A 72,089-nucleotide genomic window follows, 5' to 3' on the forward strand; every position below is an offset into this window, starting at 1 on the left:
AATACAAAAAACAAGCCTCTATTTCATCCGCCCATTCCAATACCATACATCATTGTCAATCTCTTTATTATAGATATAAGTTTCTTGAGGGAAAATCACAATTGACATAACTTTTTGTTCAATATGAGCAAACATTATATGCTCTTTAAATAGCATTAAGTGACTATTAAATTTCTTTCGGAATTAGTTAACCTTTTGGCAATTGACCCATATTCTTCATTGTTATTAACCCTATTTATTACTTGACAATTAGTTGTTGGAGCCAAAAGCTAAACTCATGTTGTGATCTTCATCTATATATATTTGTTAGTCTTCTTCATTTGGGAAGAGTAGATCAAGATAAATTTCTCCTATTTTAGTATGCTTCGTCTCTATTTAATCTTTGTTCGATTCCGGCTTCTAGTTTATATAGAAGAGCTTGTCGAGTTTTGAGGATTAGGAAATACATTTATACCACATGAAATATTCTTAAGGACACTGTTTTTGCTTTCATGAATTCGCTATAGTGTCTGTCAATCAAGTATTTTCCGAAAGATTTATGAAAATTTTCTTTTTAAGGCTAAATGGGCTAAAATCCAAAAGGATCCAACATTATCATCATGGGCCCATAGCCCATTACTTAATTGGGCCCACAGAGAAGGAATATGCATCGAATAAAGCCCATTATTCTTATCAACTTGACTAAATTCACATTCCCTATAAATAATAATTAAAAAATTAACCATAAAATAATAAAAAATAAAAAATAAGTGGTCCATATTCAAACTAAAAAATTTCTCAGCACTTTCGCGGGAATTTAAAAATTTCAATCCAACAAATCAAAATCAACCACGTGTCTAAACTTTATGCCACGTAAGATTATCAACAATTATAATATATAGCTTCCCTCACACGATTAAATATAAGTCAAAATAACAGCTTCCTGAAGAAGTCTGTACTATTATAAAATCTCACACACACATACTCCTTGTTAACTCAAAGTTTTTCTTGATTCTCACGAGTCTATTTATAATCACGACTGTTATAATTATTTCTAATTTTTGGGAGAGATTGGCGCGTTACGCGATTATGGTGAAGAGTGATTATGAATTGGTGGAAATAGATGAAGGATGCAAGACACCAAGGCATGATAAATATAGGATTATGGTGAATTCTATGTGCCCGCCGCCAACGCCAAGGAAGAAAAGAATTTATGTGAAACAACAAAGTTCTCCACCTAAGGAGGGTTATTTTCACCCTCCTGATCTTGAGATTTTATTCGCTATCGTCCCAAGGAGGGAGACTCATGTTTAAATATTGTCTATTGATAATAACCTTTCTAGAATGATAATTTACTCTGTTTTTTTTAGATGTATCCAAGATTTTGTACAATGAAGAATTGGTTTAGCACTAGGGGGCGGGGGGGATTATTGTTATGTCTAATTGTCTATTATTATATCTATAGTGTGTTTTACTAAGCTTATGTGAAGTTAAAAGTGTTTATTTTAAACCGTTGAAGGTTTTACCTAAGTTTATAAGAAAAAATGTATGTTTTTGTAATAGCAAAAACTGCCAAAAGTTAGAAAAAAGAAGTCTTCCTTATAAACGCTCTTAGAACCAACTAATTTTGTTTGTGCAATTATAATATAGTCCAAAGTGAAATAAATATATAAACGATTAGGTCATAGGGGTTGTTCGAATGGTAAATATTATTTGCCTCCAACCCCAAAGTTTATGGATTCGAGTAAACAAGAAAACAAATCCACAACGAGTCATGAAACAATGAGCCTTAATCCACAACAGTTCTGGAGTTCTACTTGGACCTTAATTGGACTTTGTTGTATACATAAAGCCCATTTAAACTAGTTTGTTGCCTGCTCATTTTGCTCAAATAGTTTTTTAAGGGTTCCTTAATTGTTTAGAAATTTGCTGACTTTCTACCGATGTTTCCGTCGGTAATCAGTCTATCGAAAACAGTTTTCAACAAGCACATTTTTCGTAGATTTCGGAGGAAATATACGTATTTCTAGTAGATAAGAGATTTATTTGAAATGAATTTGAGTTAATCGGGATCATTGAATTTAGAATTTTGTATATATATATTAAAAGAAAACATGGACTCAAAAGTCTCTTTAAAGTTTCTAATTAGATGGCTATTGGGAAAAATGAATGCTAAGACTAGGAGTGCATTTCTATTGTATATGTTTAAGAAAGATGATATCATGTGGGGGTATATTTGCAATTTTGCATCTATTTTGTATTGGTCTTTAATTTTTGCTCCCAAAAACAAATAACGTTTTCATAATATATAAATTTATATTTTCGCATCATAGTATCTCACAAGTTTATCCCGCGCTCATAAATGACTTTTGTTCTCTTAGGCATAAGTTTGAGGGATAATTGTACAGAATGACAAACTTATAATCTAAAATAAATGGAGTAGCTACTGTTTGAATTAATTGCGCCCCGTAGCAAATGTTTGNTACAGAATGACAAACTTATAATCTAAAATAAATGGAGTAGCTACTGTTTGATTTAATTGCGCCCCGTAGCAAACGTTTGTCAGTAGCCTCTCTCTCCCTCCGAATTCTCGCTCGCCACTCTTCATTTCTCGATCGCTCCCTCTGTGCTCGCCTCTCTCGCTTTATACAACATAATTGTATAAATTGCGTTTCTGTTTGTATAAAGCGAGAGAAAATTGTATATACACATGCAAATACATATATATTCGTTTTATACACTTATACTTATACACTAAAAATATTCCCCTACCCAGTTCTCTTTTGCCTTTCTCTCTTTCTCGTTTTATACAAACACAAATTATACAATATAATGTAAAATTTATGTTTGTATAAAGCGAAAGAAAATTGTATATACACATGCAAATACATATATATTCGTCATACACACTTATAATTATACAAATACAAATATTCTCCTGCCCAGTTTTCTTTTGCCTTTCTCTCTTTCTCATTTTATACAAACACAGATTATACAAATATAATGTATAATTTATGTTTGTATAAAGCGAAAGAAAGCGATTTTTGATAGACAAATATTTTTGTCAATGATTTATACAAATGAGAGGCTAACAACAATTTATACAAATGGCCTGCCAGCGAAATTATACAAATTTGAAGAGGAGCCAACAAATTATACAATTGCTTCTTTTTGTATATATGTATAGCGAAATAGACATAGCTATCAATTGTATATGTATAGCGAATTATACATATATATGTTTGCTATGGAGTGCAATTATGCAAACTTTGCTATAGCATACAAATATTATTTTTTTGTTTGCTATATGTGAAAGTTGCTCAAGGATAAATTGTGCAATTATATGTTTTGTATCACACTATCATCTCTTTATAAATTTAATGTTTAAATATTTATATTAATAGATTTTTTAATTAAAAAAAATCTCACTAAGGGTTCATTCTATCCCACCCCGTCAGCTTAGTGGGATGAGATGGCCAACATTTCGTCCCTCTATCTCGTCCCACTAATGTCACGATCTCACCTATCATGTCAAGTCCTTATACTATCATGTCCAGTCTCATCCCACTAAAACCCTCTCATGAATATTAACACGACTAGGAATAATATACATATAACGTTCATCCCTTCCCAGCTTAGTGGGATGGGACGGGCCTAGTGTTCATCCCCCTATCCCGTCCCACTAACATTCAGTCTCCCCTATCTTGTTAAGTCCTTATTCCGCCCCATCCCGTTAGACATCGGTAAGTACCCTATCACAAATATTCAAACATGACTAGTAACACACATATAAGGTCCATCAAACTTTCCACAAATTAGGCCAATCAAAAAGATAAATCTCATATAACTTTGACTATCTTTATTTTGATGTATGTAAGATTTAGGACATGGACCTAACAACAACTAGAGCAATAGTAAAACCTTTAATGAAATACACTATTTCTCTTCTAGACAAGTCATTTAATGTAGCACGTCCAAACCTTCGACGTATCAAACAACCAAGCCAATGTATACTAGTGTTCCATTTCACATATCTCATAATCACAAACTCGAGGTTTTACGGCTTACTAAAACTAATACATATGATTAAAAGCTACAATATATTTTAAGCATTAAATAATTTATGTAATGAGCTCTTCAGAATTCACATAAGACATTTTTCATCACAAATAAAAGGTTTTGCAAGCTTTATATATAAAGAGTTCAAAATTCTCCTTAATTCAATATCATCGATGTGTATTACCAAACTTCCCATCTAAAATTCTTGTCCAAGCTTTATAACAAGATTTTGATAAATAATGTTAAATGATTGAGAAACCTGATAATTCTTAAAACCAATCGCAATTTATGAAACTTGAAGACAGTGAATTTATCTATTTTATTTTTCTTCACTTAAATATCAAAATTAGTATGCACTTGTAACCTATATAACAAACCCCTCTTTGTCACTTGACCTAAGGCCCTGTTTGGATTGTCTTATTGAACGTATTTTAATCTAAAATATCTTTTAAGCATTTATGAAGTGTTTGAGTAAATAAAAAAAAGTGTTTATAAACACTAATTTTTAAGCTAAAAATATAAATACAAGTCAAATGTCATAAATTGAAATTGGCCCGTATTCATAAAATGACCCACAATTGTTAGTTCAATATCCATTAAGAACATTGACAACAATAGCATAAATGGTACACAGGTGCCTTAAGCCTCCAAATTTTAAGGGGGCTCATTTTTTAGAATCATAGGCTTATAAGATTTCTTAGTTTAAAAAAGAGATAACTTGTAAGAAAATGCATATGAATTATTAAGTTTTTGTGTGTTTTACATCTCGATTATCACTTATTCCTTTTTATAAAATATTATTTTCTTGAAAAGACAAAATAAAGGACTTTAGTTGAAGTTTGACTTTAGTTAACAAATAGTATTGGGCAACTATTGATTTTATGCACTTATTCCTTTTATAAAATATTATTTTCTTGAAAAAACAAAATGGAGGACTTTCATTGAAGTTTGACTTTAGTTAACCAATAGTATTGGGCAGCTATTGATTTTATGCACAATTTTCCTTATCTTGAAATGTAAAAGGGTTGTTTCTAATACTATAAAAACTCATCAATAAACGTATTTGGCATTAACGTTTTAGGTATTATTTTATTAAAAGAAATCAGTAACAAAAAGACAAAAAGCTGACGGAGTTAACAGACCTAAAATGTTACTTTCAAATGCGTTTTATTAATTCGTTACTCACAATCACGTTTTATGACTAAAACGTTACTGACCATAAGAACTCTTTAGAATTCAATTACAGATAGAGGCTAAAACATAACTGAGTGTCTGCACATGTATGCAAACTTTGGAATTATGAATTTTTTAAAAATAAAATATAAACATATAAGTTACTATGTTTTAATTAATTTGTAAGAAACTGAAATTACAAATTTGTAATTGAAATCTTACCTTTTAGTAAGATTTACATCCTGAAACTTCAAATTTAAGTTTCAAATTAGTTGGTCAAATACCTAACTGACAAGTTAATCGAAATCGCTTATTGAAATTTGAATCTTATCTATGGAAGAAAGTCAAATTCCAAGAATCAATTCAATATATTTTTTTAAGAAATTTTTGAAAAAGTGGGAAATTTATAGTGACAAAGCATAGCAAAGACGACAACTGTTTGAAATGCCAGCAAAAGAGTTTTGCTTACGGAAACGCAGAGGTTATTTGTGAAGTCGTCGGAGAAATAAGGAAGAAGAGCGTCGTAATAATTGGGGGCGGCGGAGTTGTGGGAGTGACTAGTGAGGTTGATGGTGGTGAAAGTCAGATATAACCTTTTAGTCTTAAAACGTCCCTCTGAGTAATGAATTAATAAAGCGTATTTGAAAGTAACGTTTTAGGTATAAAATGTGTTTGTGAGTAACGAATTAATAAAACGTATTTGAAAGTAACGTTTTAGGTCTGTTAACTCCGTCAGATTTTTGTCTTTTTGTTACTGATTTCTTTTAATAAAATAATACCTAAAACGTTACTGCCAAACACGTTTATTCTAGTTTTGTAAAATTTCAAAAAAATATATTATTTTGGTGAATTGATTTACATAATGGCTTACTTTGGTAAAAAATTCAATAGTATTGGGCAGCTATTGATTTTATGCACAATTTTACTATAAAAACTCATCTCAAGAAAAAGCAATTCAAGTAATTCTCAAGATATAACATAGTTTCTCTATTCATACGAACACAAATAGATTATGTAAATATTTGCTCGAACTCAAGATCTTACTTATCAAATATTATGGTGAAAGATATAATTTTTTTAACTCACTATGATATTCCTGATTCATACATAATATCAGAAAAAATGGGATACAAATTTAATAATGATTCTATAGGCTAGGTCAAAATATAATAACAATGAGAACAACAACAACTTCAAAGTTTTTCTCAAAATCTTTGATGCACAAGAACAAATATTTTACAGGAAAACCCTAAAAATTTAGCAATTCCCAACTCTTCATAATTTTCAAATCATGCATTTTAAGCCCATCTGAAAACCACAATTATTACGACAATATAGTCATCCCTAATTGCACTCCATAACTATTTAATGTTATTTGGTCATTATAGTTCCTAATGAAAGTCTCGACTTTCTTAAGTTATGGGGTCATTAATTATGAGTTATGACATTTACGAAGGGTGAAACCCTCTATTTTTTTAAAAGAATTGTTTAAAGAGGAAATTCTATTCATGATCTTCAATACACTCTAATTGTCAAAAGAAAATGTTACAAACATTAACTACTTACTTTTTTTAGGTTGTTTTTTTCATATATAAAAGGGAAATTTGAAACTATTTAGCCTCAAATCTTTATTTTACCATAAAGACATGCTCTTATATTCATGAAAAATGGGACATTTAAGGGATATATTTAAGATCATGAGAAAAGCTTAATTCAAAATTTGAAGTACATAAATTGTGAAATTTATTTTTCCATCTATCTCAATTTGTTGGTCCTACTATTTCTTTTAGTCTATCCAAGGAATAATATCTTTTCTTTCTGACCACTCCTTAATTCTAACTTTCTCTGTTCCATTTCTAAGACCACAGATTAAAAGACATTTGAGGACATTCAACATGATCTCAGTTTAAGATCTCAAAATTTAATTATTTTTTTATTTTCTTAACATAACGACGAAACAAAACCAGACATATAAATTAAAACAAAATATTACAATTTTCCAAACAAAAATGTCTAGGTTCTGTTGAATCAGGATTTATCATATCATATCAAACATCGAAAGAAATTCAGTATTTGATATCTACTTTTAATCAACAAATGGCCAAATTACCAAAATTAAATTTTGAAAATATCGAATCAAATACCGAACGTCCACCCCTAATGTATAAAATGAAACTAATAAGAGAATATTTGACTGACCTAATGAACTGTAGATGGGACTGCCCCATATGCAAAAAATGTGAAGGCACCATATGCCAAAGGCCCAAAATAAATCATCAACTGTAACAAACAATGACAAGAGATACTCATCAAGCAAAAGAGCTAGTTAGTAATGACAAAAAAATCAGAATCCAAAGAGACCAATAAGATGCAAATAACACACACAAAAAATATAAAAAAAATTCCTTTGTAAATATTTAAATGTAACAATGAAGTATAGACATCGCACTATTAGAAACAAAGATTTTTCACACACTAATCAATGAAACATTTTTGTTACAAATATGATTTTTTTTCCATTCATTTTTCATCGAATCAACTCAAAAATAGATTCTCATTGAAATACAGAAAAACTTTCAAATTTTTCTATCGAATCAAAAGATCTATAAAAATAGTAACTAAATATTATTCAAAGGAAAATAGTGATATTTTAAAAGTGTAAGATGTTGTAGCAAGTGTATATAGGTTAGTGAAATTCTTTCGAACCTTGCTAACGCGGGATGTTTTTTGTGTATCTACCTTTTACATTGGAAGTACAGACATACTTACTGCAACATCAGACAGTACGGTCAATTGTTCAGAAAAAATAATTATTATGAACAAGAATAAGAGACAATTAAATGAAAAAAAATACATTATATATCTAGGCTATTTTGTTTTTCTGCAACAAAAAATAGATGGACTTCACTTTTATGGAGAAAATAAATATTAGATCGTAAAAAAATAATCAGACATTCTTTATCTATAATAATTTTGATAAATTATAGATTATTCGTTTCAAAAGCGGATCTACAATGTTAATCTTTTCTAGAGGGTTAAAAGATGATTCATCCAAACCTCCTTTAACGAAAAATCACAACATATGTATTTTAGTGTAAATTATAAGATAAGATATTAAATACTTACAATATCACACGATCTGGATTCATGAATGTTGAAAATTGTTTCTAGTAAAAAAAAAAATTAGTCATTATTCGCCGCTGCAGCATCATCAAGATTCCCACACATCGCCATAGGGCTTTTAAAAATTATAAGAGCCCTAATATAGCTATGTGAATCTTGATGATGCTCCACCCGCAAAAAATTGACTTGGAACTATATCATCACGATCTTTATCGATACAACTATAATAATAATATTATATTAGATGTAACTCGAACATGAAAATAAAAAAGGTACTTGACCAAAACCCTAACCCTAGGAAAATAATGAAAGGGAGAAATGGAAAAAAACAATAATATTGGAGTGGTGATGAGAAAAATGTGTTAAAGAGTGGATGTATAAATACTAAAATATGTGATGAGAAAAAAGTGAATATTATTATTACGAGATATTAGGGATTGGTTGGTGTGTGGTACACTGCAACAGTTACACATCACAATCTTAAGTACCAAAAATTACTCAGAAATTTAATACTATACTTTTACTCAGTCTGTTTAAATTACAGCTTAATATGGAAAATAAATATATTTACTATATTGTAATTGCGTCCTGCAAAAGAATTTTATCAAATTGATTGATGGTGAAGTGTATGTATTAAAGGAGGAAGAGTACTACACGTCAACTATTGTATAGGGTTTAAGGTTTGCATGTGTTAGGCTCAATTAATTAAGATTCGTGCTGAAAAGTTTTGTTCTAAGGGTAAATCGTGTGATTCCGGCATAGTGATCTTTTTTACTCTTCAAGTACAATTTTTATTTTATAGAAGTTCTTTTTTAAAAAAAAATTATTAGAAGTCTATGGTTTTTAATACATATATAGGTAGGTCAAATATAATATACGCCACCATCATAGTGATTACTATTACTATTCCTTTATTTTTTTATAATTGTGGTGTGCGAAATTAATTTGTAGCATATCTTGATTAATTTTACAAAATATCTATCTTCTCCCATCAACAATAAATATCATGAGATAATGACAAAAGAAAATACGAGATAATTTAATGTTAATGATATGATTTGTCCATAAAGTATAATAGATGACAATCTTATATATATATATATATATATATATATATATATATATATATATATAATACACAGAAAAATTTGAATATTTTCTCTAACTATTTGTATTGTTAAAACAAAAGGTGAAAGGACCTACATAAAATGTAAAATCATTTGATTGTTGAAAAAAAAAATATTTTACATGTGATGAAGATTCGACTATCTATGAGAACGGTCGATTGTGAAAAGATTGGGTGACATGACAACAAATATAATTAGGAAAAAAGTATAGTTTCTTGTGTACAATCTACTCAAAATATATTGTTATTGTATTAAAATTGCGTATAAGAAGTTGTATATAAGAATTATAAAATTATAATTGTCAAGTATTATATTGTATGTATTAAAACTGCTTATTAGAAATTGTTATTGTATTAAAACTGCTTATTATGAAATTATATTGAATTATATTGTTATATGAAACTGCTTATTACAAATTGTACCAAATAGTTTCAAAATTATACTATAATTAAATATTTTTACCACGACTTAGTCTATATATTTCTCAGTTTCATTTTATATATCTTATCTAAATATTCAAAAAGTTTAACAACGTAAAAGAAACTTTTTTCAAACTTTCAACTTTAATGTATTGAAAAATGTCTTTTTGCTATTAAAACATGTCATATATATATATATATATATATATATGAAATCCTAGGTAAATCCAGCTAATAACAAGGTCAACACAAGTCTAATCAAATACAGTCTAATGTCTTTATCAAAAGCTAAATTACTAATGTGTATTAGTGGACCATTTGTAATGTTAAAAGAAATGAATTTTGAATCTAATATAATTGTCATAGAAATATTAATTAATGTAGTGAAATTTTAATTTACTCTAACATTCTACAACACGTATTAGATTATTAATTGAAACTTGAACAATATATTGGGAAGGAGGAGGCGAGAGGATAATATTTAGAAAATATTTAAACTTGATTTCACCTCACATCTATGCCTTCCAACTTTAGACGTGCATAAGTAGATCCTTAAACTTGTATAAAATTGAATCAATAGACACATGCGTCCTACACAACATCCTACTTGGCAATTTGAATCCTATATGACATTCTACGTGTATTATGTCACGTAAGACTCATATGTCTACTTCTTATTCAATTTTATACAAATTTAAGTGTATACTTACTCAAAATTTACCTATTTTTAATTTAAGATCATAAAATTTATTTTTTTAACTTTCTTAAAATCAAACTTATCAAATGAAAATCTCGAAAAGTTAAAAGACAGAGACATTGATGAATGATGGGGGCGGGGAGAGGGAAACACGGGGTAGTGGGGAGGGCCATGTTCAGATACCCAAAGCCCAACTCTTCACATATCCTCTCGTTTCCGTACGGATTCTTCAATTATTATTACCCCATCCGTCGTATTTTATGTGGTATCGTTTAATCTAATATCGAATATAAAAAAAGAAAAAACTAAAAATATGTGGTATGAAATGATTCTTAGATCATTAACGATAAAATGAAAATTTTATAGTTAAATTATTTTTAATTATAATAAGGTGATATTTTTTTTAACAAAATAAAAGGGAGGGAGTATTATTTTTTCATTTGGTGTATGGACACCCACTTTGGACATTATTAATTCAAATTCGTATAGAAAATTTTCATTTAAGGTAGTAAAGTGCTTCTTGTTAAAGAAGAATATATATTCAGAGCTGAAATTCGAGATCGGAGTAATATTACCACAACTTTAGACGATACTCTTCAATTATTTCTCCGCTTTCTACGCCAACACTGAACTAACTGATGAATGTCTTATGTTCTCTAAATATCCACGCTACTTGTTTCATGTAGGGATAGCATTATCACTTTTTTTATCGTGATTGATTTGGAGGTGAATTATATCGATATTAAATTTTACGTAAGTTATATCAAGAAACGTGTGTAATAAGTGATGAGAAAAATTTATATATTATTTCCTGCAATGTAAAAAGCAGATTAACTAATACATGAATAACTAAACGTTGCAATTGCATAACTAATACTTGCATAAAATGATTTTTCTTATGACTAGACCCTATTTTACTAATAATATCATATTCTTGATAGAAAACGCTACCTCCCCAATAGATTTTACACACGTAATTTTGAATTACTCGAGCTGCAATGAAAATACCAAACACCAAATAGAAAATCAATACCGATAAGAAAATTAATAAATTAAGGCTAGCTATAATAACCTAAGGATTCTTATGAGAAACCTATTTTTGATTTCACAACCTTTCTTTCATGTCTTGAAAGGACAATTATATATATTGGTATGTCAAATCAATTTATTTTTACCCCACTTCATAGCTTGTAGCACTTGTATACGTCCTCAACTTGTAGCCTTGTATACGTCCTCAAGGTTGAAATTAACTTGGATTTTCCTCGTCCACACCTAGTCATGACCAATTTTGATCGATACTTACGCTTGATTTTTTAAAAAATCTCCCTATAATTTTAGGTCATGTCAAATCATTTTTTTATAGATACTAAATTTTAGAAACGTGTGTTGCACATGTATATCTAAGACCAATTAACTATTGCATCAAAATGTTCCTTCACGTGTATATCAACGAAGAATAGTGGTACCTCAAATTTTGATGAATTTCAAACTCACACAATGACTACAAAAGTTAGAGGAAGAAGAGTAGAAAATTAAAAACATGTATAGTTTAAAAGTTAGAGGAAACCACTCTATTTATAGCTAACAATTAACAAAGGACATTATCAACAAGTGTTTATCGTGTCTTATCAGAAAAATCACAACCCTTCAGAAAGTCACAATCCTTCAAAAAAAATCACAATTCATCGAAACAATCACAACCCTTCGAAATAGTCAAAGGTATTATAATAATTTAACATTCAAAGCTATAAGAAATTCATGTTTTTAAGATATTATTATAGATTATATAATTAAGACGAATTCAATGCATTAAACTTTCACAAAAGAGCCGTAATATTTTAGCGTACAATTAATTCAAAAATTAAAAGTAATGATTGGAGTAACGTATAAACAATATCAATTTCATTAAAAAAATAAAATTGTTTTACACTTTTAAGCATGTGTAAATCAGAAAAGTGTAATATGTTTAAAATTTTCAAAATTCTCCATAAAAGATTGAAAATAATATTGTTTTATTAATCGAATGAAAGTAAACATATTGCAAACCTTCACCGTTAATATGAGGTTTCAAATTTTATTCTCGGAAATAAAAAAAAAATCTTGAAACCCTTAGGTAGGAGTAAAGTCTGCATATACTCTCTGCTCTTTAAACTTCACTTTGTGAAATTTGATAATTTCGTTCAGTATTATCCTACAAATTTTAACAAGTCTTGCGCATTACAAATTTGAATTAGTCGGAAACCAAACATAGGTAAAAGAATCAAATTTTGAAATTTTTTTGCATTAAAAAGATAGCCCAGAAATCTCGCTGAGAAAATTGACAGCAACAGAAAATTAAATTCATAGGCAGTGCCCTATATTTATGCTTGTCTATTTAGCTTTCTTAATTTAGAAACTAAATTGTCCTTTTTTTTTCTCAATTTTATTTTTTTGGTAATTTTCACTATTTGTCCTAGAAATATTGATAAAATTAAATTTTTAGTCCATGTGATCTAGTTACTGTTTATCAAATTTTAGTCCTTGTGATCTAGTCCTTATCAAATTGGTTCAGTATTATCCTACAAATAGAGAATAAGTAAATTTTATTCCTATATTAGGGATAAAGAAGTTGTTTTCAATAAATCCTCGGCTCAAGGGAAAAATAGTTCAGAAAAAATAATAATACAAGAACAAGAAATAACAGATAGTAACAAAAAAATAAATCAAATAGTAACTAGAAAGTAACTACAACAAAATCATAAGATAGTTGAAGTACAAGACAACAAATAATAACGAAAATCAAAGAATCAGAAACTACTAGAGCAATACTATAATTACTAGTATAGACGGATAACAAGACAATGCATTGTAACCTACTAACTTTCTACGCTAATCTATATCTCCATAACCTCCTAACTAACGTTTGAACTGCGTCATGTCTTGTGTAATCACATTTCCTCAATATTTCTTCGATCTACCTCTTCCTCTCTTAATAATTAATATTATCTATAGACAGTCTTTCATACCTCCGCACTGGAACATTCGGACACCTCCTCTTCACATATAATGTCTCTGATTTGATATTTATTCATGATTTTCAGAACAATGAATCAAACCTCGAATTATTGTATTAACGATTAATATTAATATAAAACATAATTTTATGATACTAATAAAGTCTTCCAGATAAACTTCTAATTTTTAATCAATAAATTAGAGTCTTGACATAATGATGAAACAACGTAATACCCCAGTGACGTGAAAGGACTAATTCATGCATCTGAACAGAAATATTGTGAAGAATATTTTTAGGTGGTGCATCAACTCATACCAAAGTTCAATGATACAAATTAAAGGTGTTAAATAAATGAATTGAGTTGAATTTGAACGGATCAAACTGTGTTAAGTTAGTAAAAAAAAAAAATGAAAAATACCGAAAAAACCATTTATTTTAACTTAATAATAGGTGAATTTACAATATTTGAAGTGAAATAATAACATAGGTCATAGGAAGCATAATACAAAGAATAAAAAATTCTTATGGTTCAATTATTTTCTTGTTTTATGTGATGATGTGAAAGACGAAAGTCTCTCATTGATTAGGAAAAAAGCATTTGTTCTCCTTATATTAAATTGTCTTTTCTTGAGCTTGTAAAGAACTAACTGAAATGATTAGCCTCTCTTACTACTAGGCGGAGCTAGACGGGGTTCATGAATTCGTTCTTCTGTAGACCCTATATTTGTATTAGAAAATTAAATTAATATATGTATATTTACATGTGAACTCCCCTCCCCCCCTTGCCCCTCCTCCCCCCAAAAAAATTGATTTAGAACTTCCAAATTTCTAACCTTGGTTCCGCCTCTGACAACAGTAACACCTAGTATGGTCAGCACCAATAGTGCGTCCAGGCAACAAAGCTTACACCAGGGGCGGAGCCACCTTATACTAAGGGGTTCATCGAAAATTATCTTATTTATATAATTTTTTATGTATATTTAGTAAATGTTGAACCTCCTGCGACTACTTCGTCTGTCTATTTCTACAGATTTTGAACCCCCTCATTGAAAATCCTGGCTCCGCCACTTGCCTTACAGTCATTCACATTGATTCATCTGCTACGCCTTGAACCTCATACACATAAGAAATGGGCTCAAAGGCAAAACTGATCGATTTGATAGCATCAAAAACAAAATATATTAGTCAATCTCTTGAGGGTAAAAACACTAGAATCAAATCAAACTAAAAACATAACGAAGCTTAAGCAACATGAGTAGACAGAAGGACCAATTTGATGATAAATGTGACAAACATTCTTGACACAGCTAAAATTTCCAGATAAGATTTTTCAGTACAATACAATGATGGGAGGAAACAGACACAGTTGACGAAACTATTGTTCAGGCTCATGGGCTGTGTACCTCGAACGAGGGATCCCGCCTCTGTATCCTGATAAAATTTAAGACTAAGCTAATATTTACTAATCTGAGATATTTCTGCTAGTTTGCACAATTGCAGAGTGCCATAACAGACGTTTGATGATACAGGCTATATATATGTATGTGTGTATCGATGCTGAAACTACACCATATCATAAGCATCTTCTCCTCCTTGTCCATTCTCATCCCACCTGGACCCGGCCCTAAATTTGCAGACAGGGCAAGTTCCCCGCTGCCGTAGCCATGGGTCAATGCAGTTTGCATGGAACTGCAAAAACAAAAGATAAAAATTGAAAGTATGTAACTTCTCTGAAATATTATGTCCAAATAATCATACTGAACTTTACTAACTTTGCTGCTAGAAGGTTAAATTAGGCAAATTTTTATCCTCAACAACCACCCCATTCCTTTTCCCCCACACCCCCAAAAAAGACGGAAAGAGATGATATTTAGCAGTTCTCTATAAAAGACTATCTACAAGTTCTTCTAGATGCCTGACCATGTAGGTAACTAAACCATAATATTTTCTTGTTTTAATACACTTGAATAATGAAGTGAGCTCTCCAAATAGTTGAGATGATTGTCGATACTAACTAATTAAATTGAAACAAAAATCTTATTGATCTACGGAAATGTGCTCAAAAAGGAATTTCTGATGGTAAGAATGTGTGATATACTTGCATGTGTAGAAGACTACCACGAGAATAAACATAACTATCAAAATACTTAACCTGATGTAAGCAAGGCAAGCTACGAATGAGTTCACCATCATTGACTTGCTCCAAGCAGACACTGCAAGTTAGTTCGTCATCTGAGTTCTTTGTACCTCCTACAGCATTTGCAGGTTCTTGCTTCTTCTGCTTGAAATACAATAATAAATTACTTACTCTTGTGACGAAAAAAATTAAGTTTTCACGACTACATTTGGCAAATAATAAATGAGTCTAGCACAGATAATACACATCGCTGACATGACTTGATTTTTATTTCATCAACAATGAAGGATGCCAATGCAGCAAGGTAATTTGTCTTTTGTTGTATTTATGAAGCTTATGTCTCCTTCAAATTTACTCCTCTTTTTTATTCCTTCTTTGATGGTTATCTTTTTATTCTCTAGATGAAGAAAGAGCTTCATTGCTATATGCTTAATAGTCATAGAACAAATTGTCCTCCAATCTTTTGAGATTTTTGGTTTATGGTTGAGTTGAGGAGAAGAACCTCGGAATATGAAGTAATGAAAACAATTCTCATAGAGTCGGGACTCTCCTACCAAAGGTTGAGAACTTCTTCCACGAGGCTCTTATTATACTTTCTTTTCTAATATGAGCTCTAACATCTCTGGAGGAGGTGCCTTTTAGAAAGACTAGTTTCAATATGAGGAGGAAAAAGACATCGCAAAAGGAAAAGGAATAGGAAAAATCAGAATTGGCCAGTTTAGGGACACAGCTTAGGGTCTGTTCAAGGTAAGGAGCATGGGATCAGCATCTACACTAAAACATGAAATGAACTCAATAGTTCACTTGAATGCAGGTGAAACACTTCTTTAATATTAGAATTTAATTTTGCGTATACACTATGGTGTCACTGGATAAGAATCAATTTGTCATCTAAACATACATTATGGTGAAGACATTTGAAACTTACCCAAAAAGTCATTCTCCCTACATTCCATACATTATGGTGAAGACATTTGGAACTTACCCAAAAAGTCATTCTCCCTACATTCCATTTTATGTGGCCGTTTTTAGTCTGTAAGTCTGTTGCGAAGAGAACGGAAAATTCCTATAATTGGAAACATCGTTTTATATGTCCCATTTTACCCTCAATGACAAGCTTTTACAACCAAAACAATGTCTATGGCACATTTAAGACATAAGTTCCAAAAATATTCTTTTTTCCCTTTAAACTCTGTGCAAGTCAAACATTGCCACATAAAATGAAATGGAGGTAGTAGTAAAAATAGGACGGATCATCACATTGTGTCTTATAGATAAATCATGTAAACACTGTTCCTGCAAATCAATTGTGCAAACGAAAAGGACACTAGAATGCGAAGAGTCAAAAACAACTCCAAAAGATAATCAATTGGGTAGGCATCTCTTTTACAAGCTTCGAGAAAGGGCTAGAAAATGAGGTACCTCAGTGGACCCTGAAGAAGATGTTGGGTGTGTTGATGTACCAGCACTGCCAAGAAGACCAGTCATCAGGATCAAGAGAAGCCAAGATATTACTAAAGGAGAGACATGGCACAGTACCAACAGATATACAGTTATACACTGATCTATAACAAGCTTATTGCAAACCATATTACGAGGAAGGGAATCCCCATCACAAAAAAAGAGACACAACTGACATACAGATAATATTGTCCTCAACTTCATCGGAGAAATTGAGATATAAAATTCCTAAACTTCCACTACAGAGCAAGAAAATGAAGAATGAAAGAACATCAGCACTCAATAACATAGCTCGCTGTGCAGAAATTATACATTAGGATTACATATAATACAAAATTATGTAGTTAATAAAATTCCATCATGTATATGACCAAATCAAAGCACACCAGCAACCTAAAAAATCATCACAAGTTGACACCATGGTTCGGTAATCTTTAGAAACTGATTAAAACTGACAATAACCTCCTCAATTCCATTAATCACAAGCCACAGATGGAAATTAACAAAGAAGAGAGGAAGAAGACGTAAACTGATTTAGGAGTTAAATTGATATATCAAAAGCTGAGATCTCATAAGGGTGCAGAAGCAAAAACTAGAAATGAAATCAACATGACAGACCTTTGGGGTCCAGAAACCTTATACTTGTGAACAGGAAGAGCATTTATCTCTTCCTCAGTCATTGATGGGGTTGTAGGAGCATCATCAGAATCCAGTGCCCTCAACGTTTCATAATCTGCTAGTACCAAAAAATATCAATAAACTTCCCACACCTTTTAAGACCATTACAAGATAAGTTTTGGTTTCTGGATTTTCAAAAAGCCAGAAAACGCTCAAGATCAGAGATGCATGCATTGTCACCTAAGTCATCAAACTCCCTGTCAAGAAGTGCAAGCTGTAGTCTGAGGCCTCGCAACCGTCCTCTGGTTGCAAGTGCTATTGATGGGGGCATATGCAGCCGCAACTCTGTAGGACCAAGAAGGCCACTTGCAGCAACAGCGTGAGCTTGTGCCTGTGCTTGAAGCTGCTGACACGTTGCATACATCCTTAGGGTTGTTGCCATGAAGAAGACACCAAGCACCAACCACAGCTGCAAGGTAGATTTAAGCCAAAACACACAAAGTTCCACATAATCAAAATAAGGGCCAGATTTAATTCAATCATACATAATCTGATATCACTCTTTAAGAGACCACTAACCAGAAAGTTCGGTGACATTTGATGAGAATTCAGAATCATGAACAGCAAGAGCACTGTCACAACAAAGTGGTTACATTGAAAGATCTAGGTAAATCAAACACATGACAAAAAAATAATAGAAAAAATTGATATAAGCTAGAGGTACCTGTGACAAGAAAAGCTAGTGAGTTAGTATTAACTGGACGGCCAGCATGGACTCGCTGAATATGGAAAACGAAGAAAGTAAGGGTACATAAGTACAACAAATGTAACAAGCACTAGAAGCATTTAGGGCAACCAAGACCAAGATTATTAAAAGGAGATGTAGGAGACTACCACTGCACGGCGCTCAGGGATCAATCCTGGAAAACCAGGTTCTATATCTGCTCTAGCACCTCGGAAAACAAAACTCATGTTTGGAGTTGTACAAGATAGAAGGTCCAGCAACCAAATCCCACTGAAGAGCTTGAATTAACTGAAAATCCAGAGAATAGCAAAGTGAGAAACTTGTCCAGTACAAATATTAACCCACTACACTTTGTTTAAGAAGACAACACTAAAGCGAACTGTCATAACAGAAGATTAATGAGAATAGCCAAATGCCCTGCCTCCCCACCCCACCCCACCTAATCTATTAGCCCATTACCAACTACACACCTTTACATCATGGAGTCCTATTAACCCGCTGAACTACATTAAAGTAGAATAATTATCTCTCAAAAAGTCATAACCTTTACACTGTGTATTCATTTTTAATATTTTTTTCTTTTCCTTTTTTTTTCTCTCGTTGTTTTCTTCTTTATTTGATTTCTTCCTTGCTTGCCGGAGCAACCATTGATGTAGAGTATATTCATTTGATTTATATTTCTTTCCTTTCCATTTGATCTCTTGAAATTCATGAAGTGCCGCCAGTTACTTTTATCACATAACAATAGTGGAAAATGGCAAAAAGTTGCATATTGCAATATTTTCATGGCTGACTTTGGCTATATGATTCCACATATAGATCTCTCGAAGTTCGTAGATCAAATGGGTCACAAAGTTTCCTTTAATTTCTACTCCTAGAAACATTGAACATCTCCCAAAACTTCCCATAAATCTTGCCCCTTCCCTAAATTTTGTCAAACTTCCGATTCCCCACATCGAAAAGCCAGCGGAAAATACAGAAGCTACTCTTCAATTTTGCTTCTTACGGGTTCTTCAATTGCTTCAAATTCAACACTCCGACAGCCCATTTCAACATATTCATCGTTGTGTTTCTGAGTTTCATCGGACTTGTGCGGGAATTGATCAACGTTAACGAAATTTAGAGAACCACCTTTGAAGGACTTCGAGAAAAGCTTGAAGAAACCATGAAATGAGTATGATGATTTTTTGATATCAAAAAAGGAAAAAGAGAAATTTAAAAGATTGAAAAAAAAAAAATGAATTAATTTCACAATCTCCAACTAGAAACTGACACATGGAGTATTTAATTCAACTTTAGCCATTTTAGACTTCTCCATCAACCCTTATGGACTTCCAACAGTGTATTCACCTTCTTGGACAGATCAGCGTTTAAGGGTTACAAAATTCCGAAAATAAAAGGTTCAGGGGGTAATTGGACTCTCGTGAAGTTTAAGTGTGTAATTGAAAATTGGCTAATAGATTGAGGGCACATTTGGCTATTTTCTCAAGATTAATAGCGCAATTCACAAGAAGAAACAAAGTATGGACTTGGGACAAAAAATACTGAGAAGAAAGAGAACGTCTTCATTTATGTAACTAAGGGTAAAATGGGGATGCTAAGAGTAAATTGTTCTCAAAAAAAGAAAGGTGTCATATTTTTTTGGTACAGACTAAAAAGAAAAGTATCACATAAAATAAAGCAGGGGACATGTATATGTGTAGAAAATTGGTAATGTACATGCTTTACTCTTCTTGCATACCATTTATATACTGTACATACTCATCTTAACTATCACGTCAGTCAAACACCTTCACACAGGATGAAAAGGAGAGAATGTGTTCATTCATGTTAGAGGAGTAGTGTATGTACATTAACTCGGCTTTATTGCATGTATACACATATTCCCCAATTGACAACACCCCTAACTGACTAACTGAATAACATTGTCTTCTATCCTCCCTCACAGCCATCATCTAACAACAGAGCCATGCTAATGTATTTTCCAACACAAGCGAAGCTCGAGCATATTTAATACCTCCAGGTCTAAAATGGAGTAAATGTAAGCTGACGATAGCAGCAGGAAGGACATTCACATTGACTTAAGTCCAATGTTATAGAGAACGAGGGACCAAGTAAACCACGTAGTATTAGCATTGCACTCATAGTATACATGAGTTCATACAATTCATATCATACACTAAAAGACGTTTTTTTTAGTATAACTTTGTTGTCTAACTTGCGCTCACCTCAAGTAATTCCACAGGATACATATCGCCTCCTACCAGCAACAAGCCAGATAGAAAGCAATCACCTAGCGTTTCATCTCTACTAAAATTTGAACATGAGATCTCATGATTCTTAACCCACTTCATTCACCACTAAGCCACACCCTTAGGGTTACACTAAAAAAAACTTGCATACTAAGAGACTCATAATTGGCAGCTAGAGATCCTCTTTACCAGAAAAGTCTCCTTTTTTGTCAATACAATATAAGAACCCATGTAATCATAATGTATAAAAATCAGAAACAAGTTAGAATCCCTGTACTTCCCACAACAACAAAAAAAGTAAGCTTTTTTAAGAGTCTCACAACATCAATTTTTACAACATGTTTAATGTTAATTACAGTCTGTACAACTAAAAATCAAAAATATAATTCGGCCTAAAACCCCCCAAAATTCATCAATAAGCAGCTGAAAATTTGAAATTCGCTCAGATTACATCATTTTCGAGGAGAACAATCAGTAACCAAACTAAACTTTTAACAACTCAAAAAATTAACTAACATACCAGCAGAACCAATGCATATCCAAAAGTAAATTCAACAAGATTACAAAATTGTCGGTGCATCTAAATGAATCATATATGATAACATATACAAAAATGGACAACATTTTTAGATAGAGAGAGCGAAGATCAATTACTTACAAGCTTGATTAATGGCGATTGATCGAAACACAGAACAAATTTATCAAATTTGATCGATTATGAGCGAACGAGTCGACTCTAGAAAGATCCAGAAAATTGGACTCGAACGCCAAAGCTAAAATGTTTGGGTCTTCAAATTAGAGAAAAAAAATGGTTTATGAATGTCGGGTTTGCTATATGAAACGACGTCGTTTGCATGCAAAAGGTCCGACTCCGGCCGAATTAACCAAATCTGTTTACTTTTTAACAGTTTGGATGGTTGGTGGTACTTATTTATATAATATTTATTTCTTTGACTGAGAGATTTTGTAATATTTTAACTTTAAAAATGTATATTTTTATGGGTTATTTTTTGTTAAATAAGTGGGATACTGGGATTTAATGTGGATATATTATATATATAAATAAATGATAATATTATTAAATATTTGCTAAATAAGGAAATGTATCTTTTTTAGGATTGATTAAAAAAGATATATGTCATATAAACTGATATGGGGAGTATGTTATTTTATTATATCATGTGTTGAATTAATTATTATGAAACATTGGAAATTAATACGTCATATTATATAATGATGAATTTATTGTAGTTCGTGTTATTATCTCCCTTTTTTTTTTCACGACTATCAAGATAGTTGAATAAGATAGATGGAATGGGTAGATAGTTTGAAAAAAATGATTTTTTTTCACCTTATAAGTAGATTAAAACTTTCTCATTAATTTGTTTCTAATATATTTTTAATTCTCAAAATACCTTTTTTAGAAAAGAATCTCTCACTTTCTTTTCATTTCATTTCATATTAATTTGTTGTTCATTCTATTCCTTACAAGGATACTTCTATAATTATAAATTTGTACAAATAAATTAAGAGTATTTTAATTATTTTATAAACAGAACAACTTATTATTAATATTTTATCACAAAATACGTTAATTATTTATTATCAATTTCAATAATTTTATTCACATAGTTAAATAGGAAGCAAAAACTGTTAATGAAAATAACAACATCAATTGATAAAAAAAATGAATAACAAAACAAGATCTCTCTCTTGATGAAAAATAGTAGAAATAAATAAAATTCACACCCTAGCCATATATAAAGCAATTATAATCCAATATATTATTCAACATTTCCTAAAAAAATTTTAAAAGAACATTAAAAAAAGACAAAGAATGCAAACCCCTCCTTCAATTTGTACAACAAAAAAAAACATAATAAACTTAAATAAAGTATCTCAATAATCATCTTATTTCTTGTGCCTACCACATTTATGAAGGTGTTAATCAACTTCTTAATCCCATAATTAGTGTTAGAATTTTTTGTTAATACAATTCCATCATTACCAGCAAGAATTCTATACTTATCTTTTCTTGTAAAATTTGTACACTCAAATCCTAATGTTTCACCCAAAATTCTTTGCAAATAATTTGCAACATCATGTGGACTTTTCCCAGATGAACACGTGGCATCTTCTGATAATTTATTCAAGAATGTTACCTCATAAATTGGTCTAGGATTCATCAAGAAAAAAATTGGATCCATAGCTTTCCATCCCCTAGTTGTTGTTCCATGAAAAAACCCTACTCTATAATTCATGGCCACTGGGACAATACTATTGGTTAGTTCTGCAAAAAGTGCACTGAATCTCAATAAAAACGGTTCCCTACATGTTGTCCCTTCAGGACACATGATCAAATCTCCTTTTTCGAGCTGATGTTTGATTTTCCACGTGTCCACGTTTCGAATCCTCGTCAGACGTACAGTCGGTATCGGGGATAGGACCTCGGTGAGTCGGGAGACTGAGTAGGTTACGACTGGGATTTTACGTTGGAGTACGGTCGAGAGGACGACAGGGTCCATGAGGGTGCGATGAGTACAGACGAATAGTACGCCTGGATTGGTGATAGTGATAGATGATGATGATGGTGGTGGTGGTAATGGTGGATTTCCTTTGACTATGACTTTGCCACCAAATAAAGGTGTTAAATAGGGAATTGACCATATTGGAAATATTAAGCCAATGAGAATTCTTATTGTAGCTATAATAATGCCTAGTGGAATCCATATAAGTACTATTAGGGCTAAAAATGGTGTTGGTCGAACAACAAGTCGACCATCATGGAAAATTACTGGTAATGGATTGATAATAATTTGTTGTTGTTGTTGGTTTTGATATTTGCTTCTCAAAAATGGTGGTTGTAATTGTTCCTGTTCCATACAACATTTTAAACAATGAGTTAAAATACACTATGAGATCATTTGAACTAGTGAGGTAAAAAATCATTATTTTAACGATATCTATAAGTTAAACTTAAATATATCGATAAATTTAAACTAACTGATATATATATAGCACATAATCTTTCATATTTTCTAACATAAAATAAGAATAGTGACTTAGAAAATATGATAGATTATGTGCTATATATATATCAGTTGATTTAAATTTATCCATAGATTTAAGTTTAACTTATAGATTTCGTTAATATAAATAATTTTTACATCACTAGTTCACCCAAAAGATATTTATAAAATGAAAAATTTATAATCTTGAAAAGTAAGCAGATTTCATGCTAGTCTGCAACAAGAAGTAAAAGTAATATGATATATATAAGTTCAATTCATAGATTTTCTTACAATCTTATTTTATATACATTATTTTTTTAATTTCAATTTATATGACACAAATGAAATTTAAAGAGTCAATTGAATCTTTAACTTGTTAATTATTGTAAGTTTAGTACTTTTATATAATAGATTAAAAAGAAAAGTAAGATAACTAAATTGAAAAGTTGAATTTTCATAAATACCATTGACTAGAAACAGACATGTCGACGAACAGTTGACTGCTTTTAACTAGCCGCTTATTAATAATATAGTTAAATCCTTTACTATATATTTATGAGTTTAACTTCAATATATACACAAAATCTTTTAGTTCAAACAGAAATTAATAACAACCCGATAAAAAGATAACCAAAGCTAAAGAAATAACATAAGGTAGTTATTGAGATCTAAGACTAAGAAAATACAAAAAAAAAATAGGTTTGTGTGTACTTACCTTGCACAAAGAAAAGAAGGAAGAACGACATTTTGGTCTACCAATACCTAAAATTGGTTGTTTATCACCAAATAATTCAATAATCCCATCTTTAATCTTGTCAAAATCATCCTTAATTAATCCAATTGCAAATCCATATTTACTAACAACAAGTTCACTACCAACAACTTCATCACATCTTAAATGCACTTTCACAAATCTCTCAACCATAATTCTTGGAATTTTAGTCACCACAACTTTTTTATCACACAAACTAAATATCCTCCATGCCTCCATATTAATATCATCAAAATAAAACTTAGGTAAGACAGCTCTAGACACTGATTCAATTTCCGATATTTTTACCCCTATCGTGGCTATGAAAATAGTAAGTTTTAATCCGTATTCTTCTCTCCCTAAAAATTCGAGGAATCGAATTATTGGCCATAACATTAGTAAAAGGACAAATCGAACTACACCCGATGCCTCGAAAGCTAATAACATGAAGTAACAAAAGGGATTAGGGTTTTTCAAAAGAACTCCTTCAAGCTCAGAAACAATAGAATCCATTGGAATTTTTGTGTTTTTTTTCTAAGTGTTTTTTGTATAGTGTAATGTTTTTTTTACTGTGGTGTTATGAGAGAATTGAGGTTGTTTATTTGTTTCACAACTAATATTTGATGCATGGAAGACTTATTTATATTATAAGATCTATGCTTAATGTTGATACTCCCACCGTTACATTTTATGTGGCACTTTTTGAATTTCAAGATTCAAACAAGTCTATCTTTGACCGTAAATTTTTCATGAATTATCAATATTGTAATTTATACTACTTTTAACGTAGTTTACAAATATAAAAATTTCATTTAAAAAAAAATTAAAAATTTTATGTACAAATTTCTGATCAAACTTAAACTGTTTGAATCTTGAAAAAACAAAAAATATCACATAAATAAGTACATAGGGAGTAACATTCATGGGATTGTTTGGACTATACGACACGTTTAAATGCAAAGATTGGTTACTTAACTCTACCAACTTTTTTAATCTTCTCTCATTTTTATAATATATTAAATTTAGAATTTAATTACTAACATTTAAAAGTGTTGTTCTAAAATTCAGAATCTATAAAATTGAAATTTTGAATTTGTCTTTAATCTCAATCCAAAAATGCTTTGCTCAATTTTAGGTGGTTAAATTAGATCTTTTCCATCGTGTTAGGTCACTAAGAAAATACAAGGTGAAATACAATTTTTTACTGAAATATCGAAAAACTTTCTATTTTTTCCGTATGAAAACACTACTATTTTTTCTTTTCTCATCAATTCAATTAAAATGTAAGTATAAATAACACTGAACATTTTTCAATGGTAAAAATAGTGATTTTTTTTAATTCAATTTCCCAGTAGAGCCTGGGTGTTGTATTAATCCCAAAATTCAGCACCAAACATATACAAAGAGGTGAATAGTCTTATCTTTGCCTCCAAAATCATAGCTGCACCTGAACAACTAGCAGCTAGTTATTTACAATGATTTTAATTACCAAAAAGTAAGCTTCTTGTGCTTGAATCTTAGCGAGGGCATATGTGCTTGATCCATTTTATAAGGGTCTCTCGCAGTTTGCGATAAGTCCTCTATGGTAAAGAAATTGTGGTCTTGAAAATAGTGATTTTTTAATAATGACCTTACATTAAAGAATTATGTCTTTTTAATAGTGTTCAAATCTCGAGAAATATTTAATAGATTAGGATAAAATAGTAAAGTATACCTCTTATTTATTATTTATTGTTTTAATTTTTTTCATGAGCCAAGAGGCAAAATAAATAAAGAAAATAAGAATATGTAAAAAATGGTTGACCAGTTGCTTGATGCATAGTAGACTAGTAGTTAAATAAATAGTTGTACCTAATTAAACTTTTACATGAAGATAAACATTGTACTTGGAATATCAAAATCACACTTAAATATCACTAATTAAAATTAGTACTTTCTTGTAAAAATTACCAGCTGCTAGTTGCCTGGCTATGTCCATTTAGGAAAACTTTGAATTTGGAAAATCTAACCTTAGTTTTTAAGTGAAGTATCCTACGTTTCATATTATGTGACCTCCATATGTAATCTAACGCACTTTAAAAAAATTTGTTTCAAAGTGTATTTTATTAAACTAATCTTATTAATGATGTTTTGAAAAACTTTAAATTTGACTATTGCTATTTTACGTAGTTATTTAATGCTAAGAATAGTATGGAAAAAAAGCTATATCGACTACTTAATTCCTTTTTTTTTTTATTTTGCTTTAATCACTACTAAACATCACTATTTTCTCATTGAAAAATATTTAGTGGAAATTCGGTATATGCAATAATTGAATTAACACTTGAACATACGTACATTGCGATTAAACATTTCTATTTTCACGAAGAAAATGGATCTTAGGCGTAATATGTATGTTCAAGTGTTAATTCATAACAATTGATTTTTTTTGTTGTTGCATATATCGAATTGACACTTGAACATACGTGTTACGTATGAGGTCCATTTTCTTAATGCGACAATAGAAATACTCGCAGCTATTCAAGGGTATAACAGGAAGGGTGAAATTCTTGCCTTAATTGGGCCTGTACTATTAACAATTCTTAAGTATAGTAGTTTGATAGAAATAGCTTATTCATAAATAGACAGATCAATACATAGACTTATAAGTAAAATGGAAAGAAAAAAAAAAGTTGCATACATTTGAATTAACACTTTAACATACATGTTACTTACGTCCAAGGTCCATTTTCTTAACGTGACAGTAGAAATGCTCATACTATTAACAACTCTCAAGTATAGTAGTTTGATAGAAATAGTTTGTTCGTTCATGAATTGACAGATCAAAACAAAGACTTGCAAGAAAAATGAAAAAAAAAAGTTGCATAAATTGAATTAACACTACTTGAACATACATGTTACGTCCAAGGTCTATTTTCTTAACGCGGCAGTAGAAATGTTCGTACTTAACAACTCTTAAGTATAATACTTGGTTTGATAGAGATAGTTTGTTCATCAATAGACATATCAATACAAAAACTTGTAAGAAGAATGGGAAAAAAAAGTTGCACACATTGAGTTAACACATGAACATACATGTTAATTACTTACGTCCAAGGTCCATTTTCTTAACACGACAGTAGAAATGCTCGTATGATTAAGTAGGAGGGCAGAAGGTAATGAGATAGCGCGGCGCCTTACAACTCTTAAGTCCAGTAGATTCATCAAATGCATAGCTATAAGCCCTAGGACAAATAGTCTTAAAAAACTGCGAAAATGCAGTTGGTTTGCAAGTGTTTTTACTAGCAAATTCCCCTGTGCAGCAGTATTTTGGTGAATTAGTAGCTAAACAAGCACTTTTACATCCCACAATTTTGCCTTGACACTTGAGAGCTAAGTATTCTGGACAAGATTGATTCAAATCAGCTTCACAAGCAGCAACACCACACCCAATGCTACCGCGAATCGGTATCATTGAAACAGGAATATTGAATCCATTAACTAAACTTACGTCATAGTAATGTTTTTGATTGTTTGAGGTTCCTAATGTCATTTCCACGAGCGTTGCAGGGGGGATTCCTCCGGCCCCTGAACAATTCAGAAGGCCGGAGCAATCCCCTGTTTGACAAGATCCTTTACCATTTTCGTCGAAACAACAACCTTGTCTGCCCCATATTCTTCCTGACCATAGGTTAGGAAGTTGAATTACTACTTGTTGGCCAATGTTGAGATGAAATCCACCATTGTTTGGTGTTTCATGCCCTGCTGTGCCAAGAATTCCTGGCCATATACTTTCTTTGCAATTGTTCACTATAATCAATTGAGTTCCATCTGCATATATCATAACAACATTAGACAATTTGTACAAAAAGACAACTCAATTCACAAAGCATTCTGCATTTACGCTAGATCCAGGGAAGAGCTTGTAATCTAGACAGTCTACCCTGACACAAGCATTTCCACTACTCAACCGACATGGAGACCATTATGTCAAGGTAGGCTGCCTTGCCTTCCCTAAACCCTGCATAACATAAGTGGTTGATTCCACAAGGAGACAACTGTACTATTGCTCCAAGGCTCCCCTTCGCGACTTAACAAACACATGCAAATTTTGTGGGTTGGGCATAATTCTAAGCAAGTTAACAAGCTGAGATGAATAGAATTGAGATAATACCAATTAGTCTTTTTGGAATTTTCTTAGAGGAAAAAGTTTACCAATATTGATCTATGAAAAGTTTAACAAACATGACAAAAAACAACTCAGTGTACGAAGCATTCTGTATTTACACTAGGTCCAAGGAAGGACAACTGATCTAGAAAGTCTACCCTGATGCAAGCATCAGTAGTTGATTACACGGCTACCTAGATCATATGCCCTCGCTAGACTCGAACCGCATGGAGACAATTGTACCATTGCTCCAAGGCACCCCTTCGCGACTAAACAAACATAAAAAAAAAANTTCGCGACTTAACAAACACATGCAAATTTTGTGGGTTGGGCATAATTCTAAGCAAGTTAACAAGCTGAGATGAATAGAATTGAGATAATACCAATTAGTCTTTTTGGAATTTTCTTAGAGGAAAAAGTTTACCAATATTGATCTATGAAAAGTTTAACAAACATGACAAAAAACAACTCAGTGTACGAACCATTCTGTATTTACACTAGGTCCAAGGAAGGACAACTGATCTAGACAGTCTACCCTGACGCAAGCATCAATAGTTGATTACATGGCTACCTAGATCATATGCCCTCGCTAGACTCGAACCGCATGGATACAATTGTACCATTGCTCCAAGGCTCCCCTTCGCGACTAAATAAACATAAAAAAAAAAACTTATATAGGGGAGAGAATTATTACTTGAGATAGATAGATAACAGGACACACAGAGGAAGAGCAAGAGATGTAAATTAGTTCTCATATTCTTCTGAATTTTTTTTGTTCTTGATTTTGAACAAAGTGAGAAAAAAAATTAAAACAAAGTTTTTATTTTGAAAGAAAAAATATAACTGCAAATGTAATGTTGAAGAAGTGGTAGCAGTTAAAAGGGAGGTACTCGATGAGCAGTTTCTCCATGTTCCACTTTTCTAGAGAAAAAGCATTATTATTATTATTATATCAGAGTTTAAGTTTTATATACTGAATAAAATTTTATTAAGGATGATATAACTTTTGGTCTATAATTGGTTATTGATAAATTTTTATTTTTGGTTCTTGTGTTATATGACTATGTATATTTAATCTTTAATTGGTTAAAAATGTGTTCTTTTGGTTATTTTTTATAAGAAATATATCGAATTTGAAACTATTTTAAGAATTATAATATCCTCAAATATGTAGTAATACTACATGCTAGACTAAAATATGTGCAATTTATATAGTAGAACGATTAATAATTATGAAAAATTATTAATATTTACTAGCAAAGGGATTAGAATAGCATATTTTTAATCATATATCATTGGGATTAAAATTAAAATTTACTAATAACTGAGAAATCAAAAGAATAGAGAACCCTTTATGTTAATTGACATGCTATCACGAATTAAAATTCATTGATAATGTAAAAAGTGTGTATGGTGGTGTACATTGTTGCTTAAATTCTTATTCCAAATTAAGGATAAAATGAGAAAAGAATAATTAAATTTATTTTAATCTTTTATATTAATAAATAATTTAAATTAATTAATTTTAAAACTCACGATAGATAATTTGAGATGAACGGAGTATTTTGTTTCAATAAGTTTGGAGTATTAAATTCATCTTTATTGGTTATCTTTACAGAATAATGTGTCATGATTGTGTCTACTTTACTTTTACTAATTTCTTTTATCTAATTGGTTAATGGTGGATTTGGAAATGGTTTAGTAGCTAATTTTGCATTTTGGCATGTGAAAAAGTTAAGAAAAATATATTCCTTAAAATCTCATCCACTAAAAAAAGTGATTAATTTTCTAATGACACCTCTTACTTTTTTTATTTTTTAATATTAATTGGTGGGTTCTTGTTAATAAAGGAGTTTTTTAGTGTGCAAAGTGCAATTATGCTTTGAGATTAATAAAGTTATTTTGCACTTATTCCTACAATTATAGATCTCGAGGAGAAAAAGAGCAATTCTTGAAACTCCAAATAATTACAATTTACAATCTCATGGCAATTTAGCCTACTTGTACTTTTTTTTTCTTGTTTTATTTGTGTTACAGCGGTAGATTTAGAATATCGCATATGCATTTTCATGACTAATTATTTTTGCTTAGATTTTTTATTTATATCGAGAATTAATTATATATATAAGTAATTTATAGTAGAGAGAACTTATATCAAAATGGGTTGTTGATTTCATGATAAATTAAGTTGAAACTAGCTTATGCTTAGCTATCTCCTCGACATGCGCTTAATTTTGCTTCTTATTTTGTTAAACAAAGAATGATGAAAGGTGAAACTCATACCGTTCAAATTTTAAATTTATCTCTGATTTAATGCATGACCTATGTAAAAACATTTAGATATGGTATGATAAATGTTAAAGCCTGATAAAAATGGTTAAACTATATTTGATCCCGTAAAAAACTTTACATTATCCAATTTCATTTAATAGCATATGAATCAACCTCACATATATTCGCTTTTTTAGCACAACTATTTAGTAAATAATCTCATTTTTTATTGTGAGTCCAAACTAGCCTCTTGAACCAAACCCTTCATTCACTTAAGTAGATCTAGATCAAAATTTCATTGAATGAAATCTTGCGCTATTTTTCTAGCAAGTTAAAGATTTTTAGACCATTCTTTGGAATATACTAAAAATTTTAGGAGAAAAAGTTAACACTAGTATCTATAAATTTTGTAAATGTTAGACCACAGTCTAATAATTTATTAGTCTCAAGGACAATATTAGCACTAAGCTTTAAAACTATGAGCAAAATCTAAACAGTAGGTTAAAAAAAGGAGTATTTGCTTAAATAAGCCCTTTTCACTTGAAGCTAAAAATAAGAGGCCTGCAAAAAGGATAAAGTTTCATGGACCGGGACTACAATCTAGCCGGGTCAACCCATTCAAATTTAGGTAGATTAATGTTCGTTTATTTATTAGTTCAGTCTATTTAATCGACACAATACGTCCATCTAAAGTTGAATTGATTTAGTTAAAACTATAGCTCAAGTTGACTCATAAAAAATCTTATCAAAATTAATTAATAATTTTTTATTTGATATGTTATATATAATCAGAGGCGGACTCATTCCTCCAAAATCATGTATATATATGTATATCTATCTTGAAAATTGACAGAAATTAAATAATTAACAGTGCCCCCATGAAAAGCATAGGAGTGTCATTATGCTGCTAGCACAAGCTAGAGAATCCACTCATGAGACCTGGGTTTGAATCCAGGTAGAGTGTTTATTTCACTGTTTTTATTTTAAGTTTATTTTAGAGCTCATATTTGAGCTAAGGTAATATTGGTACACCCAAAGTCTTCAAATCCTGGGTTCGCCTCTGTTTATAATAGCATTGACCCATTGTTTAGCTCATCTTGACTCAACTCAACTTTCATAACTTAATGAATCCGCCTATTTTATTAACTCAATCCCTTTTAACCCGCTCAAATTTAACCAAACTCGGTCATTTGACACCCCTTCCCTACTTTATTATTTATTACTTGTACTGAAGCAAGTCCCAATTTTGTTCTATAATAGTAATTTCTTCTAGTTGTTAGGGTCCATTATAACATATTTAGCACAGTTTGGGCTTGGTTTTATTCAAGGCTTTAAGCCACATGGGCTGTTAAATAGTACTCCCATAAATTCTCCCATGTTCCAGCATGATATTTGGATCTGCCCTTCATTTACCAACATGGTTTCTGGTCCATTCTTAATCAGAGATTTCAAGTTCGAGTCCTCGAAAAAGAAATAGTATGAGCCCTGCAATGTACGATCTTCAAAACGAATATCAGACTCCGAGTGGGGGAAAAGAATTCATTCATTTGAGAAAACATAAGAGATTTGGTGGAGGTTATATAAGCCTTTGGTCTTGAAGTCATTGGTCAAATACAAATATAATATTAGGGCAAAATCAACCTAAATATATTTTTAACATGATGTGATATTGTCTGTTTTAAGCTAAGTAGCCCGTGCAATTTTTCTCCAACATGTCTCACATATCATTCAAGAGTATCATACCTTAGTATGTAGTTTATTTTTCATATCAACTTTCGATACTTTGTTTGCACGTCCAAATCTTTACTAGGAGATTTGACAACTATGAAGAAAGTTCTGTTTTTTTTTTTTTTTGACATATATCTTAATCTTATCTTCATTTTTGTGATTCCCAAACGTGCTTATTTGACTATAAAAATTTGATTCTGTACAATAATAATTAGCTGGTGGAAACTGTCATAAAATGCCATTATTGACTTAGCTGCTGTTCTTTTGTTTTCTTCTTTATGAATATAATGAAGGTCTTGAAAGACAAAGAAGGAGAATAAATGGCAATATTTGCAATTTAACGTGTCTTACTTTTCTTTTTAGTTTGTTCCAACAAGAATGTCATTTTCTATTGTTACTAGCTTTTCAATTTCAACATCCTATCTAACATGTTTACGACTACAAGATTCAAAAAGACATTTTTGTACATTGTACACATATTTAGTTTAAGATCATGGAATTTAGAAGCCTCATTTACTTTCTCAAACTGACGCTCATTCAACTTAAGACATAAGAACTTTCATCCATTGATATAACTTGTGTGTCACCAATAAATATCTCTTGTGCTGCTGGTTTGTCCATATCATTTCAAGGTGGCAAAGAAAAGATTTGAGACAGAACACCTTATAACAAAATATTGCCATAATAGTTTTAAGGCATAATGCATAAACAAACACTCAAATTTGGCCTCAGCTGACAAGTAAACACTCCAACTTTGACTATTCACATCTTAACACCTTAATTTGTCTTTCATTATGTTGGTTGAACACTCCAACTTACAAAATAATCGTCTAAACACATGTAAAAATTATGTGTCACGTCAACATTGAGTGTCTACGAGACACAATAGGGACAAATTGGAGGACTGTTTAGTTGTTAGATGAGACCATGTTGAAGTGCCTAGATGTGCACTCTCAAAGTTGGAATACTTACTTGTCGGGTGAAGCCACATTTAGTGTTTGTTTATGTATTATGCCTTGTTTTTACATCTTGGTTATGATTGTTATAACTTATTTTGCTCAATAGCCATTTGAGAACAAGAACATTAGAGAAATAGAAAAGGAACCAAATGAAGTCAGAATTCTTCAGAAATGGACAAATCTTCATCAAGATTCAAAATTGACTTGATTGCAAAAATATATTCACATTTTACTAACACCAATATTCTCAAAACCATAGAAATGGTTGATACTAATATCATTTTCATTTCAAAAGCCATAATTTACATTTAAGTCAAAAATCAAACCATAAAAAGAAGTACTAAAATATAGAGGGAGTTTGGGAGGGCAAGTAGAATGGTCCCTCCATTTTGCATGGCTACCTGTTGTCCTCTCTGCCAGAATCCGTTAATGGCGTTACTGAATTAGCTTCAATAGCAATATCGCCTTCACCGTCATAAGCTGATGACCATGTGCTTACTTTCTCAAAATAAGACGAAGACGGATAGGAACCTATGAAGTCCTCTAACTCCATACCGCTAGTACCACCCTTCTTTCCATCATATTCATCGGGAGCTGCCAGCGTCTCTGGGAGCGACAGCTCCCCTTCCAAGTATCTCACCACTAGCCTCGTGCTAGGTCTCTTAGATGGTGTATTATTTGAACACATGAGTCCTAATTTAAGCACCATTATGGCCTCCATCTCATCATACTCGCCATTTAATCTCGAGTCAACCACTTCAAGAATGGCACCTTCCTTCCATTTATCCCATACCCAATCCACAAGGATTAACTCCTCAGGCAATGCCTTTGCCTCAATTGGCCTCCTCCCACAAGCAACTTCTAGCAGCAATGCACCAAAGGCAAAAACATCTGAACTTGGTGTGGGCTTTCCGGTCTTGGTTAATTCTGGAGCTAAGTAACCCAACGTACCGACTACTCTTGTTGTGCTAGGATTTGCTCCATGCTCGTATAACTTAGCAAGTCCGAAATCTCCAAGTCGTCCATTCATATCGGAATCTAACAACACATTCCCTGCTTTAATATCTCTATGGATCACAGTTTGTTCCCATTCTTCATGTAAATACAACAGACCAGAAGCCACACCTTTAATAACCTTGAACCTCTGATCCCAAGTTAAAGTAACTATTGGTTCATCATAAATGTATTTGTCTAAGCTTCCATTAGGCATAAAGTCATAAACAAGTAACAAATCACCTCTTCGCCGACACCATCCCAAGAGCTGAACCAAATTTCTATGTCTAAGGCGACCAATAGTCGCGATTTCAGACACAAATTCTTGAAGACCCTGTTTTGCTTCATGATGTATTCGCTTCACAGCAACAACGGTATTCGTCTTAGGCAGTGTTCCTTTATAAACTCGACCAAATCCACCAAACCCGAGCAACTCTTTATCTCTAAAACCCCTTGTAGCCTTCTTTAGCTCTTTGTAAGAAAACCTATGTGGACCTATCTCAAGTTCCCAAGGCTCAATCACATCTATGTTCTTGATTTTCCAAATGACATACAAGGCTAAAATGAGTCCGAATACAAGAAACACAACAGCCGATATCGTGGTAGCTACAATCAAGACTGTTTGATCCTTCTTAGGCTTAGGGAGAGAAGGCAATGAATCAAGATCCAAAGATTGAGCTTTTCCATTCATCTTGAAACTCCAACCAAATATATAATGTGAGCTAGCAAGCAAACCAGTTGAAGCAGAAAATCCAACATACATGAATTCCTCAAAAACTAGAGAAAGGTCCAAAGGGAAAGACAAAATTGAAAAAGTTGGTTTTGTTGAAGAAAGTGAAAGTGTAACATTCAACACATTTCTACTTGAATCATAATCAATCCAAGCCTGAATTGTCTTTCCACTCTGAAGAAAAAGCTTTTGTTTGCTAAAACTTCCTTCAGAGAAGTAACTAGCATTTACTGAAGCATTAGACTTCAAATCATTCACATCAATACCAACATGATTATCACTAATATCACCAAATTCAAAATCTTGAACAGTATCAAATTCAACAGCAAATACATGATTTGAAAAATTCCCAATATTACTTGAACTTAAAAGACCTAAATACTGACTAGGAAGAGCCCCTTTCATCTCTTTAGTCCTTGAAATTGTAAAAGCAAAGCCATGCCCACCTAACTTAGCATATTCAGGAACAATCCCAAAAGCAAAAGCAGTAGAAAAGGAAGAAACTTTACCAGATTGGGAATTCTTGAATTTAATTGGATTTTTGTAAAAAGCATGACCAACAACTCTAGATGTTTCATTTGTAAGCTTTAAAGCACCATTCTTTAAAATATGAGCAACCCCATTTACAGTAACATTACTAGCTTCAACCCCATTAAAGCCATTATACACAAATTCATCAGAAAAAACTGTTCTTGACAGTAAAATAAAGAGAATCAAGAAAAGGGTTGGTGTAATTTGTTTGGCCATGGCATAATTAGATTGAAATTTGTTTGTAGAGTTGAAGAACTGTGTGGGGTGATGATTTATAGCTGAATCTAGACATTCTTTTTGTATAGTTCAACTTTGATTTGCCACATGTGATTTGTCTGTGTGATTACAAAGGAATGAAGAAAGAGTTGGGAAAGTGAAAGAGTGGGGTTTAAAGGTTGTGGTGGGTGATTTTCAAATGTGATTTTTATGTTTTTTTGAATTTTTCGTGTTTAGTGTCTTATATTTGCATTAGAGCTTGATTAATTCCAATTCACTTATTGTACGGTTCATTTCTAAAGATGATGCTATTCAAAAAAGTTTTTTCATTTTCAAAATTTGAGTGGAGGATGGAGAATCTCCATCCTCGGTCAATTGAATGTAGACTTACCACAACAACGTACTACAAGTCCATTGCTCTACACCTTGGATGTATTGACACTTGGTTTCAAGTTGAGTGGATAGTTGACTAAGTTGGTTCGATTCAGCTTACGCATGCTTCAATTATTTCATAAGATAATAACCATCTCTCATTAGTGGTGGAGCTAGAGTGTCAACTTCGTAGGCGATGGAATTTAGTAATTTTATCTATATTTATTTTAGATATTTACTGAATATACATTAGAGTATTAATTAAGAATTCAGAAACTTAAAAAATTAGAATTGATAATTCATAAGTTTCTAATTCGGGTTTCACCTCTACCTCCTGTCAACACAACTATCAAATAGTAGCATATCGTCCATCAGATAAAAAGAAATCACCTATTAATATTTTATGATTCTATTAAAATCGAACTTGAGATTTCATGATTTTTTTTATAGTTTATTGACTAGTAGATTATACTTTATAATATTGTTGGACAAAAAAAAGTTGAATATTAGAAAGTAGAGTTGTAACCATTATACTGTTACCTAAACTCCTTTTTTTTAAAAGAGAGTTGGTAAGAGATCAATTCCAAAAAAAAATGTCAATTTGCAACCTTAATGCCATGATTAGGAGGATAATTGGTCAATCTAACTAGGATGAATTAGTTGGTTAACTACTCTATTGTTTCAAATTGAAATGTAATATTTTTCTTTCAGTGAAGTCAAATCATTTAAAAATTCATTTTTTTTTTTGTTTTGCAACTCTCTCAATTCCATCTTGAAATTATAACTCCATAAACTTCTAATCTAACTAATTTGTAATGTTGATGAATAGCTTTCTTTATAAAATACAGGATAACAACAACAATATAGTCAGTGTAGTTTAAGAAAATGGGATTTGAAGCGTATGTAGACCTTACTCCTTTGAGCTTCCTCAAAGACAAAGAGGTTATTTTTCGATAAATTTTCAGCTAAATAAGATAAACATATGGTGTTTGTTAATAAGTATATTATATATTGTTTAATTTTGTTAAAATCAACTTCAGGTCAGTAAAGTTGCATTTTCAGTAGTATCATCAAGATAAGCCATGCCATCATATTATTATTAAACCATTGCGCCAATTAGCATAACACTATTTGCACAAGGAATATTATTAACGTGAGTACCACCTTGGCAATTTTTGACTTCTTCATTGTTAACAAAAGGAATTTTGGCTTGACTTGGGAAAGGAAGAGGCGGAGCTCGAGGGCGCGTAAGAGGTTTATTAGAATTTTGACGTTAAAATTTTATATATATAGAGAGAGTGTTTATAATTTTATAAAAAATAATAATTTTTATCTTGTGTGATTGCATTAAATTTGTTATTATTATTATTTATTACATATTTTAAATTTTTTGCTGAAAATTCTAACTCTACAGCTAAACGAAGAGAGGAAATGAGAACGGAAGCTAATAAGTGCATTAGTATTAATTTATGAGTTTCATTGACTTATACGCCAATTTTACTCATTAATTTATTATCTGGTCCCTCATAAATTAGTTATATATCTTTTTCCATTGAAAAGTTAATTGAAATAATGAAAAGATGCTGAATTAAAGTACTCTATTAAACAATTAATTACGTACTTAAAAGTTAAAACTATAGGTTTGTAGATTTTTATACTAATTAATTCTTGTTTGGCGTGTTAATAGGAAAAAGCACAATTGCACTTTCTTCCGAGGTATAACTGAATCTTTGTTATATAATCATATGATATACTAGGTGTATACAAAAATCGAATAGACCAATAAATTGAATCGAAAAAAAATGTTATTAGGTTATTTAATAGTTTTATTTTAAAAAATTGGATTATTGATTTTTTAATATTGGATTATTGGGTTAACCGATAATCCATTAAGAATATAATAATTTTCTATTTTAATTTTTAGTCATACATAAATATCAAACAAAAAATATTAATATAATCACTATATTAGACTATAACTATAAGGACCTTACACAACTAACACTACTTAATTCTGCTCTCTACATTTACCCTTTAGGTTTTAGTATTACTTTAGTTTTTAGGTTAACAACAACAAAACCTAAAGAACTAAGAACGGTGATGGCTAGGGTTTACAATGATGATGGCAAGGGTTAGGCAACGACTAGAATTGTGAATTGTAAGCATTTGCTATACTTTAACTATACTAAGCAAAATTTTTGCACTCAACGAGTAACTTGATTTGTCTCTTTTTTTATTTCCCGTCAAATTGTCGGACAAGTCATATATTGGTTTTGAAAGCATTTTCTTATTGGTTAAATCAAAAATTGAACTGTTAAAGATCAAAAAACGATAAACCAAAGATCGATAACAAATATCTTATTGGTTTGGTTATCGGTAGGGGTGTCAAAAAAGAACCCAAACATAGGTAACCCACCTTACCCACCCTGAATTTTAAGGGTTGGGCTCAAGATAATTTGAATTGGGTTCAATCTCAACTCATTCAAGCATAACCCATTTTAAGAGAATCCTCAATTGAGCCCAATTCAATCTCCAATTTCAACCCGTTTTAAAACTCTTTACTAAGATATGTTACTATATTAAAGTAGGGATAAGGGTCTGAAAAATATCCCAACTTTGGTCGGATTTGTTGTTGCGATACTAAACTTTCATGAGGATCTATTACCTCCTTAGACTATTTAATACCTTATTTTAAACATATATATTTGCCCACGTGGACATAAAAAATAATGCAAAATTATAAATAGTAATGTGTCCATGTGAGCACATATATACCTTTAAAATACACTATTAAATAGTTCAGAGGGTAAAAAAATACGGTATTAAATAGCCTAGAGAGGTAATAGGTCCTTATGAAAGTTTAGTATCGCAACAGCAAATCCGACCAAAGTTGCGGTATTTTTCAAACCCTTATCCCTTTAAAGTATGAATTATTATCTGTTTACCATATTTTAGGATTTATCTATCTATTTGTTACTTTTTTTAAAAAAAAAATTGAGTTGAAATTCGAATTGTGATTATAAAAGTTAAATATCACTATGTTAAAATTATTGATATTAATCGGGTCAAGACCCAACCCGTTTTTTAGCCCATTTGAACCCAACCCATTTGAGCCCAAGGTAAACTTGGACAGGTCAAGACTCAACCCGATTTCTATTTCAACTCATTTTAATATCTCCAATTCCAACCCAACCCGCCCATTTGACACCCCTAGTTATCGATTTAGCACATTTAAAAACCGAAAACCGATAAACCAAACCAATAATACCTAGAACCGAACCAACCGAGGTTAATGTGTATGATTAAAGAAGATGACATATTTTACTTATCTAACTTAACTATCTAATAGATGAATGAAAACACATGTACTTATTATTTATTTTTTAAAAAAGCTTAAATTATCGAAAGTGCCTAGCTGGAGCATTTTATCGAGAGTTGAATTGATTGAGTATATATGATTTAATTCGAATATCTAAACGAAATATTCCGACACATCCAAAATAAATTAACAACAATGGAAGTTATTTTCATTGTCCCCCCTCCCCACAATCCAATTCCAAAAGTAGAAAGTCAAGTGTAGGGATGAAATTTTCGTTTAAAATGTTTAGTGCAACTCATTTTCACCTATTGGCACCACATATTGAAAGGGATAAAAAGAAGAGGAATTTTCATAAATACAATTATTTATGCTCCTAACAAAAAAAAAATTATGGCGAGAAATTAGTTTTTAAAAAAATTTAATCACTTCAGTTAAAAGATAATTTAAGAAAAATACTATAATTTTATTTGTGCGGTATAATTTTTGAAGAAAGAAATTCGAATGAATCATTTTCATTGTACATATTCCCCCCCTTCCCCCGCCCCCCACCCCCCCGCCCAACATATATTTCATGAAGGCATATTATGATATCAATCATCTCACTATAAAAAGTAGCTTTTTCTAATTATGCAATACATTAAAACCTTATAAGTTGTTCTTGTGTCATCCTTTTCAGATATGTTATTATTAGTATTATAATTATTTCTTTAAGGAAGTTATGCTAGCATATTCATACATTTTCCCCCCTAATTCCTTAGAAATATTTCTAAGTAATAAATGTATTACAATGTGTGGCCCGTCTAGCTCCGTTGGTAGACCGCAAGGCTCTTAACCTTGTGGTTGTGGGTTTGATCCCCACGGTGGGCATCTAAATAGCCTTAATTCAGTCTATCCTTTTATTAAAAATACGCATGCATGTATTTACAAAGATCTTATTTCATAGTAATATCTGAAGTTTTTTCTTAGTCGAATGAGTCTCTATCTATCTTCTTGTTTTTTTTTTTGGGATCTTTACGGAAATAGCCAAACAAATTTACTATTTTTCTATATATATATTATCACATTATACACAAGCACACACATATTGTACACGAATTACACATATTTTATATCGCCAGCTATTTTTAATTTAATCAGTTGAATGAACGGCTATTTAATTAGTTTAGTATTTTAGTTCCTCTCTCTTTTGTCCAGTTTCTCTTTGCTCTTTCAATGTCTTTCCTTGTCCATTTATTCAAAGACCCTTTTTTCCCTCTTTATTGAAACTTATTTTTCTAGCTTTAATCAGAAAAATCATTTTACATATTTGAAGGGCCTATTTTTCAAAACCTTTTTAATACTGAAACATGAAAAAAATAAAAAATATTTTAATGTTTATTTCAAACCGACATGAGGCCGTATCCATATAAGCTTAATTTGCTCAATATTGAACCCTAGCCCAATATAATGTTATCAATGCATTGTGATGACTCTCAAAATATCACATGTGTAACAAATATTATTAAAAAGTACGATAAAAATATAACTATAAAAATATTTAAAAATTTAATTGATTCTCTAAATTCTATCTATGTTACATAAATTAAAACAGATAAAGAAATAGATATTGGGCCCGGACTTGTCCGAGCTTTTGTGACTAGTATAAACTACTATAAGAGCCTTTTGAGATATTAGTAAAAACATACTCCCTTTATATTTTAGAGCAACTTTCACATATAGCAAACAAAAATCATATTTGTATGTTATAGCTATAGTTTGCATAATTGCGCTCCATAACATACTTCGCTATACATATATACAAAAGAAGCAATTGTATAATCTGTTTCAGTATACATATACAAAAGAATCAATTGTATAATCTGTGTTTGTATAAAGCGAGAAAAAAGAGAAAGCCAAGAAAACTGGGCAGGAGAAGATATGTATTTGTATAATCATAAATGTATAGGATGAAAATATATGTATTTGTATTTGTATATATAATTTTCTCTCACTTTATACAAATACAAATGCAATGTATACATTTGTGTTTGTATAAAGTGAGAAGCGAGTGAGAGTGGCGAGCGAAATCTGGGAGAGGGGAGAGAGGGAAATGAAAATATATGTATATATACAATTTTCTCTCGCTTTATACAATCACAAACACATTTGCGTTGTATAAAAGCGAGAGAGGTGAGCGAGATTCACCAGTGAGAGAGGCAAAATATCAACAGTTTGCTACGGGTACAATTAAACCAAACAATGGTTATGACATTAATTTGAATTAATAATTTGCTATTATATACAATTTTTCCTATATTTTACTGTTTATATGATATTGTCATTGATAACATGACTGGAAAACAAAAAACAGGAAAGTTAGCCTTTCTTATTACGCTAGTCTTCTAATCGATTAAGGTTGAATTTACTTTTGCTTTAGTTATTGTTGAGGAACAACCTTTTGTTCTTATAGTTGTGTAAACCTTCCACCTCTCTTAGCTTTGCACCTTTTTCATTCGATCCAAGAACTAAGAGCGGTGGCAATACGTGACAGGTGAATGATATGATTCTTAAGGATGACTAACTCATAATTTCACACTGGGCCAAAGTTTTATCTATGAAAAAACAAGATTGTATTTTACTTTAATTTTGCTAATTAACTATGTAGTAGTAGTTGACATATTGACTATGACATTTTATTAGATGTCCAAACAGTGTACAATAAAAAGGACAAACTAAGGGTCAAATAAAATATGAAACGCCACATTTATTTATCATTAGTCAGATGATGTTAGAGTTGGTTGAGCGAAAAATGTCGATATCATCTGCATGTGTTTTTCGATTGAGCTCATCGTTAAAAGACCTAAGTAACAATTGGTCGCATTTAATGAAATACAGATATTAGTACTACAACTTCCCAACGTCCCATTTGCATTTGCCAGATAAAGCCAATTTAATTAACACACAAATCTAACATTTTCTTCTTTCCTATGTAGCAAGACAATAGTACTACCAATTAATAGCCATACAGAAAATATATTTTCCCCTTAACAAGACCAAAAGAATGTACTAGGTAAATCTCGCTTCAGTGGAGTGCCCTCACAAACCATACATAAGAGGTAATAAACCACTAGGCAAGCTGAGACGAGCTCAATCGAAAAAACATGCAGAGGATTTCGAATCTGAAACCTTTTATTAGTACCCTTTTAAGCTAAAAGTGAGACTTTTTGGCAAATATGTTCAAATAAGTTAAAACCCCAAAACGGACACTAAATAAAGAAAAAACTATATTACTAAAATAAGCTTCTTTTTTTTTGCTTCTCATTTGGTGTACGATATCCGCATTGAAGCCCAACTATTTCAGATTCACTCCATGTAAAACCCCATTCAGGGGAAACCACTACGTCAAAAATGATTTTATAGCTTAATTGCCGCTAAATATGTATTTTTAGCGGCAATTAGCACTCTTTGTATATGTCCTAAAGCCTTTAGCGATACTGGATCTAATGACACGTAACTAATGTCGGTAAAGACTTTAGCACTCTTTATTAATGTGTTTATTTATTACCGCTAAAAGTTATTTTTGTTGTACTGAACGCTCCCTACCAAGTATTTTTCACCTAAGGCTCAAATCCAAAATCTCTAATTAAGGGGAAAAAAACAATTTCATCCACTACACCTCGTCCGTGAGCGGTACAACCATAACTAGTCTCCAGCCTTCAATTAATCTACTATGATAATCACTTTTAATTTAAAGCCTGGAAAGGCATAGATACTGGCAGTTTTCATTAACAGAAAGCTAGTACTCAATCTTTAATCAAAAGTCTTCAATTTGAACTATGATAATGGAAAATAAATTCTAGTAGATAGTAGCATTTCTCCCCTAAATCGGCACTATACGACGCAAATTTGAATTAATAAATACCAAATGATTAAACAAAAATATCAAAAATATAGTTGAAGTAATAGCTATAATTCTACCTAGATATCTATTCACCAAAACTAGGTGTACTAGGAACTAAACAGTTCTTTATCCAAGAGTTCATGAAAATCATCTTTCAGAAAATTAGGGTAAGATCTGTATAGACCCAATCATCCCCCGACCTCACTTACCCACTTATGAAACTATATCGAGTATGTTATCGTTGGTGTGGCACTAACAAACTTAAATAAGAGAAGAACAAGAGATTTCAACCAATATTAAATCCTTAACTTACATGGTACATTCCATGGTAAGAACATAAAGATTGAACCATCAAGTTTAAATTCTATATCCATCTTCAAACATCATATATTAAAAAAAATATATATGATAAATTAAATCAGTAAATGATACCTGAATCACAAGATGAATGTATCTGAATCTTCTTCCATGTCTAGACAATATTGTCTAACCTACATCAAGGAAAACTCAAGCAATTTCTACAAAAAAGATAGTAGCTTATAGAACAAACCAAATTGATAAAACTTCTAGGGATTCAAAGTTACAAACATAACCTAAAACCTAATTAAAAGGGAAAAAAATCACAAAAAGTAAACAACATTATAAAAGTTTCTAATTAAAAAAGATAAACTAATAACTAACTATATGGAGTAGGCCTTGAAGGAGGAGGAGTCCAAAAAACTTCATGGTGCATTTGGTCATTAGGCAAAACATTAGTGGCTAAATTGTACATAGGCAAAGAAGTAGAAGGAGATGGATGATCAACTTGCAAATTATCAGAATTTACATTACCAACCCCTGAAGCTGTAGGTAATTGCATTTGCATCCCTTCATTTACATTATTCTCCTCTTCTTCTTCATCATTCTCCACTATTGGTAACCTTTCAAATGTTGCATTTGTAAAAGATGCAGCAATTACAATAACTGGTCCAGATGCTATTAATTCACCCACAACATTTCCACCAACAACTTGTCCTTGGCTACCAGCCAAGTACACAGTTAGTCCAGTTGCTCCAACTGGACTATTCGGCGCGGGTAAAAACGCGCCGGATAATGATAAAATCTCAAACCTTCCGTGAAGCGTAATTACGCCCCCGGCCACGGTCACCGCGGCCGGCTGCCGTAACGTAACATTCGTTACAATACCGCTGCCGCTCAAAACGGATACGCCGCAGCTGCGGCGATTCGCAAAAGCGGCTATGCTTTCTATTATATCGCTTCCGGATTTAATTTCCAAAACGTGACTTTTGAGGGAATTTGGGGTATCTTTAGTTACCACTATTGGTGGTTTGGGCTTGTTTTTTGAGCCCATAGGTCTTCCTCTGGGTCGCCGTCCAGCTCTACGCATAGAGCTGGACGGTCCAGAGGAGAACAGACCTTCGGGACTTTGTATATTCTCTTCTCCTTCCTGACTCATTTCATTTGGGTTTTCACTACTGTTGGTGGTTGTATTCATGAACTCTTGCTCTTTTCCGGGGCGGATTTTGTTTGATTTTTCTTCTTCTTCTGGATTGTTACTTGATGAAACCATTGGATTCATTGCTGTATTTCCATCCCACCATCGATTAGCCATTTTTTTTTCTTGTTCTTCACTCTATTCACCTAAAATTCTCACTAACCTAGAGAGAAAAATTCACTAAAAGTTATCTAATGTACTGTTTTTCTCTCTCTAAAAGACTATTTCTCTCTCTGTTTTATAATTTTAAAGAAAATACCCTCTTGGTTTAAATTTTATCTTACTTTTTTTCTGTATTTTAAGAAAGAATGTTTTTTTTTTCTTTTTTGATAATTCTTTAATTTTAAAAAATGAAATTTATCGATAAGCTTTAGTTAATTCGTTGCTAAAAAGCTTCTAATTAATTAAACTTTGTCATAAATCATAATGAATAGGTATATTTGACTTTAGTTGAATCTATGTTTTTTAACTTTGAAGGCATAAATAGGCATTATAACTTGTATAAAATTGAATAAATAAACATGTATAACTTCACGTAAAACGCAATTAATTATCTTATAGAAGGCTACATAATATGCATGCATTTATTTATTAAAATTCATATAAGCTAAAAGTTCAAGTAATTATGTACGTTTAAAGTTAGAGAGTATAAATGTCATTTGATGTCAAGTTAAAGGACATATTAATTTTTATATATATAATTTATCACTAAATAGCGAAATGTGATTAATATAAAATTTTCATTACTAACTTTTTATCTAAGGATGTTTATGTTAAATTAAAATCAGATAAATAAATTAAACGAAGTGAATATGTCCTTTTTTTTTTTTTTTTTAATATCAGAAAGAGCCAAAAAAGTAGTCTTCTTGGAGGCACTAACCAACTCTCCTCAGTCTACATTGGAATAATAAAGATGGAGAAAAACAACACCACCAACAAGCACTTTGCTGCTTTTGTAACTGAGATCTAACAAGAAAAAATCCTCTAAACGAAAAAGACGAAATGATCTAGAAGACTCTATAATTATTTCAATTCCTCATTTCAATCATATTGTATTGTACATTTCATAGAAAAACCCTATTACATTTTCAAGAAAGTACTAACCTTAACATAATATATTATTTTTTCATCTTTAATCAAAAGTTTCAAATTCGAGTCTCTTCAAATACGAAATCATCTTCTTCAAAGAGTATTTTATTCTTAAAATTTAAATTTAATCAGACTTTAATATAAATATGGAATATCGAATGAAAACCTAAAAATATATATTCAGTTGGTACTTTGTGGGGGGCTAGGTTTTTTGGGTTCCTGTGCAACTCTGGGGTTTCTTCAGAACAAGTACATCAAAGATTTTCCTTTCTTGGTTCTCAATAAAGTTATTTCTTTTTCTTTTTCTTTTTAATTTTTAATTTTGTTTTACTTTAAGATAAAGTATCTATCAAAAATAATTTTGTTATTTTTATAGATAAAAAAAGAAGCTGATGTATATTAATTCTTTTCAAATTTTTGTATATTAATTTGTTGAATTTGAATCTCAAAATTTTAACCGTATCATGTTAAGTTAAAATAGGAGACTACAAAGGCAATGTTTTCATATGTTTATTGTCAAATGGTAAGTGGCAATCATTTTGTGCTGTCAAAATATTACGCTCCCTATTTTAATCTTCTGCCTCACATTTCCCAAGAATTAGACACATGCTCCCTCCGTCTGTAATTACTTGTTTATTTTTTTTATTTATCCATATTAATTAATCGAGAAAGGATAATTAAAATTTTAATTCATCCATTTTATAATTAATAGGAATAAAATGATAAATTTATTATATAAATTATTATTTTTTTAATAGATATATCAATTTTAAAATGGATAAGTAATTAGCGACGGAGATAATATTGCTTTCCAATGTGCATCCAATTAATTTATTTTCCTCTCCTGGGGCATTGACAAATTGAATTTGGATAAGGATGGTAAGAATGTGGAGTATTAGAATGTTGAAGATTGGTTATATTGTTATTATTGTTTAGTAATTATTTAATTTGTTGTATTAAAATAAAAAGTTATTTGTTTATTTTATATTAATTGTCAAATTTTAATTTTTGAATTAGTTTGATTAATTATTTGAACCTAAATTGAGTAAGATTGAATTTAGTATTTTTTTTTTAAAATATCATTTAGATATTTAAATCATATACGAAGAGAAATACAAATTGTAATTTTTTAATATTAATTTGATATATATATATATATATATATTATGATGTTGAACAAAATTAATGCAATTTGACTTGAAAAGTAAAACGTGATAAGTATCAAGAGAAGGATGAAATATTGAATAAGATGTATTAGTACAAGGATAAGATCTCTTATTGTTGATGCTACTATCTAAACTAAATAAAGTGTATAACTAATATAATTAATATATGTATTAATTATATATAGATTGAAAATACTATCAAATAAAAATTAAATAATATTAAAATTAATACAAGACTAGCCAACTGGTCTCACTATTAATATGTTTATGTGGAGACGACATTATGTTAATTTTTTAAATTATATTGATACCATATTTATAATTACATTTTAATATATACAAGCAGTATATGTCAAAACATAAATCAACATACGATAATTTGACTCTCGAAAGGATAAATATTTCGAAACGGGAAAGTAATAGTTTTTCCCTCAACTTTCACTCAGAAAAGATGTAATGATAAACATTGGATACGCAATATATTGAACATAATCTAAATATCCTCTTGCTTAATTTTACCATGAAATCATTAGCTCAATTTAGGTTCATTATTATCATCCTTATACCTCCCACAAATATGTCTTTTTCAATGAAATAAGAATCTGTTTTTTATCGTGCATTTTTAACAATTTAATTTAGCTAAAAAATCATGTATTATAATATAATTATTCCAATAATGAATTACGTATTGATTTTGTTACTCCCTTTGTCTTAATTTATATAACTCACTTTTCTTTTTAGTCAGGTAAAAAAAGAATGACACATTTCTATATTAATTAACAATTCAGCTTTAAAATGTTCAGTTTACCCTTAATGAAATGATTTATAGTCACACAAATTTCTACCATTCAATTTAGACCACAAATTTTAAAAGTCTTCCTTTTTTTCTTAAACTCCATGTCGATTCAAATTACCTCACGTAAAATGAGACGGAGAGTATATTTTAGTTTTAAGTTTAATGACAATTGAAATGATGTGTCATTTGATGATTGGTTGCATGAAGGTCTAGGGTAGCTCTTGTATTTGGTAAAAATATTGGACTTTCACCCTTCCAAACATTTTAGGGAAGTGTGTGTGTGTGTGTGTTGTGGGGCCAAAGTATGCATATTGGTGTAGTGGATGGCCCGTCACCATCGACAAGTTTTGACACAAAGTATCGACTAATGTCTAAACATCCCCCTTTTCCATTTTCCATCCCCCAAGCACAACTATTTATCAACTAGTTTTGACACATCACTACATAATATATGAACGTGTCTTTTAATTTGATATCATTTAATATTTATGTTCTTTAATTTTAGATATGCATAATTAAACAGATAAAATTTAAATAAAATTTAACAAATAGACACATATATCTTACATAGTAATACAAATCAATTTGAGTGTATCTCACGTGAATTACCATACACGACGATGTCATGTATGATATGATGTCCCGTTAATTCATGAGCGAAGAATAAGTTGTCTTTTTTATTGTGGAGAATTTTATCACAGAATAGTTAGCTATTACTATTGCTGATTTGTTGGACCATTAAATCTTCGTAAAATTATAATTATTTGAAAGTTGGAACATTGAAATAACATGAATCCCAAATATTTATTTATAGAAATATGAAACTATGTGATTTATTATTTAGGTAAATTGTGATATTTCAATACCTTATTTATAAATTATGATTTGCTTATTTGGTAAATATTGGATAATAGTTAGGAAAGTTTTGATAGTATTCACAAATTATATATATGGTGTTTCCATCTTTAAAAGAAAAAAATACAAAATTTCAAAAATCCAAATTACATGTTCAAATAAAATTTCGACATGGTGCTCACTGAACCTCCGTAATATCTAACAAGTCGAGTCTTATATCGGTCATATTAAACACCAACACATAGAAAAAAGGTTGAACCTACGACCAATCGGTTAACAACCGACCGCTCTACCACTGAGCTACTAAGGAACAACAGGAGATTCGATCTCATAAAGTTCAATTCCCCTTCTCCGGATTTACCCGGTGAGCACAACTCTTGCTCGGGTAGGTGGTGCCAATCTCCGAACTTTAAAACAAACATGTATTTGAAATCATATCCAAACGAGCAGGAACTACACAAATAACCAATCAGGACTAGGATTGACAATTGGGACAGTTGAAAATGGGGCTTGCACAAGAGTCGCTTACAATTTTCTTCAATCATGAAAATTTGTGTTTTCCATATAAATGTCAAAATTCAATTTTTCCCATCCAAAAACTCACATTAATTCGAGTCACTTCTTTCTCACAATCGTTATGAGTTCATTCCTAACCTGACAACTCAATGCACTAAGTATTTCATATTCACATATAGTTCAAAAAAGGATCACCCTCCTAAAGTGTATGACATAACCAACCTTCTCTCCCAATTCATATTATAACTAATAAATTGCACAAAGATAATTTTACTGTTACTCCAACACCAATAGTTGGTTCATCAAAAATTTCTAATAAAGATGTAAACATCAGAATAAATAGAGTTTTCCGAAAAAACCAACTAGTAGAGAAAAAACACTTAAAAGTAGAGACAAATAAACTTTGAAAAAAAAACATTTTAAAATATCAAATTTAGATATTTATACAATGTCCAAGTTTGCATTTTGGGATGATAGAAAATAATCAAATATAGTTAATTTTTTTGTTAATGTATTAAGTTATTAATTAAGTATACATTGATCAAATTAACGAGTGAAAGCATAAAAAACAGTACAAACATAAATAAGGAGCCCTAATGGCACAAAAATCACAAGTGGAATAATAGCTCCATAAGTATGCATACTTCCACATCCCAAAATTCCAAGTTTGATTTGAACCACATTGATCAAACCAAGCATCAAAAACACCGACCCGAGAACCGACCCCGCAGCCGAGACCAAGTACCCGACCCGGAGGGCAGTTTTGTTGATGGAGGCTAAGTCAAGAGTGAAGACAGTGGGGAAGTGTGCTGACTTAGCCAATCGAATAGCCTGCTTAAGGCACAAGGCAATGAGGCTAGAAAAGAGGAAACAACTAAATGAGTAGACATGGAAGGCTACAAGGTCCTCCGCAATCTTGGGCTCTGCGATACAACTCGGGTCTTGGGAGAGACTGTTACCTTGGTCATGCGGGTTCCAAGCTAGCCCGATGAACACGGCTAGTGTGAAAAGCGAGTTGACATTGATGATCCCATCGAGAGCTGAGATGTGGATGGTGGTGCCAAGTTTTGGGATAGCTCCCTCACACATTATGTCTCACTAAACGAACCAGAAGAGGATTCAAGATGTGAAGTTTACAAGTTCCTACAACAACCTCAAGTTAATGCGATACTAATAAACATTTTGAATTTTTTTTAAGATGTGGATGGTGGTGCCAAGTTTTGGGATAGCTCCCTCGGACATTATGTCTCACTAAACGAATCAGAAAAGGATTCAGGATTTGAAGTTCACAAGTTCTACAACAACCTCAAGTTAATGCGACACTACTAAACATTTTAAATATTTTAAATTATATATACAGAATCTGAGTAAAAGCTACTGAATTCACGAGTAACTCAATTCAAGGTTTTTGCACAAGTGAAGCTTTAAAATATTACTTAAATTTGAATAGTTCTTTGCAACAATTCTACATAGCACATTGCTCCTATAACAACAACATGAAAATTGAATATATATGTATATATATTACTACTTATATAAATGTAATATATATTATGAACATAAAAATATTTATTTATTTATTTTCACAATTCCAATTAAAATTTGGTAAATATTTGATAGGATAAAAAATGTTAACCTTTAATAAATTAAAAGGACCAAACCACTATTTTGAAGTTAATAGAAAAAAAAAATATGAGACCATTTTTGTCATTTTCTATATCGTAATTTGTTGTATGATTCTTCCCTCTTTTTTGGGGATTTCTGTCTTATCTCCGATATTTATATTGAACTCGATTAAATTTGAATTCACAACACATTTCTGACAGAAAACACTGAATCAATATAAAAAAGTGATAAACACCAACATTTGAAGATTTATTGCAAATAAAAAAGTGAAAAAAAAACAGAGAAAAAAACGCAGAAAATCTGAGAAGGTAATTGAAGGGAAAAAACGCAGAAACTTACCGTTAGCCACTGAAATGGTGGAGAAAAAAACGCAGAAACTGTGTGCAGAAATGGAGGAAGGGAAAGAGGAGACAGAGATCTAGGAGGAGGAAGAAAAGGAAAAGGAAAAGGGAACTTAGATTTAGGGATTTTTTTTGTACTTGAGGGTAATATTGGAATTATGAAAAGGTAATAGGGATACAAATGTAAAAATTCACTAGTAAGCTAAATTAACTTTCTTTACAATAATATATAAACATTCTTTCTACCTTTGATTTGTTGTATTAAGTATCTTTCGGAAATAACTTTTTTACTTTGATAAAATAGAGATAAGATTTGAGTATATTTTACCTTATTCAGATCCCACTGATTATATTTTACTAAATATTGTTATAATTTAAAGATAGAAGTATCAAAAATATCCCGCAAATGATTAATTTCATCCCCAAATTATTGACAACCTTAAAATACCCATTTATTTGACTAACTGAAAATAAACACATCCCTAAATTGTTGTCAAGTGTAGGGGTGTTTTCAACACTTCTCTCGATTTTTATCAAGAATGTCATGGTCTTACAAGAGTTTGAGACCACTTGCTATGTCATGTGCATATCGGGAGTGTATCTAAGTTTAGTTAGTCAAGTAGAGGGGTGTTTTTAAAGCTGTCAATAGTTCGGAGATGAAACTAATAATTTGCGCCAAGTTTATGGGTGTTTTTATACTTCTCTCTAATTTAAACATATATACTGCAGATAGGTTCCACTTTCAATAAATATTATTACATATATTTTTAATTACAAATCTTGAGTTTAAGCTAAAAACTTCTATTAAAAGTGTTACCCTTGAAAATAGATCCTACAATATATAAATTCGTATTTAATTAGATGTCAATACAAATACCGATCCTCTGGATAAAAAAGTTTAAAAAGAAAAACGGTTGCAACGAAGGAAGGATGTATGTAGGCAGATATTTGGCCCAAAGTCGATGGCAAATCTGCCTATTAAAGCCCAAATTCATTTTCACTCTACTATTCATAGATGCATTTGATATAATTGTGTTTATTGATATAAATAATTGTATCACTTGTATATGAATTACAACATATATTTAAACTATCTCTTGCCTCCTTTTAACATGTAGCTATAATTTGTAATAAATAAAATTATAGCTATAAATTTCTAATTAAGTCCAAACTATAATCATTTTTTAAAGTTCCTTCCTGAAACTCAAAACTTTTAGCATAGTGTTTAGTTTAAGTTTTTAATAGATTGTACATGACATTTTAAGAAAATATCAACACCAAATCGAAATACATACTAACATATGAAAAAATTAGTTCTGAAATGAAAATCCATTCTGTAACTTGATAAATATTTTAAACTTTTAATAATATTAACAACTATTAATATGAGATGAAGAAAATAATATCAAATATTAAATAAAAAAAACATAACTTAACACAAATTCCACTTGATTTGAGTGATAAAACACATTCATCCCAGTTTACCTATAAATTTTGCATTACATTTCCCTATATGATGCAGATCTTGTTCCATTACCCTTTACATTACTCTAGTTAGAGTTGAAATTAGAATTTTTTTAAAAACAAATTTAAAGTGTATATACTTATACCATTTAATATACTTTTAAATTTTAGTATATTTTTATTTGTTTTATTCTTATAATATCATCTTATTCTTTCTTTCTTTTTTGCTTTTTACCATTTATCTATTTATAATATTTTAATTACATTGTTGTTGTTACCTTTTCATTTTAATTGTTGTGTCTTTTTCATGTTCATTTTTTTTTCATACTTATTTTGATTTATTGTACTCAAATCGAGAGTCTTCCAAAAATAATCACTTTACCTCCTCTATAAGGTAATATCTATTTATAATATTTTAATTACATTGTTGTTGTTACCTTTTCATTTTAATTGTTATGTCTTTTTCATGTTCATTTTTTTTTTCATACTTATTTTGATTTATTGTACTCAAATCAAGAGTCTTCCAAAAATAATCACTTTACCTCCTCTATAAGGTAATGATAAAATTTACATATACTTTATTTCCTTCAAATTTTATTAGATATGTTATTATCGTTGATATTGAATATTATGAAAGGATGCATATGTATGTGTCACCGCAAATTAGGTCCCAATAGGTAGAACGTCAATGTGAAGCCAGGGGTGGAGCTACCCAAGGACAACGGGTGTCAAGCGCCACCCCTTTGTCGAAAAGTTACATTGTATATATATGTTAAAAATTTGGTTTAATAAATATATATATACAAGTGTTGACACCTCTTAACACAAATTGAAGGTTTAGTGTAGTGGTTAAGGAGTTGTAAAAGTTACTTGAGATATTCTATCCCGGTTAGCAACACTTATACATTTTTACTTTATATTTTGACATTCCATAATAAAAATTCTGATTCTGTCACTAGATACATTAACACTAAATTTGATTTCCTAAGTAATAACATTTATATCTTCTATTATTTTTTCAAGGGTTTCTAATTTTTCTTGGTTATTATACTCTTCTCTATATCCTAGATTATTTGTTCTGAATTTGCATGTTTTCAAATGCTTCTTTACCTCTGTTATACCCATATTTTCTATCTTACATCTTTTACATTTAAAGGTTATATTGTTATTATTATTATATCTTTTTTCGGCTTCTTGCAAAGTTTCATCTATTTCATATCCTTCTTGTATTATTTCTACATTCATAAATTCCTTTTCATCTTCTAATTCTATTCTTCTTCTAAATTCGTTTTATTAGAGTAATTATAGTTTGTGAATCTTATAGATGTTTCTCCTTTTGTATTAGTGTACATTAGATGAGATTTTGGTGTGACTACTTTCTTTTTATTAAATTGTTCTAGGTTCCATTCTAATCCTGCATATTCTCAGGATTTATTTTTATTGATTTTATTAACTTTATGCCTTTGTTTCCCATTACTTCCACTACATCTTCTACTTTTAGTCTAAACATTGTATTACTACTTGATGCGATTTTTCCAATGAAACCTACACACATAAGTAGATTATTTCCACTCCTCATTTTTTCATAGTCTTTAGTATATATTCCTATTTTTATATGTTTTTCGAATTCTTCTAAATTAATCATAAAATCTGGGTTAATATAGAATATTCCTTCATTATTGGTCATATCTACTTCTGTTAATCCTATAATGGATTTCTTTAAATCAGACCACCTATCATCGTATATTACTATTAATACTTTAGTTCCTAGATTCTTTCTAGTTAATCCTTTTAGTCCTACTACTATTAGTCTCATGTGCATTAATGTGAGTCTGTTATATACTATTCTTCTTAGGAATTCTAGGTTTACTAGATTCATAGTAGTTACGTCTTTTCCTATAGCCGAAATTTGTTCTTCTCTATAATATCTATATAGCAGATTATTTTTCGCAAAATATCATGTATCATATAATGTCTTTGGGTTAAGTAGATTCAACTGATTCTGTTGGAATATTTTTAAGTCTTTATCTATATTTATTACTTGGTTTAACTCCTGGATTTGTTTGTCTTCTTGTTTATTTCATGTTAGTATTCTTGATATGAGGCTATTTCCTATCCGATTATCAGAAAAACTTACTCGTGGTCTTTCTTCGACTGTTGTTCTTCTACCTGAAAGAAAATTCATTTTTAAGATTTTCTAACTACTGTTGGTTTCTCTTTAAGTGAAGTGATTTCAATATTTTTTAATTGGGTTATTAATTCTTCTATTTCAGAGTTCTTAGGTTGTTCTTTTAGAGCTTCTTTTTCTTTTTATTATTTTATCTAGTTTTTTATTTAATTCTAACAATAGTGCTATTATAGTGTTATTTTGTTTAATAATTACTTGATCATAATTACTTGCAGGTTGGTGATCAGACAATTCTTGCGAATCTAGTTGGATGCTCGCTGTAAATTTTTAGACTTTAGCGTATGATGAATCTTAGCATAAGTCGTTCATGAAAGGAGTTTGTCCTCTAGTTGTTGTATTGTCTTTTTTAATTCGTTAACTTCGGTAGTAACTATTTCTACTTGCTTTGTAATTTTTTCTACTAATTCAGTTGTTCTTATCTCTAATTCTTTAGGCTTTTCTGTTATGGTCTTTATTAGCTTTCCTATTTCAACCTTTGTAGGTATCTGTTCTATATTATACTTATTGTTCAAGTATTGGACTTTTTTATCTAGTTCTAATTCTTCTGATTTTGGAAAATCAAGGTTTTGTTCCAAACTTTTCTAGTATCTTTGTATGTTTACTTTGAGTTATTTCTATTGTCTCTAATAATCTTACTACTCCCTCCGTTCCATTTTATGTGGCACTATTTCCTTTTTGGTCAGTCCCAAAAAGAATGTCACATTTCCTTATAAGGTAACTTTATAAAGGTACAATTCCTCTTTTATCCTTGTTGGTCCCACTTAATCTTAAAATAATACTCCAATACATTTATGAGGAGAGAGAAAAAAGAGTCTACTTTTTAAAGGGCAATTTAGTAAACATTTCAAAGTCTTCTTTTATTTCTTAAACTCCGTGCCCGGTCAAATGTTGCCACATAAAATGGAACGGAGGGAGTATATTCTTATCTTTTTCCTGCGTTTTTTCACTAAAGTTTATTATAAGATCTATTATACTATTATATTGTTTATCTTCAGAATGTAATAGGTGTTCTCCTTGGCTGAAGTTGCACCTTATTACTGAATTTTCTTTTAATATCCTATATTTCTTTTCAGGGTAAATTCTTAAGTTTAAGAATTCTAATTGTTTTAATGGATCTATAGTTGCTATTTTATCATAGCGGAATATCTATTGTACTAATACTTTTTCTCTGACCTTTTATTCTATTATTTGCTGACTGGAGATCACTATCGATGCTATGTAATTCTTATTTTATAGCACTTAACAAGTTTGGGTTGACTAATGTTGGTCTATTTAATGAGTATAGGCCTCCGTGATTGCAGAGTATATCTGTTAAGTCTCTTGTTTCTAATACTTTTAAATATAAGCTTAATGCCTTTTTAATTTTAACCAGTCTGATTTTATCTGTATTTCTCTATATAAATACCAATATCTTAGTCGTAGTTGGTTAGCAAAAGGGTGTCTTTTCATATATTATCTTTGTCTAGATTTTAACTGGGTAATGAATTTATATTCTAGTCTAGATATTATATCTATTAAATGATCTAATCTTATATTGTCTTCTTTGGTGCTATTTAGACTCTTATAGTCTAGATATAAACTTTTCAATTTTCTTTTTGTTTCTAAACGTGTCTGAGTACTTCGTAAAGGTCTTCTCATTAACTGATAATTTCCCAAAAACTTCTCGCTCTGATACCAAAATAACATGTAATAACAGAAACAAAATTTATAATAATTTATTGTAAATATATTGTTTAACAAATGGGATGAAAATGAATATATTGATTGTTTAACAGGTGGGATGAATATATATTGATGTAAATCCTACTTAGTACTCCCTCTCTCGTTGTGTCCTATCATGTTTAACTCGAAATTTAGCCATATTTTTCAGTTTTTTTTAAATATTACCACCCCTTTCATATCTCTCTTTTAACCTATGTTCCTAATAACTTCTTCTTTAACCCCACCCCGGAGACGGCAATCGAGACGTCCTGTAATTGGCGGACTTTTTAATGCCTTGAAAACATCCTAGGAATTTACAGGTTAATCCACCGTTGTTATTAAGAGGTTAAAAGCTTAACAATATACTAAGGGTAGTTTATAACATAAACATGTTATAATACAAACATAATTGACAACATAATTTACATACGAATTATTTTTAGGGGAAAATACAGGAAAACATAAGAGACTTACATGATTAAGACGGAGAGAGGTTTCCCTTTCAGTAACCCCGACTGACCCTTACACGCTAAGATTCAAAACTTTTTACAAACATAATATTACAAGAGGGTATTTAGATGTCTTTGGTCTGGGTAGTGGAAAGGATGTTGTGGAACATTGGCAAGGGAAATATGTTATGTGTTTTTTCTTTCTTGCCTTCAGTTAGTGTAGAGTGGTGTCTTTTTATAGAGGTTAAAGATAGTAAAAACGAACAAATACTAGTGGCCTAAACGTGGGCGACGCACTAAGGTAAAAGTGGGATAAAAAGTAGTGGCCTAAAATTGGCCGACACTTTTGAAGATAAGATCAAATAATATATGTCGGGTACACAGTTGGGGCCCATCGTCCCATGCATTATTGTCACTTATTGACACGGACTTTGACGCGTGTTTATCAGTTTTTTCCTCTTTAGAGGATAGTGATAAAGTAAGCACTCACACGACACATGTGGGCATACCCACATGACACACTTTTATTCCTACTTTATTTTATTGTCTTTGCCTTGGTTTGTCTTGTTCATTTTCAAGTATCAAGGTTGTGCAGAGCTATAGAATCAAAATTCATTTCGGAATCATCATCTTCATAAGGATCTTGAGCATCTTGATAATATGAATGTTCTCCATAGTCGTCTTTTCCGGAACTTGAGGATCTTGTTATGTTATTACTAGAAGTGTCTCTCCTAGTGCTTGTATTAGTTTTGTCTTTTTCTGTATCTATACGTTCTGTATCTGGTACCAGTCTATCTTCACTTGGATCTGAATTTTGCGTAGTAATTACGTGTTTGTCTAGTCCTTGTTGAATTTTTTTTGCTAATGTCCTTTTTATTATGCTCTCTATTTTATTATTATTTTTTCTTTTTATGGAGCATAGTTTTCTTTGTTATCGTCTCTACCTGAGTAAATGATCTGGGTAACCTTCATCTTGATGAAGAACTTTCATCTTCGCTTTTTGGCTAAGCGATAGCCATAAACGGGTTTGAGGTGTCTTTACCGGCTACCGTTTGAACCGGACTAGCTGTATCTTTGTCATCCGATACAATGGATATTTTTGCATTCGTTGGGGAATGCACACTCTGTTCATCCATTTTATCTTGAAATGGAAAACTCGGTTTTGAAGTCTGTGTACTGATGTGAATCTTTTGAATGGAGTCTTTGTCTTTGAATAACTTACCTGCTCCATTAGTTTAGCATTTTTTTGGAGTAAGGCTTCCACCTTTGCATTTAGTCTTTTGAAGGCTTCAGTCATTGAGAAACAGTGGTCAGAAAATTATTTTATCTGTGTCTTTTTGAATGTTATATTGCGGGGTCTTTTGTGAATTTTGTCTGAGGGCTGGAGAGATATAGTAATTTGGACCAAGTATCCCTCTTGCATAATCTAAAACTTCAGTGAAATCATTAAAACCTTTAAAAACAGGAATTTTAACTCCGTTTATAGTTTCTAGTACTCCTATCAAAGTTTGAAAAATACCATTAGTTTTACCATGTATTACAACATAATATTTAAATTTGTTCTCTTTACTTTTGTCGGTAAAATATTGACATAATGCATTTATCCAAATGTTATCTTTGAATATATCAAAGGAAAAGATAACAGTCTAGCAGATCAGTTAAGTAGACTAAGGTTTATCTTAGTATATGTAGATGGTATCTTAGTATTTAGTACAGACATTAAAGAACATTTAGGACATCTACAGACACTGTTTCGATTATTTGTGAAAAATGGAATAATAGTGAGTAAAAAGAAAATGGAATTATGTAAGAACCATATAATTTTTTTAGGAGTAACATTAGGAGAAGGAAAACTTAAATTACAACCACATATAGCGATAAAAGTATTAGATATGCCTGATAAATTAGACAATACAAAAGATTTACGAAAAATTCTACGATTGGTAAATTATGCTAGAAACTTTATTAAGGACTTAGGAAGAGTAGCAAAACTATTATACTCAAAAACAGGTAGCAAAGGGAAAAAACATTTCAACACAAAAGACATTAAATTAGTACAACAAATTAAAGAAAAAATTAAAAATATTTCAGAATTAAGCATATCACTAAAAATAAATTATTTAATAATTGAAACATATGGCAGTTTCCGAGGATGGGGAGCTGTATTAGAACATTTTTAATTTGAAAGCGGTGAGATAATGTGAAAATGAATGGAATCAGAAGAGAAGCAATGAAATAAGGACATCTTTGAAAATCAAATTCCAAGTGAGTTGTATTAATTTGTCCATAAGGAGACGTGTCATTTAATATTATTTTAAATGACAAAAAATGATTATTATTATTTTTGTCATCTTATTCCTTGTATGAAATAATCACATAAAATAATAGGAATCAGTTTTAGAGTCTAAACTCTAAACATCGTTAATAAAGTTATTCTACTTATATATAAGAGAGAGTTTATGATGGGACATTCAAATGTCCCATCATAAACTTCCTATATAATACATAATATAATAATATAATATAATAAATCATTTTTTCTACTATATAATATATATAATATATATTTATTTTTTAAAGGAGTTTATATAATATATACATAAACTCCCTTTTATTATATAGTAGAAAATAAATAATATATATATATATATATAATATAATTCTACTTATACATAATAATATAATATAATAAATCATTTACAAATGACTTAAAATATTTAATATTTAAAATTCTATCATAAAATAAGTTGACTCTCAAAATTCTATCCGGGTCACATATATCGAGACAGAAAAAATAACATATATCATTTTAAAATTACCAAAAAAGTATTAAAAAAAAAAATAATTAACAACTTAAAATATCTGGAAGACATTTTAAAAGGGTTAATTTTGTAATTTTATCCATATCACATAAATTAGGAAGTTATTTGAAAGTTACATAAAAATATTATAAATCACAATAATTAATAACTTTAAAAAAAATTTAAAAAAAAGTGCAAATTTGGATGACTCTTCAAATTTCATTTGTGTCACATAAATTGAGACAACAAAAATAGCATATATTGCGTCCATTTTAATTTATTTGTCTTAATTTTTTTTATATTTACAAATTGCGTAAAAATACTATAAATCATAATAATTGACAACATAAAATATGTTTTGAAAAAGATACAAAAAAATTGCACTGATTCTTGAAGTTAATCTATCGTAAAAATAGTATAAATCATGATAATTGACAGCATAAAATATTTTTAAAAAATATACATATAAAAAATTTTGATTGATTCTTGAAATAAATCTATCGTTAAAATTTATGTATAAAATACAGTAAATCGTGATAATTGACAACTTAAAATATTTATTAAAAATGCACAAAAAAAGAAATTGACTGATTCTTAAAATTAATCTATCAATGTCACATAAAATGAGACAAAAGTAATAATATGTATTATTTAATGTCAAATTACTGAAAACTACGTAAAATGTATTGTAAATCTTAACAATTAACAACATTTGATTAACTCTTGAAATTTTATCTATGCTACATACATTGAGACAAGTGGAGTAATATATATTAAGTATTTACAAATTACGTAAAAATATTATAAATTACATTATTAACAACTTAAAATATTTAAAAACCATATTAAATTTAAATAACTCACTATATTTTATCTGTGTCACATACGTTAGGACAAAAAATAATAGTTATTGTGCCCGTGCGTAAGAGAGTTTATGCCCAAGTATAATATATAATATTCAATGACTCTCCAAATTTCATTTGTGTCACATAAATTGAGACAACAAAAATAACATATATTGGGTCCATTTTAATTTATTTGTCTTATTTTTTAAAAAATTTTATATTTAAAAATTGCGTAAAAATACTATAAATCATGATAATTGACAACATAAAATATGTTTTGAAAAAGATACAGAAAATTCCATTGATTCTTGAAGTTAATCTATCGTAAAAATACTATAAATCATGATAATTGACTACATAAAATATTTCAAAAATAAATACAGTTAAAAAAATTCGATTGATTCTTGAAATTAATCTATCGTTAAAAATTATGCATAAAATACAATAAATCGTGATAATTGACAACTTAAAATATTTATTAAAAAAACAGAAAAAAAATTGACTGATTCTTAAAATTAAATCGTGATAAATGACAACATAAAATTGTTCAAAAATGTTGTATGTAGGTAGTCTTATTGTGCCTTGAATAGCGTCAAAGAAAGTACAAGTTTGTGATAAAAAAACTTATTCCTTTATCCACGCGAACAATCACTTCAAAAACTTCGTTATTAGCCCCAAAACATACCATTTATGTTATTGGGCCCGTGCATAGCACGGGCAACAAAATCTAGTTTTTAATAAAATACACTTTTGATTAATATAAAAAAATTATCTAGATCGTTGACTGTTTTTTTTAAGAAAAAAAAATTAAGGACTTATCGAAAATAATTATTTTTTATGTTGTTGAAGAGTTGTGTCACTTTAATAGAGGTAGAGCTCTGGTATTTTTAGAATATTCGATTGGATACTCTTTGTTAGAAAATTACATTTTATATAGATCAAATCTTATTTTATATGATATATATAATATTTTGAGTATCTCTCAAAATTAATAGAGACTCTAGCGTAATGGCAAGGGTATACATGAAACTTACATGACACTCATGTTTAATTCCTTGCTTTCGTATTTTGTTTTTTTTATTACTCCCTCCGTCCTTTTTTAGTTGTCCACTTTAGAAATGACACACAGATTAAGGCAACAATGATTAGCACAGTGAAGTTACAATTTTACCCTTATGACAACTTTTCACTTCAAAATTACAACCACTTATTTGAATTCAAGTGAAATAAATTGGAGGGAAACAACATACACTTTTACAATTTTCAAGAAGTGTAAATAAGGGTATAATAGGAAAAAATTTATTGTCCTTTCTTGATTTGTCAAAATGGACAACTAAATAGGGAAAACTAAAAAAGGAAATATGGACAAGTAAATAGGGACGGAGGGAGTATAATTTGCTTAAAATTTGTAAGAATTAAAAAAGTATATATAATATTGATGTAAAGTGAGCGGTAGCTCGATAGCAGCTGGGTGCAGAAATATACAGGGCATTCAAGATCAAGTTCCTATAAAGTTACTCTCTCTATTCTATTTTATATAACTTATTTTTTTAGTCAGTTTCAAAAAAAATAACACATTTCAATTAACAATTTAACTTTAAAATGTCTATTTTATTTTTAATAAAATAATTTATAGTCACACAATTTTTTATCATTCATTTTAGACCATAAATTTTAAAAGTCTTCCTTCATTTTTTTAAACTTCGTTTCGAGTCAAACTACCTCACATAAAATGAAACGAAAAGAATACTATTATATGTATTTACTATCCAAAATCTAGACATCCTTCATGAAATTTTCAACTATGATACTATTTTTAACATGAACCAAATAATATAAAACGACGAAAACACATCGTCTAACCAATTTAAGACACGTAAGATGATACAAACTTATAATTTAATACAAATAGGTGGGCGGGTGGGTGGTGAGAGATAGATACATCTTCCCAATTCTTCTTTTTTTGACAATTTCCAAAATGGTGAGAAGGTGGCAACAATTCAATAAAAAGAAAAAAGCTTTCTAACTCTAAACGTGTCGAGTTGAGGGATAAAATAGGTTTTTTAATTTCTATTTTGCATCTTCAGCGACACGTCGAAATAGAGACACGTGTTGTCATCCCGGGATAATCAAAATTCAGATATTCCGAGCGTCAATTTGATGTTGACATATGTGGTCCCCACATTTATAATATTTCATTTTAAAAAGGGAAAAAAGATAAATATACTCTCGAAGTGTCGTAAATAGTATGCAGATAATTTTCGTCATATTTTTGGGACATCAATGCCTTTGTCGTCCAAAACTAGAGCATATATGTCCTTCACTCTAACGGAAGACTAAATAGGAAACGTGGCGCAATCTTATCATTCGATCCGATATTTAATAAATGTCGAATCGATGAATAAAATTATGACACATATATATCCGTTAGTATAAAAGGTATATATACTCTAATTTTTTACGGATGGGGCTCCGATGTCCCAAAAGTATGACGGAGGGTATCTGCATATCATTTACGATAGTTTAAGGGTATATTTATCCCTTTTCCCTTAAAAAAATGATAATTCATCGCATATTCACCATTCATATTATAATTCGACTAAATTTAAAATCTCACATTTTCAAAATTCACATTTCTCACAGTGAAATTATTTAGAATATGAAACATGTAATTAAGGATGTAGATATCTCATCTATCGGACCGCAACAATTGTAGTCAATATCTCCGTTTGTTACGTAGACGCTTCAACTGGAGTGAATGGAACAAAAGAATTAGTGCATCATTTTTTATTTCTATTTACTCCACTTGCATTACTATGGACGTGTTTGTCACGCTCTGGTATTGTGTAAAACTACTTTTTGTGGCACACAGCAAATTGTGACTCAAGATGGTATAAATATATTGTAGAGTTTTATGAAAAATAATAAAATAATTTTATTTTCGTAAACCAAAAGAACTTTTAACTCATATGAAATTTTGATTTTGAGTTGGTGTTAATCATTTATAACGAACAATTAGCTTATGTTTGAACAACATAAATTATTTTATTGTTTATATCAATAACGATAATAATATATTTAAAGAACTATTTTTATTATTATCTTATAAAGAGATTGCTTTTGAAAAATCTTCAAATATTACAATAATCAGTGTAAGTATGAAAAATAAAATGACAGAGCAGAAAATACAGTTACTACTATTGAACTTGTAATAGCAACAAATTAAAAATAATGCGATAATCAAAATAGTGGTAGAAAATAAAAACAAGACACTACTAAAATAAGCTATTACCATGGTAGACTCCACTAAACCTAAACATCCAAAAAGCAAGAAAACAAAACACACTCTATCATCTATTAACATTTTTCCTTAAGTTGTAGCATTCATATCCTCAGTGAACTAAAAATAACGTTAAATGTCCATAATAATATTATTTAGGGAAAAATGATAAATATACTTCCAAATTATTGTAAATGGTATGCAGATATTCTTCGTTATATATTTGGGACATTGATATTCCTGTCGTTTAAAAGCTAGAGCATATATGTCGTTCACTCTAACGGAAGACTAAATAGGGACATGTGATACAATCTTATCCGTCGATGGCGAATTATTGGGCTTAGAAAGAATAAAAAGAAAAATCAATTTGATATTTAATAAATGCCGAATCGGTGAATAAGATTATGACACGTGTATACCCGTTAGTATAAAAAGGTATATATGCTCTAATTTTTGAACAACAGGAGAATCAATGTCCTAAAAGTATGACGGAGAGTATCTACATATCATTTACAATTATTCGAGATATATTTATCTTTTTTCCCTATTATTTATCTTATCTCTCGTACCAAACGATCTGATCCGTACAAGTGGAAAGGAGTTGACCCAGGAAGGTGGTATTCCAACGCTAGGAAAGGCGTGTGGAACAAACACAGATATGATATCTTAATATGTTGCCACGTATTGTATTCCTCCTTAAATAAAAAGAAAGAAAAAGTCGAATAATCGGCGTGTGGTTGTCCAACAGGCCACATGCATGTCAGAACTGCAAGCTACATCGTGTCGACTTCTCATTGGCCCACGTAAATTCAAAACAATAAAATCTGCTTCACACGTGGTTTCTATCTGTGAAACAAATGGACGGTCGTGATCATACTATTTTTTTTTCCGCAGAATCATACGTCACAATAGTAATACGTGTCTCATTCTGCCCAAAGACGGTGACGGGCAATAAAGGGCAGCTTGCCCGAAATTGTTTATAGCCAAAATAAAGCTTTCAATTTATGAGTTATGAGTCTTACTTCCTCTCGTGTGTAAACTTAACAAATATAAAAAAAAAATATAATAATATATACATTGAATTCATTCTCAAATTTTTTTTTCCTATAATGGCTGGGATGTGTTGCGGGGTTAATATAGCTGAAACTGAGGCTACTGCACCAGTTGAGCCAAGTTCAGAAGCTGCAAGGAGAAGAAGAATGGGAATTCATCAGTTCCGTTTTGTACCCACAGATGCTGCAGCTGTTTCAGCTGCAGCATCGGTGGCGGTACAGGAAAATGGACGGAAAAGGCATAGGATTGAGAAAGCTATTGATAATAAAAAGAGACAGAAATTGGAAACTAGTGTGACGATCTCGTTGTCACCTCCGCCGGTGGCGGTGGTGGTGGCGGATGAACAGAAAGGAAAGGATATTGAAGTGTTGGATCTGTCGGAATCTGGTTCTCAATCTGTTGAAATTGAGCCTGATTTACCCAAATTTGGTGCGACTTCGGTATGTGGAAGAAGAAGAGATATGGAAGATGCGGTTGCAATTCATCCTTCTTTTTGCAAAGAGAATAGTGAAAGCTCAAGCAATTTACATTTCTTCGGTGTTTACGATGGCCATGGCTGTTCCCATGTAAATATCCCTAAATCGACTGTGAATTGGTATTATTTAGGTGAAATTTTAGCTGAACTTGTTAGATTTTTTTGTAGGTGGCGATGAAGTGTAAAGATCGAATGCACGAGATAGTGAAAAACGAGGTGGAGAAGGAAGAAACTCCATGGAAAGAAGCAATGATTCAGAGCTTTTCTCTAATGGATAAAGAAGTTGTCAACTATTCTGGCGCACTCCGATCTTCTACCTCAGGTTCCAATTGTAGATGCGAGCTTCAGACTCCACAGTGCGATGCCGGATCAACTGCTGTCGTTGCCGTTGTAACTCCGGACAAAATCATCGTCTCCAATTGCGGTGATTCTCGTGCCGTCCTCTGTAGAAACGGCGTCGCTATTCCTCTTTCCGTTGATCATAAGGTGCGTTTTCAATTCATTTCTTCAAATAAGTGTTTCAATAATTTTGAAATCAAGCAACTGATGTTGAATTTGTGTTTTTTCAGCCGGATCGACCTGATGAATTGAATCGGATACAAGAAGCCGGTGGCCGTGTTATATATTGGGACGGAGCTAGAGTTCTCGGCGTTTTGGCAATGTCTCGAGCAATTGGTAGGCATATACTTCCACTTGATCTAAAATTCGAACGCAAAAATGAAGAGTTAACTTGAATAATGTTCTAAATCATCTTTATGAATATTTATTTCAGGCGACAATTATTTGAAACCATATGTTATATCAGAACCGGAGGTGACGATAACAGATCGAACCAACGAAGACGAGTGTTTGATATTAGCCAGTGACGGATTATGGGATGTGGTATCGAACGAGACCGCGTGTGGCGTGGCACGTATGTGTTTGCAATCGAGACGGCCACCGTCTCCGGCGGGTTCGCCGGGAAATGACATTACGGTGACCGGCGCCGGAGAAAGCTCCGACAAGGCCTGTTCAGATGCATCAATTCTGTTGACGAAATTAGCCTTGGCTAGGCACAGTAGTGATAATGTTAGTGTTGTGGTGGTGGATTTGAGAAAAAATGTATAACATTATGATGGTAATTAGTACTAGTTTTAATTTTAATTAATTAATCAAGTGTATAATTAAGGGGAAACTCTAATTTTAGGTTTTAATTAGCATGGGTTTTGCTAATGAAGCTATGATTGAAGATTATGTTTTGATTTATTAGTTTAGCTGATTTAGCTGCCTATGTTGATGATTAGTAATGCTAATTATTATTATCATTATTATTACTATACTACTATATTTTAGAGAAATGGAGATGGAAATTGTAAAGAGGTGGATCTTTTCTCCAACTGTCCCAGATTTTATGTGAAATATAGAAAATACAAAATTATATTTTTATTTTTGTTTATTATTATTGTAATTACTGGACAACAGCTGGCTCAAAGTTGTGAAATGTGTAATGCACACACTATTCCACCCCCTTCAATAAAAAAATATTATTAATTTTATGTGTTTAATTATATAAATTATAAACTTTATCATGACTTCAGTGATCAATTAGAATAAGTTGACAAGTGTACTAATCAGGTTGTGGTAGAGTTGTGAGTTTTTTTTCGTCTTTAATTTGAAGTTCCAGTTCTAAGTACTTCTTTGTCTTTAATTTGAAGTTTAAGTTTGAATTAAATATGGAGTTGCCTTTGTAATGAGGAGTTGTTTTTGTTATAAAGTATTTTAATCCCTAATATGAGATTTTTCAATGAATTTAAATTTAGTTGGGTTTTTATATGAGTCAGACATGGAGTGTATATATATATATATAAATAATTTTTTTTTTACATAAAATAGCAAGTATAATACAATCAATGAACTTATTTTTCGTTTTATTTCAGTTTTTTTTATCATTTCACTTTATTAGGGATTTGACTTTAAAAACTTGAAAAGAAGCCTACCTCTTTAAATATAATATGCAAGATTTAAATATATTTGTAATCAAATTTAACAATAAAATTGTTTATGTAAATATTTTTCTTGGTTATTCTCCACTATAAAGGTCAAAATATAATTTATTTTCAGTTAAAAAAAAGAATAAATGGGTGGTGATAATGTAATGGGTGGACAATAAAGATAATATAAGTGGAAATATGGGTCATCTATCTGGGGACCATAATTATATAGTTTGTTTATATAGGATAAGATATATGTCAAGTGGACATTGATGAGGAAAGTAGCAGCCTACGATGGCGAAATCAGAAATTTCATAAGTATCAGAAATAATTTGTGATCTATGTAATGAAGGATATTCAATTGATTATTTATCATTATATATGATTATGTTATTGTTTATGTAGTGTTAAGATATCAGTTTAATATGAATTAATAATTTTTAAAATATATTTAAAATTATTAAATTCTGAATTCGTCTTTCATGGTGAATTTGGTCCATGATAGATAGTGGGGCTCCACTTGCTGGATTCGAATCAGCTTTTGTTGGGTTTGAAGTGTACACTCCATCCAATCTTTGCCTTCCACGTATAGTGTTTTCAATCTCATATGCCCCACCTTGCTCACTAATGCAATCAAGTGTCTTTTTTACCATCGTGGAAAAGTGAAGAGTCGAAGGTTCACCGATAAAGTTAAATATTAGATAGTCAATAATTGGAGATATGAAGGTTTTAAAAAAAAATAAGTACGTAATTATTATTGAGTATATATAAAAGGAAAAATAGTTATTTTTTCTTAATATGATAAAAGTAAGAAATATATTTTAAAAATAATGGACAAATAAAATTAAATGGAAGGAGTAATCAAGTAATTTTAATACTATAAATAAGAAGAGACTGAAACTTATATATAAATCGTATTCGCTGAATGCGTTTTATGTTTTTCTTTCTCAACTCTTTCTATTTAGGCATCTAAGAAGGGTTTTTTCAAGTTTTCAACGCCTTGACCTTTTTTTAAAAGACAAAATTTAAAATTATGGGTCAAGAAAAGAAAAATAAGGGAGGGGATTAACAATCTGAAGAATCGAACATTCACCGATAAGTTAAATATTAGGTAGCTAATCAATTGAGATATGAAAAGAAGATTGAAATTTCTCGAATTCTCGTTTTTTAACGATAATTTATTGAAAAAATGTTCTTTATAATATAGAGATTAGATTCAAACGCTCATATATATGATATAACTAATGCAGATTTATGATTTGATTTTGATAAATTTTAAATTTTATATTCTTGATAAGAAGGAAGAGATTTATATGGTCGACACTATGAAATAAGCGAGATTGAGATGGTTTAAGCATGTGATTAAGAGGAGGTGTATAAATATCATAGTAAACGACGCATCTTCAATTTACGAAGGACATAAAATAAAATTATAGATATATATGAGGTTAAGGACATCGCAAATCAAGATAGATAGTTACTATGTAGTTGAGTGTTGTCTTATTTTTCAGCCGAATAGATCGACTTGGTAATAGTATGCACATCGTGTATATTTTTGAGTAAAAAAGAAATTGACGTCAAAGATATTTGGAGACCAAAAGGCATACATAAGATAACTTTATATTAATTTAAATAATTAAAGGATATTTTACGCCCTTCTCCGTAATTTAAATATCATTATGAAATTCTGAATCATTATTATCTATACATTTGTCAAATTAAGTTTTAAGAAAGTAAACTAATTAACCGACCATTACAAACAAAAAAAATAGTAATTAATGACTAGATGACTTAATTAAATCCACATACTTCCAAATCAGATTAATAATCAAACCTAAAGTATTTATTTTTTAATTTACATAGTTTACTTGACCATAGCAATACAGATTTTTATTATTTATTTTTTGTATACTTTTTTGGTCCCAACTTACAAGATGTTTTCATTTAATTATTTTTAATATATATTTAATTGGTGGATTATTGTGTGGTGTTAATTAGTGAACAAACTTTGGATAAGAAAAAATATGTAACTAAAAGATAGACAAATTCAAATTATTTTAAACATACTTTTAACCTATAAGTATTTTTAAGCTCACTAATTTACTTACAAATAAATAATTTTAATTTTCTTTTAGGTAATTTAATACTAGTATGAAGATATTCTACCCAAACGTATAAAAGTTAATCTCGAAAAAGTAAAAAACATAATTGTGGATAGTTATATTACTCATTGTTTATTTGAAAAAGCGATTTTTTTATTTTGATTTTATAATTATTTACACGTTTGATGTCATGAATCTAAAAAAATTTTCGTTTATTCAATTTGTAAGTATCATAAGAGATCATTTCTTCGAAAAGAATCGTACTCTTCATAGTAAATAATTTGTATAGTGAAGTGACATGGCATCATTGTTGGAATTTGGACAAATCAAGTTAGACCCACTTCTGTTTTTGGTTGGGAAATAAATCAATAAGGTCAATTCTAATCATCTTTTAACAAGATGTTGATTTATGATTTGATGTTTATAAATTTTAAATTTTTGCTATTTTTAGAATTAGAATTTATAATTTATAAACATAAATAGATTTTTTCAAATCAATATAAGATTTTTAAGACAGTGAAAAATTAGATATTGATTCCTAGATTATTTATTTATTTTTTTAAAAATGAAGTTTCAGTATTAGATGTTTTAATAGAATTACAATTTTTTTAAAAATATTTCAAAGATTTTTTGTAGTTCCCTATGAATCAAGTGTTTTTTATTTCAAGGAGTGAAAAAATTAGTTGATAAAAACATGACTCGTTCAACTTGTATAAGTTTGGAGGGGCAAATTGCTCGTCCATTTATTAATTTCATTCAATTCGGTCCATTTAAAAATTGAGCTGATTTGTGCTAAACATATCACCCTTATAAATTCACGACTTTTTTTTTGGCAGAACTCGTTTTTTTAAAAAATTATTTTCTTTGACATATTTGTATCCAAGAGTACCTTTGGACAATGAACATTTAAAGAACCCGGCTTATTTTAAAAAAATATAACTTATTTTAACTCGTTTAAATTTAATTCAACTCGATCATTTGATATCCCAACTCATTCTTTCTGATATATTCGTATCCTAGGTTAGATTTGGATATTGAAGGTTTAAAGAATAGCATCTGATTCTTGAAAATTGCTTTTATTTATTAAATGAATTTGACTACATTTTGTTCCATTTTTTTTTAAATCTCATCCCACTTTATATATATTCAACCAATTCCCCATCACTCATTATTATACAAGATTTTCTCATAATCTTTCTTAGATTTTTTACTGTTTTTGTCTTTTTGAAATATAAAATGAAATTTAATGAAAATATTCTTGGCTATTGGTAGGTGACAAATGTCATTCAGGAGAAATGACATTAGTAGTCCCATTTGTGATCAGTATTTAAATTTTAGACAAACTTAAAAATTATTGCAAATCTAGCCATAAACAATCAAGTGGCATATGACAGTGAAACTTTAGGGATCTGATGTATATGCATACCCTAACTATGATTTGGTGAGATGAATTTTCAATAGGACTCAACTTCATTTCTATTAACTCTTGTGTATAAGCTCGCTCACATTGTCGATTCCAAGTTCGAATAAACGAGGAAAATTGTTGAAGGTCAATTGCAAAACAACTTCTCTACTTATATCATATAGGTAGAGGTAAAGTTGTGTACATCTTACTCTTCTTAAACGCCACTTATAAAATTATACTGAATCTATTATATTATTGTTGTATTCATATCATCCAAAAACTTTCGAGAACAAGAGATAATGCAACTTCAATTAACTTTATAAGATCTTCTAGCTTCTAATTCTTGTTGCAACTTTTGCAAGCTAAAACGAAACAAAATTATGTAGAAATTGGATTCGGAAGGAAGTGCTCCCTAGCAAGAATTTTTTCATATCCAAAGCTCAAACCGAAAGCTCTGGTTAAAAAAAAAAAAGCAGCTCCATCCATCCAATGGACCACATCCTTTGATAGTGTAGAAATTGGAACTTCAATTCCTTTCTTGGTAGACTAGATATGTTTGGTCTTTGGGCTCAAGTTGTGTGTGTGTGAAATTGGCTGCAATTAAACAAATATTTATACTATGACTATATTTTAAAATACACCAATAAAAGTGGCTAGTGGTGCAATTAGCCTAGTCATCTGACCATCCAAAAGCAAATATCAAAGAAGGCACAACTCCTACTTAAATATATTAATATATGTTGCATAGTTTCTTTTTTCTGTTCTACAATTTCTGGATT

At 30.5% G+C, this 72,089-nt stretch overlaps 9 protein-coding genes and 1 non-coding gene across 12 annotated transcripts in view; 3 read left to right on the plus strand and 7 right to left on the minus strand.

Moving 5' to 3' along the window:
• The first annotated feature begins 936 nt into the window (after window positions 1–936).
• Window positions 937–1,581, plus strand: LOC125869167 (cyclin-dependent protein kinase inhibitor SMR4-like). Its single transcript, XM_049549728.1, has one exon. It carries the CDS (start codon window positions 1,069–1,071, stop codon window positions 1,291–1,293), a length of 225 nt encoding a protein of 74 aa, XP_049405685.1. The 5' UTR covers window positions 937–1,068; the 3' UTR covers window positions 1,294–1,581.
• Window positions 1,582–14,875: 13,294 nt separating this feature from the next.
• On the minus strand, window positions 14,876–21,595 carry LOC125869163 (E3 ubiquitin-protein ligase SDIR1). Its single transcript, XM_049549724.1, has 9 exons — window positions 21,444–21,595; window positions 18,683–18,821; window positions 18,513–18,567; window positions 18,368–18,420; window positions 18,029–18,257; window positions 17,789–17,903; window positions 17,132–17,177; window positions 15,725–15,850; window positions 14,876–15,261 (listed from the first exon to the last, which is right to left on the minus strand). The coding sequence occupies exons 2-9, from the start codon at window positions 18,758–18,760 to the stop codon at window positions 15,136–15,138; spliced, it is 828 nt and encodes a 275-aa protein (XP_049405681.1). The 5' UTR covers window positions 18,761–18,821; window positions 21,444–21,595; the 3' UTR covers window positions 14,876–15,135.
• Window positions 21,596–22,569: 974 nt separating this feature from the next.
• Window positions 22,570–25,075, minus strand: LOC125869016 (glycerol-3-phosphate acyltransferase 5-like). The gene is made up of 3 exons (XM_049549572.1): window positions 24,512–25,075; window positions 22,671–23,658; window positions 22,570–22,583 (listed from the first exon to the last, which is right to left on the minus strand). The coding sequence occupies exons 1-3, from the start codon at window positions 25,058–25,060 to the stop codon at window positions 22,570–22,572; spliced, it is 1,551 nt and encodes a 516-aa protein (XP_049405529.1). The 5' UTR covers window positions 25,061–25,075.
• Window positions 25,076–27,479: 2,404 nt separating this feature from the next.
• On the minus strand, window positions 27,480–29,541 carry LOC125867920 (thaumatin-like protein). The gene is made up of 2 exons (XM_049548507.1): window positions 29,389–29,541; window positions 27,480–28,357 (listed from the first exon to the last, which is right to left on the minus strand). Exons 1-2 carry the CDS (start codon window positions 29,447–29,449, stop codon window positions 27,684–27,686), a joined length of 735 nt encoding a protein of 244 aa, XP_049404464.1. The 5' UTR covers window positions 29,450–29,541; the 3' UTR covers window positions 27,480–27,683.
• Window positions 29,542–33,838: 4,297 nt separating this feature from the next.
• On the minus strand, window positions 33,839–36,336 carry LOC125867717 (L-type lectin-domain containing receptor kinase S.4-like). The gene has a single exon (XM_049548283.1). It carries the CDS (start codon window positions 36,120–36,122, stop codon window positions 34,050–34,052), a length of 2,073 nt encoding a protein of 690 aa, XP_049404240.1. The 5' UTR covers window positions 36,123–36,336; the 3' UTR covers window positions 33,839–34,049.
• Window positions 36,337–40,607: 4,271 nt separating this feature from the next.
• TRNAK-CUU (transfer RNA lysine (anticodon CUU)) lies at window positions 40,608–40,680 on the plus strand. Its single transcript has one exon. It is a non-coding gene; the product is annotated as a tRNA-Lys (tRNA).
• A 3,528-nt stretch (window positions 40,681–44,208) lies between these two features.
• LOC125867519 (AT-hook motif nuclear-localized protein 15) lies at window positions 44,209–45,430 on the minus strand. Its single transcript, XM_049548050.1, has one exon. The coding sequence runs from the start codon at window positions 45,303–45,305 to the stop codon at window positions 44,370–44,372; it is 936 nt and encodes a 311-aa protein (XP_049404007.1). The 5' UTR covers window positions 45,306–45,430; the 3' UTR covers window positions 44,209–44,369.
• Window positions 45,431–50,017: 4,587 nt separating this feature from the next.
• Window positions 50,018–51,666, minus strand: LOC125867579 (uncharacterized). Of its 3 annotated transcripts, none has more exons than XM_049548130.1 (2): window positions 51,576–51,666; window positions 50,018–50,708 (listed from the first exon to the last, which is right to left on the minus strand). In XM_049548130.1, the coding sequence occupies exon 2, from the start codon at window positions 50,697–50,699 to the stop codon at window positions 50,157–50,159; it is 543 nt and encodes a 180-aa protein (XP_049404087.1). In that variant the 5' UTR covers window positions 50,700–50,708; window positions 51,576–51,666; the 3' UTR covers window positions 50,018–50,156. The 3 variants fall into 3 exon arrangements, with proteins under 3 accessions (XP_049404087.1, XP_049404085.1, XP_049404086.1); XM_049548128.1 differs by having other exon boundaries at window positions 50,018–50,753; XM_049548129.1 differs by having other exon boundaries at window positions 50,018–50,905.
• A 13,647-nt stretch (window positions 51,667–65,313) lies between these two features.
• On the plus strand, window positions 65,314–67,061 carry LOC125868093 (protein phosphatase 2C 37-like). Its single transcript, XM_049548694.1, has 4 exons — window positions 65,314–65,924; window positions 66,002–66,319; window positions 66,403–66,508; window positions 66,606–67,061. The coding sequence occupies exons 1-4, from the start codon at window positions 65,415–65,417 to the stop codon at window positions 66,938–66,940; spliced, it is 1,269 nt and encodes a 422-aa protein (XP_049404651.1). The 5' UTR covers window positions 65,314–65,414; the 3' UTR covers window positions 66,941–67,061.
• A 4,948-nt stretch (window positions 67,062–72,009) lies between these two features.
• LOC125867222 (probable methyltransferase PMT11) overlaps window positions 72,010–72,089 on the minus strand; it is a 5,841-nt gene continuing 5,761 nt past the window's right edge. The window contains exon 9 of the mRNA XM_049547646.1: window positions 72,010–72,089. This exon is cut by the window's right edge and continues 503 nt beyond it. The gene's annotated coding sequence lies outside the window, so the exon portion shown is untranslated.

The sequence above is a fragment of the Solanum stenotomum genome, chromosome 6 (genome assembly GCF_019186545.1).
Source record: "Solanum stenotomum isolate F172 chromosome 6, ASM1918654v1, whole genome shotgun sequence".
Taxonomy (NCBI): Eukaryota; Viridiplantae; Streptophyta; class Magnoliopsida; order Solanales; family Solanaceae; genus Solanum; species Solanum stenotomum.

Coding starts and splice junctions, on each gene's coding strand:
- LOC125869016 (XM_049549572.1), bottom strand. CDS start 25,060: ATGGATTCTATTGTTTCTGAGCTTGAAGGAGTTCTTTTGAAAAACCCT. Junction 23,659..24,511: donor CCTTCTTTTCTTTGTGCAAG/GTAAGTACACAC, acceptor TGTATGGAACAG/GAACAATTACAACCACCATT.
- LOC125867717 (XM_049548283.1), bottom strand. CDS start 36,122: ATGGCCAAACAAATTACACCAACCCTTTTCTTGATTCTCTTTATTTTA.
- LOC125869163 (XM_049549724.1), bottom strand. CDS start 18,760: ATGAGTTTTGTTTTCCGAGGTGCTAGAGCAGATATAGAACCTGGTTTT. Junction 17,178..17,788: donor AAGGTTTCTGGACCCCAAAG/GTCTGTCATGTT, acceptor TCTTCTTGGCAG/TGCTGGTACATCAACACACC. Junction 15,262..15,724: donor GCTTGCCTTGCTTACATCAG/GTTAAGTATTTT, acceptor TTGTTTTTGCAG/TTCCATGCAAACTGCATTGA.
- LOC125868093 (XM_049548694.1), top strand. CDS start 65,415: ATGGCTGGGATGTGTTGCGGGGTTAATATAGCTGAAACTGAGGCTACT. Junction 66,320..66,402: donor CTCTTTCCGTTGATCATAAG/GTGCGTTTTCAA, acceptor GTGTTTTTTCAG/CCGGATCGACCTGATGAATT. Junction 66,509..66,605: donor GGCAATGTCTCGAGCAATTG/GTAGGCATATAC, acceptor TATTTATTTCAG/GCGACAATTATTTGAAACCA.
- LOC125867920 (XM_049548507.1), bottom strand. CDS start 29,449: ATGAGAACTAATTTACATCTCTTGCTCTTCCTCTGTGTGTCCTGTTAT. Junction 28,358..29,388: donor CTGTTATCTATCTATCTCAA/GTAATAATTCTC, acceptor TGATATATGCAG/ATGGAACTCAATTGATTATA.
- LOC125867519 (XM_049548050.1), bottom strand. CDS start 45,305: ATGGCTAATCGATGGTGGGATGGAAATACAGCAATGAATCCAATGGTT.
- LOC125867579 (XM_049548130.1), bottom strand. CDS start 50,699: ATGTGTGAGGGAGCTATCCCAAAACTTGGCACCACCATCCACATCTCA.
- LOC125869167 (XM_049549728.1), top strand. CDS start 1,069: ATGGTGAAGAGTGATTATGAATTGGTGGAAATAGATGAAGGATGCAAG.